The 69388-nt window shown below is 51.2% G+C and overlaps 3 protein-coding genes across 7 annotated transcripts; 2 read left to right on the top strand and 1 right to left on the bottom strand.

Annotated features, from left to right (window-relative positions):
* Positions 1–842: 842 nt before the first annotated feature.
* MPST (mercaptopyruvate sulfurtransferase) lies at positions 843–8412 on the bottom strand. 5 transcript variants are annotated; one of them, XM_044384431.3, is made up of 4 exons: positions 8237–8326; positions 5333–5433; positions 4193–4820; positions 843–1411 (listed from the first exon to the last, which is right to left on the bottom strand). In XM_044384431.3, exons 3-4 carry the CDS (start codon positions 4785–4787, stop codon positions 1113–1115), a joined length of 894 nt encoding a protein of 297 aa, XP_044240366.1. In that variant the 5' UTR covers positions 4788–4820; positions 5333–5433; positions 8237–8326; the 3' UTR covers positions 843–1112. The 5 variants fall into 5 exon arrangements, with proteins under 5 accessions (XP_044240366.1, XP_048073968.1, XP_026355455.1 ...); XM_048218011.2 differs by lacking the exons at positions 5333–5433; positions 8237–8326 and adding an exon at positions 8334–8412; XM_026499670.4 differs by lacking the exon at positions 5333–5433 and having other exon boundaries at positions 8237–8337.
* Positions 8413–8603: 191 nt separating this feature from the next.
* TST (thiosulfate sulfurtransferase) lies at positions 8604–21236 on the top strand. The gene is made up of 3 exons (XM_026499673.4): positions 8604–8707; positions 9406–10021; positions 20775–21236. The coding sequence occupies exons 1-3, from the start codon at positions 8612–8614 to the stop codon at positions 21071–21073; spliced, it is 1011 nt and encodes a 336-aa protein (XP_026355458.1). The 5' UTR covers positions 8604–8611; the 3' UTR covers positions 21074–21236.
* A 2739-nt stretch (positions 21237–23975) lies between these two features.
* On the top strand, positions 23976–50606 carry CIMIP4 (ciliary microtubule inner protein 4). The gene is made up of 6 exons (XM_026499675.4): positions 23976–24090; positions 28727–28786; positions 32570–33012; positions 34832–34976; positions 50163–50273; positions 50471–50606. Exons 1-6 carry the CDS (start codon positions 23976–23978, stop codon positions 50566–50568), a joined length of 972 nt encoding a protein of 323 aa, XP_026355460.3. The 3' UTR covers positions 50569–50606.
* Positions 50607–69388: the final 18782 nt, after the last annotated feature.

The raw sequence follows: 69388 nt of genomic DNA on the forward strand, positions 1-69388 counted from the left end.
GCCCCCTCCAGGCTGTGAACGTGGGAGGTGACTCAGCATCAGAGGACATGTGATGGGGGTCGCAGGTACAAAGAAGAGTAAATTCAGAGTCAGGAAACCTGGGTCTGGTCCAGCTCTGCGATAAATCCCCTGGGTAAGTCACCGTCCACTCTGGTTTTGTTCTTCTAGGGTTCTCCCCAATACCAACCGATGTTGCCTCTTCGCTACTGAGGGGTGCCTTGGGGGCTTGGAGATGGGGAGGTGTGACCCAACTTCAGGCAGGGGCCATCTGGGGCTTTCTCATGTTCATCTCTGCCCAAAGGACAAATGCAGAGGGAAGAGGACAGAGCCTCTACCCTCGGGAAGCCTGGGGGCAGAGGTGTTCCTTGAGCAGAAAAGATCAAAGCCTCTGGGTCCCCCCACCCCCTGGTAGCTCCAGAGGCGAGCCTCCAAGTGTGGGATCCCAGAGTGGCTGAACTCCCATCTGGCTGAACTTAACCCCTCTCTTGAACATCCTGGCTGGGCTGGGACAGGCATCCTCCGTGTGGTACAGCCTCCCACCGGTTTAGACCCATCTCTGCCTTGACCTGAGATGCCCTGTTGCCCTGGGTGGGCCTCTGGGTGGCACTCCACACGTATCACAGCAAGATTGCTCTTAAATAGCCAGGAAGCCAGAAGCGAGGCCCCCAGCATTATGGGGTGGAGGACAGTTTGCTGGGGGCACTCTGGTCACAAGATTGGAAGGGCTCTGGGGCTCTTGCCCTGCTCAGAAGTCAGGGACGGGATCCCCACGACCCTCAGGCTCCACGGAGCTCCCTTTGCCGGGAGCAGCAGCTCCTCAGGAAGACCAGGCAGCCCCCCAATTAGAAAGATTTAGCACATGGCTGTTTTATTTCCTCAACAGTGAAAGAGAAGGGAGGTAGGGCCCCAGCTCGGCGTGTGGGGCAGCTGCCTTCCCCTGTGCCCATCACCACCTTCTCTCCTGTCTCCACTGGAAGCTCACAAGCAACGGAACTCCTGGCCTCCGGGATGTCCCCCTGTGCACCACCCGACTCACAGGAAGACACACGCACTCGGTCAAAGCAGAGTCAGAACAACCAGGCCGGGCACAGCTCCCTGTGTCCTGCCCAGCCTCAGTGGGTCTTCCCCCGGCCCTCGGAGATGACTTCCTCTGGCTGGGCACGCATGTACCACTCCACCCAGGAGCCGTCGTAGATGGCCACGTCGGGCTTCCCACACAGGTAGGCCCCCAGTGCCACATGGCAGGCTGTGACGCCGGAGCCACACGTGGCCACCAGTGGCTGGGACAAGTCCACCTTCTTGTCCTGGAACAGACGGTGGATCTCCTCGGGGCTCTTCTCCAGGCCCTCCTTGGTCAGGAAGTCCGTGAAGGGGATGTTCACCGTGCCGGGGATGTGGCCGGGTTCGATGCCTGCAGCAGGAGGGCAGGAAGGAGGGGACAAGTACAAGGGCGTATGAGATAATGGCCCCTGAAGTATGACAGCCTCCCAGGCAGCCACGGCGCTGAACTACCCCACGTAGTCCTCACAGCCAGGCACCCCAGGCGCTACATACAGGCATTCCTATTTTACAGACGGGCATGCTGAGGGTCCGTACTGCGCAAGGCCCCAAATCTAGCAAATTGCTGGCTGGGATTGGGACCTAAGACTCGGACTCCACCAGAGTCTCACTCTGCCCCTGGCTTCCTGATCACCTATGCGCCCTGGGGGCAACAAAGACAAACCAGCCCTCTGCCTGGCGAGGACTCCTTGCACTTGCAGTAAAGGAACCGATCGGGCAGGGTGGACAGGCATCACTGAGCCATTGCAAGGATGACGGGTGTTACAAAGGCCCTATGGGATGTCATGGGACACATTATAAAAGATATTAACAGTAATAATAATCCTTGACAATACCGAGCTCTTATTTTGTGCCAGGCACTATTCTGAGCCCTTCTGCTGTATCTTCTCCTTTAATCCTCCCCCAAACTCTATGGGACAGAAATGATCATTCTCCCCTTTACACAGATGAGGAGACTGAGGCACACAGACTCAGTTGCCCAAGTCAGAGAGGCCCCAGAGCTGGTGCTGCTAACCACCAGGCCGGGGGGGGGGGGAGGGGGGGCGGCAGGGAAGCTTCTCTGAGAAGGCGCTGAGGGTGAGTAGGGGATCTGTCATGTAGAGAGATCTGGGTGGTGGGGGCTAAGAGCACCCCAGATTAGGGAAGGGGGGGGAATCGGAGGAGGCAGGAAATCACGTGGGGTTTAGAGGGGTTAAAGGTCACTTGGCAAAAGTGGGGGAGCGTGAGGCCCAAGGGGAGCCGCCTGGATTAAGATGTAGAGCTCTGACCTGACTGCAAGGGGAACCCCGACTTTGATTTTCAAAAGATCACTTTGATCATAGCACGAAGCACCTGGGCAAAGCTAGAGAGCTGTTCCTGAAGACGGTCACCCCTTAACCCTAATCACTTTGCTTTCACCATCCCCTATGAGGCCGGTGGCACTAATATTCCCATTTTCATGCCAAGGACCGAGATTTGGGACAGAATCAACCCTCACAGCCTATGATGAAGAAAATCTCAGCCATTCAGATGCTAGGGTGGGGTTCTAGATTAGTGGCTTCTGCCTCGGTTTCCCCCTACAACAGGGTCCCACTCCTCCAGAGAGCCGCTGACCCATATCGGTAGCTATTGCCAGGACTTAGCGTAGAGACCGTGCTCCGAGTCCATGGGGAGGTGAGTGCCCCCTGCACCCACACGCAGGTGCAGCAACGGCTCACTGGGACACATCACATAGAGACCAACCCGCAGCAAGGAGCAAGAGCACGCTCTCAACCCAGGTTGGCCACTGTCCGAGCAGGGCTGTCCCTGTGCCTTGAACCCCCACCAAGCAAAGCATGCTTCCCCTTCTCCTGCCCAACCGATGTGGCCTCTCACTGAGGGGCACACTTGTCCGGGTCTCAGGCCGTGCAGTGGGAACGATGACAATGAGGTGATAGCCACCACTTAACTAGAATGAGCCTTTGCGTGCGCTGGCTCAGTCCACCTCCCCAACAAGCCTGCTAGGTGTGTCCCAGCATCGCCCACTGTACGGGTGAGCCCACTTTACGGAGGAGCAAGTAGGACTGAGGTAGCCTCAAGCACCTCTGTGAAGAGCTACAGCCACAGAAGCACACGTTAGCTCCATCACCTCCCATTTCTTAGTGCACCGTCCCTGTGCAAACGCGGAGCTGAGCGGTTCGTGCTTTTGTTCTCATTTGACATTTGACCCTCACTGCGTCCCGTAGGCTCTGTTTCTGCTCTGATTTCACACAGTGCAGAAGCTGCAGTTCAGAGATTAAATTAGGTGAGCTGTCAAGTGGCTCTCTGCACTCTGTTGCTCCCCGTCCCCCCGCCAAGGGCTGAGCTGAAGGACTTCAGGGGTTCAAGGTGGCGTCCTTATCAAGTTGAACCGCAGAAAACTGCCATCTAGGTAAGCTCAGAAATGTTTGGCTATCAGCGGTTTCCTTTGGTTTGACCTCACGTCAACACCGCCCCGCGTGGTTCCAGGTGGCAGGGTCCTTCTCAATTCCCCAAATCTCTCGTTGCCATTGGGTGAGTCTTCAGGATGCACTGGGCGCATGCGTGGTCCTTGCCCTCGGGCCATCCAAAACAGTGCTAGGACAGGATAGCTCACGCTGCTCTGTAAGCCCAGAAGAGAAGCCCCAACCCTGACTTAGGGGCATGGGGGATGCCACTTAGGGACAGACTCCCAGAGGAAGTGGCAAGTTCCTTGCATCCCCCTCCCCCCCCAAGAAGGCACGAAGAGAAAAGGCTGGGTAATGACTCGTTGCGCACTGCCGTTAAATGGACTGCCTCAAATCCCCGCTGGGCTGCTTCCTGACCTTGCCACCCCTCCAATTCTGCAGAGACTCCCCTACATCCATAGAATCGGGGTGGGGCTGTTTGGCTTCTCCCCTTATACAGGGCGCCCTGGGTTCCCAATGAGTTTGGGGTAGTCACTGCCCCGAGCACGGGTGGGGGTGGGGCAAGTATTACTGTCCACTCTTCAGGAATAAAGCCAGTGAGCTTAGGGAGGGAGGGAGGCAACTAGAACCCAAATCTCAGGCCCCCACCCCACGCGGTGTCCTTTAAAGGCAGGGACGAGGCAGAGCTCAGCCGCGCACCTGCGCCCACGCCCCAGCTGACCGCCCGCCCCTTTGCGCATGTTTGTTACCGTCTCGGGGCTCGGGCTCGGTGCCTCGGAACCGGCCGGCGGCGCGGGCGTCCACCACCTGGAAGCGCCGGGATTCGAGGTTCTCCTTGATGTCCTCGTACGTCTTGATGAAGGCGGGGTCGAGCGCCGCGCGGAACTCGGCAGGCTCCGGGCGGCTTTTGCCCGAGCTCAGCGGGAGGCCTAGGCGCAGCCAGTGGCGGAGGCCGCCATCGAGCAGTGACACCGCCCGGTGGCCAAAGGCGCGGAACATCCACCAGACGCGCGGGGCCGAGTAGAGGCCCTGGTCGCTGGCGTCGTAGACCACCACGTGGGTGGCGGCGCCCACGCCCAGGCGGCCCGCGTACTCCGCGAAGTGCGCGGCGCTGGGCAGCATGTGGTCGTAGGGCGACGTGCGGTCGCTGCACTGGTCGATGTCAAAGAAGGCGGCGCCGGGGATGTGGCGCTCCTCGAACTCGCGGCGCGCGTCGCGGCCCAGCTTGGGCAGGTACCAGGAGGCGTCGAGCAGTTGCAGGGGCTGTCCCGCGCGCGGGACGCGCAGTGCCTCGGCCACCCACTGCGCCGACACGAGCGCGCGGAAGAGCTGCTGTGGGGCCATGCTGGCGGCGGTGGCGACACTGGGGCTGCAGGCCTGGGCGACAGGGAGGATGTCAGGAGGGAATCGAGGAAGCGGCAGGCCGGGTGGCGGGAACCTCCTGCACCGCTGGGCCTGGCTCTAGCCCGCAGGGGCGGTGGAGCCCCGGAGAGGGCAGAGTCCAGAGAGCACAGAAAAGCAGCTGTGGCAACCCAGGTGCAGACTTCGGTCACCAGGGCCTCCCTTCCCCTCCCCCCGCCAGGACATATACACAGCACAGAGCAACGGATTGACCCTGACCCTTGGAGAGGGCCCCGCAGGCCCTTCACCGCTGCTGGCTGGGGGGTGGGGTGGGGAGGCGGTAGGGACCGGGCTCAAGCCGGCCAGCAGATAGGGGCCAAGTTTCAGCGCCTCCCCAAGATGTAGCTCTGCTCCACTTGCCACCCACCCAGGTCCCTGGTGGAATTCATTCGCTCAGTCATTCATCAAACGTTTATATAAGCAGCCTCATGGGAATAGAAGCTGGGATTTACTGACTCCTTGCTGTGAGTCATTTAATCTCACAATACCTTAGAATACTGCAGGACACAGTAGTAGGCTCTCAATTATTTGTAGAACAGGCGGCCTCAAGAAGGTTGGTAATATTCTCACTGTTTCACAGAGGGCGACCCTGGGGGTCATACAAGTGCACTGAGTTGGCCAAGGTCAGCGGCTGGGCAGTCTGACCCCGGAATCCAGACGCTCTCGGGCGAACACTGTGCAGGCTCCAGGGGCCCAGCAAAGGCAGATTTTGCCCCTTGAGCCTGAACTTTGTCTCTGAACCTTCATGCAGCAGCTGCAACTGTGACCGTGCCTCCCCCCCTCCCCCCCCCGCTCCCCTGTGGGCCAGCAGCTGGGAGTACACCAGCCCATGACATGCCAGGTCACAGCCTTCCAGGGTCAGGAGGCTCTGAACATGCTGAGCCCCTGTACAAACAGCCCCTGGTCCATTAGAGGACTTCGTGCAGGTCAGAGAAAGGTGCCTCTTCCGCCACGGCACATGACTGGGTGAGTGGAGTGTGAGCTGCAGGTCACCCCCTTTCCCAACCCTTAAGCAGGGCACAGCCTTACCATCCATACGCGGCATCCATACCAATCCTGCCATGGAGGGGAAGGGGTGGGTAGAGAACAGGCGCTTTGTGGGCCAGGCCACAGGCTAAGCGCCACGGCCTTTTCTAGTGGGCCTGCGAGGACGCCCGTTTTCTGCACGAGGTAACTAGAGATGTGAGTGCCTTGCCTTTGCTCACACAACTGATCAGGGGCAGCCTCGAGATCTGCAGCCGGAGTTCAGCTCTGAGGCTGGCCTTCTTCCCCAGCTGGGGCTCAGTGATGACCAGGGCCTAATGAGTCCACAGTGTGACACCTTGTGCCCTGGCCTCTCCCAGACTCATCGCAGTCTGGCTTTTAGGAAGTCACTCTACCCACATGGCCAGGCCCTGTGCTGAACACGGAGAAACTCTTGGTTTTGCCAGGCTCTGGGGGTAAAGACAGGCCACAGGCCTACTCAAAGGACAGCATAATTGAGAAAGTCTGGAGTTAAGTGTGAACACGGAGGGACCACTACCTCAGCCCAGAGTCAGAGCAGAAGAGGTGGGAAGTCTTCCTGGAGGACCTTTTCAGGGATCCAGGAAACTACAGCTTGACTTTGCCAAGGGGGCTTTGGCTAAGGGGTGATTCCAGTATCTGTGGGTTACACCACACTGGATAATGTTGGGGTTGCTGCAGGTGCCTTCATGAGGAACCCACTTGTGAACCACAGTGGCTCCTGCCCCACCCCCCACTATTCTTGGGGCTCCTGGTGTTTTTTTCCCCCGAGGATCCATTTAGAGTAGAAAGAACCCCGGATTGTGAGTCCGAGCTCTGGCCTCAAGTCAATGTGAATCACTCTGCTCCCTAACTAGCTGTCTGAGGGCAGGCATGGTGGGCTCCCTGGCCATCTTCACTTCTTATATTGGGGCGTCCAACCTTCAGCTCTTACAGTGGAGATTACATAATGAATGTCGAGGGGCCATCATAAGGCACTGCATTGGCTGGTTTTAATAATCATTAAAAACGGCTTAATAAAAATCCCATTATTTCTGAGAAGTTACTCACAGGTGACCGACTCTGAGCAACAGCAACACATCCAGAATCTTAGAATTTCAGGATTGGGTGGGACTTCAGAGGTCCGAGGTCATCCTGCCCCACCCTGCCCTCTCGGGATTGGCAGTTGTCACATAGGACTGAAGGAGGCAGAGGAGGGTCGGGAGCAGGCTGTGTGTCACTGAGGGGTGCAGACTGGGCCCTTGGGTACTGGCCAGGTCTGGCCCACTGCAGGTGCGGGTGCTCTGGGAGTGAAGGACTCCAGGTCACATGGGACAGCCCCAGGCCCATCTCAGGAGCGTACACAACTACACTAGGGGAAATGCGGGCCCCAGGCTGCCGCCTGGGGTGGGCCCTGGAAGGACTGGGCTCCAGTCACACTGGGCAAGCCACAAGGACTTGCCCCAGCCTACTCCTTCCCAGTACCCCCTCTGCACTTCAGGGCAAAGCACAAAGTTCAGAAGATTCTCCAGGGAAATGCTTGTCAAAATATGCCTTTTCCAGCTTCCTATGAGAATATAATTATTTCAGAGTAAAAAGAATTTTTAAAAGGGGGACGAGAAAAGCATTCCGTACGTATGCAAAAAGCTGAGCAGGAGCAGGGGTGGCCCACAGCTTGGAGGAACGAGTTGTTCCACTTTCAGGAATGATGTGAAGAGGTTGTGAAACACAGCCATTGTTAAGAAATGAAATTATACAGACTTACAATTAAAAGGTTAATTAACATCAAAGGCAATTTTTTTTTTAAAGTATGAAGCTCTGGGGGTGAGCGAGGTAAACAGAGGCAGCAGGCAGGCCACGTGGCCTTCAGATCTGAGATTAACAACCCAGGGGTCTCAAACCCACTGAGAGCCCCCGGAGTAACTCGCTAGGCCTGTCTCTCTAGTCTTTAACTAAGTTTCTGGCCTACTCCGCAGGGTTGCTGTGAGAAGTCAGTAAAACCCTAGGAGCAAAGTGCTCACCCAGCAGGCCTTGGCCCATGCTAGTTTCATTTCACTCCAGCAAGTTCTTTGCCACTTTCTTCTCTTGGAGCCTCTGGGTCACTCGGCCTTGCCTCCCCGGCCTCTCTGTGGGGCTTTATTAGTCCTCCCCCCTCCCTTTTACCCTGTCGGGTGGCACCAGGTGACCCCACCCCACCCCCAGCTCCCCGCCCGCCGCTCACGCCGAGGCCACGGTGCAGGCCGCCCCAAGCGGCTGCGGAAGGCCATGCTTAGGGCGAACCCACGGGCGCGCCTTCCCTTCTAGACTGCAGCCCCCTACTCCGCACAGACCCCGCGGAGGAGTCCCGCGCCGCTCACCCCATCGATTGACCTCCCCCTAAAGAAAGGCGAGCGCGATGCCGCAGCAGTTACCCGGGTCTCGGGCTCCGGGCTTCCGGGATCGGTCATGGCCCCGGCGCAGGGTGCCCCCTCCCCGCGCCCGTAGCCGTCCCCTCCTCCCGCCACCAACCTGCGGCCGGCCAAAGGGAGGAGACTCCGGCACAGCCCACCGCCGCGGCCACTTGGAGCCGCCGCTGCCCGCGCCTTCCACTCGCCCGGCCAGGGGGACACCCGCGCCGCCGCGCCCCGCCCCGCGCCGCCCCCGCGCCGCCCCGCGCCCCCCTGGAGGGTCCCCGGGGTCCGAAGGGCGCGAGGCGCCGGGGGGCGGCAGAGGGCGGGCGCGGCGGGGAGGCTCGGGGCGGGGGCGCGGCGGGGCGGCGCGCCGTACCCCCCTCCGGCGGCAGCGCGATGGTGCGGGCCCGCCCGGGAGGTGTGGACTCGGGGTTTGAACCGGCCAACTTCTCCAGCGGTCGGGGGCGAGCGCCAGGGCGGCGGCGAGGGCGAGTGAGTGCGGCTGGGTGGGTTGGCTGCCAGGCACCCGGGCCGCTCGGGATTGGGCCGCCGGTCTGGCCCCTGCGATCCAGGGGAGGGTCCCCCTGGCGAGAGCGGGGCAGGGTGCCCGGGGAACCTCGGACCCAGCAGGGGCAGAGGGCACCGAGCCGGGGCCTGGGCGCGGGCGTTCTGGAGGCGGGCGAGCCCTCCCTGGCTGCCGAGATTGGCCGCCGGCGGGCTCGCCAGAGGCGCGGGCGAGGGCCTGTGCGGGCCCCAGCGACTCCTCCCCCAGGCGCCCACTCCCCTACCCTCCCAGCCAAGGGAGTCCTAAGCTCAACAGGTCCCCCCCGCTCCCCCGTGCTGGGCATCTTTTCTCCGCTCTTTTCTGGCAGTATCCCGAGGACTAGTACTGTAGCTCCCGGGGCCGGGCGCCCTCCCCGCCGGCTCCCCCTTCTGGGGCCCTCGGAGGCTCTCGCCCCGCCCCCTTCTGCGCGGTCGGGAGGGGGGGGCCCAGGGAGGGGCGGAACGGCCTTTCCTTGGGGAATGGGCAAACCTTTCCTACAGCCTGCCCCCGGCGCCGCGGGGTTGCTGGGCTGCGGCGAACACGCCCCCCTGGGGGAGTGCGGTGGGAAAAAGCTCCTCCCCGATCCCCGCCCCACGACACACGCAGACCTCATGCCGCTCTCTTTCCCGGTTTCCACCCGCGCCAGGTGATGCGCAGAGCTGAAACCATGGTTCATCAGGTGCTGTACCGGGCGCTGGTCTCCACCAAGTGGCTGGCGGAGTCGGTTCGGGCTGGCAAGCTGGGGCCTGGGCTCCGGGTGCTGGACGCGTCCTGGTACTCGCCAGGCACCCGCGAGGCCCGCAAGGAGTACCTAGAACGTCATGTGCCCGGCGCCTCCTTCTTTGATATAGAGGAGTGTCGGAACGCGGCGTCGCCCTACGAGATGATGCTGCCCAGCGAGGCCCACTTCGCCGACTACGTGGGCCGCCTGGGCATCAGCAACCAGACGCACGTGGTGGTGTATGACGGTGACAACCTGGGCTGCTTCTATGCGCCCCGGGTCTGGTGGATGTTCCGTGTGTTTGGCCACCGCACCGTGTCAGTGCTCAATGGCGGCTTCAGGAACTGGCTGAAGGAGGGCCACCCGGTGACATCGGAGCCCTCACGCCCAGAGCCGGCGGTCTTCAAAGCCACCCTGGACCGCTCCCTGCTCAAGACCTACGAGCAGGTGCTGGAGAACCTGGAGTCTAAGAGGTTCCAGCTGGTGGATTCACGGTCCCAAGGACGGTACCTGGGCACTGAGCCAGAGCCAGATGCAGTAGGTAGGTGTCCTGGGGGGCGGGTGGCCCCTGGGGAGTGATGCCCCATGGAATGATGGAGAATAAGGATGTGTGGTGCCCTCACGTCCCCCCGTAGGTAGGTCCCGGTCTGGATCTGGGAAATGAGAGAACAGAGCCAAAGCTAATAGCCTTTTCAGCTCCGATGCCCGAGGACCTATATAGGCGTTCCCATAGCCGCCTGCTAACCAGCGACCTAGCATCCGATGAGGTGGCATCAGCAGAGGGGACTGGTGACATCTTTACCCACATCCATGCCCAGGCACAACTCCCCGACATGCCCAAAGGTGTGTCCACGAGCCCAACACACATCTCTGTACGGAGGCTCTCAAGGACACCTAGCTTCCCAGGGCCCCGCTAGTTCCCCCGAAACCTACACAGACATCAACAAAGCCCTGCCCGCAGCACCCCGTCCCTCCTTCCAGCTCCCTGGCCCCCCTGACCTTTCCGAACAGCTGCAGCCTGCTTGCAGAGCTGTAAAAGCAGCTGCCATTTCAGACTACACACTCAACACTGCATTGTCTCATCTAGGAAGGCTTAACATCCCCATCTTAGGAGGAAACGAAGATGCGAGGCCATTAAGTTATTTGCTCAGTTAAGTGGCAGAGTTGAGATTTAACCCGGCGCTGACTAGTTTCAAATCAGTGCTCTAAACCAGGAGTCCGCAGGGAGGTGGCTCGTCCTCTCCTGCAGACAGAGGGGAGGCTAGGAGGGTTCCACATTGCTGGAGGTGGGGGGAGTCTCAGGAGAGGAAGTGCTGAGTTCTAGAACCTCCTAACAGAGAACCTTAGAAGTCTCTCCATCACCCTGGCTGGGTTGCCTGCCTGGGCACCTTGGGTGGCCGGGACCTCCCTTATTTGGGGGCCTCTCCAGGCTGGCCTGAGCCCTCAGAGTGGCCGACAGCCCCTGGCTCTGGGCTCTGTCCTGGGGGTGGGGGGTCTACAGAGCCTGAGTTCTGTGGCACATTTTTCCTAACTTGTTGAAAAATGGCTCTTCCTTTCTGTGCCTCTGAGGGAGAGCACTCTGTGAACCTGTTTTGGACACTCTTAGAGCTGGAGGTCCTGAAAGTCACCTTGTCAGACAGAGGGGAGACTGAGGCACACAGAGGAAGGGGCAGGTCAAGGCCCTGTGGCTAGTGAGTGGCAGAGCCATGGCTCTCTCCAGGACCCATGTTTTTCCTGCCCACCTTGTTCTCTGGAGGTCTGGAGTCGAAGATTCAGAAGTCTCTGAATCACGGACCTCCTGCAGCCCCTTCCTGGCCGTGGTCCAAGATGCCTTCTCTACTTGGGACTTTCGCTGCCACTTGGGGGAGGAATGGTAGAATTGTTTCCCTAGCTGCCTCTTGGGGCTTGCTTGCCATGAGCAAGCTGCAAATAAGCGAAGAGATGTCAGATCCCATCTCCTCACTCCCGTTTTAGGATGAGGGCACTGAGGCTCAGAGAGGGGTCCCTCCCCATCTCCCTGCTCCCTGCTCCCCTCCTCCAGATCCCCAGGAGCATGGATCCTCCCTCCTATGAGGTCAGCCCCTCCTTTGTGGCAGGACCTCAATGCAATTTCTTGGCCTCTCTGGGTTCCCTTATAAAACAAGAAGAGGAACGCCAGCCTTGCCCACCTGGCTGTGTGCTTATTTAACTGCAGCAGTAGCTGGAAGGGTATTTTGAGAAAGGTAAAGAGCCCTATAAAGGGCTGGGCCATCTAGAAAGCATGGGCGTGGCGCTTCCTTCCCTCATTCCCTAAAAGGCTTGGCTGGCCTCCCGTACAACACGTTTTGGCGGCACAAAGGCGCATGGGGCTCGCTGACTTCATGGTCCCCAGCTTGGGGTGGGCTCAGCGGTCCGGATGTACCACCCAGGGGTGGTGTGGATGGCAGACGCTGGAAGGAACGTCCTAGTGGAGGAGCCGGGAGTGGGCCTTGGACTCCCAACAGGTGGTCCCCGGGCCCCGGCTTTGTGCCCCGCCCCCCCCCCCCCCCCCCCGCCCCGGTGCCTTTGGTCCTGTTTGCAAGGGGCACAAAGGGAGAGTCAGGCAGAGCTGAGCTTGCGCCCCACCCTGTGCAGTCTCTGGTGAGCCCTTCCCTCCTTCATGAAAGGAACGTGCTACCTTACAGAGCGCTGCGGAAGCCAGCCAAGGAGGTGGCAGGGGACCCCGCCAGTGTCTCTATAAATCCTCTTCTCTTTTCCTCCGGCCTTGAGGGCAGTGAGGGTGAAGAGGGAGAAGACCGACTCCCTAATGGGCACTTTTATCCGCAGAATGTTTTATGCGTGTTCTCTCCTTGACACCCACAGCAGCCCTGTGTGGGGTGGAAGGTGGGGGTTACGGCTGATCCCACTTTGCAGGTGGGAGAAGGGAGAAGAGGGTTGTCTAAGGAGGCGGAGTGGCCAAGGTTTGACCCCAGTCAGCAGGCCTCAAAGCGGGGCTGTTTCCCAAGGCCACTGCTGTGTAAGCAAACACAGGGCCTCGGAGGGGAAAGGTCACAGCTCCACAGTGCCGTGTTGCTTCCTGGGATCCTGCGGCCCCTTGCCTGTGTCTCTCCCTCCCCGGGGCTGGGGGCTGGTGTGGGCTGGGGGCAGGAAGAGTGCTGAGCTGCCTCCCAGGGGCCAGGATTGGAGCGGCCCACTGGGGCAGCCTGCAAAGGATTGCTTTGTCTGTAGGAGGAAAGCAAGAAAAAGCCGAACAGGTTTAATCCTGGCCTGGAAAACCCACACGTAGCAGTGGCCTGAGAGATGTTAACTCATCCCCCTGAATGGTGAGAGTTCACGGCCTCCTCAGGAGCTGGGAGCTTCCAGGGGTAATCTGAAACCCGCCGCCAGATGCAGAGGGCAGGGAAAGACCCAAGAAAGAGCAGGCCACCCCGGGTCAGTTGGTGGCAGGTTTAATAAGGCAACTTACTAGGCTAGTGTGGGGTGGCCGGCCGCAAGATGAGATTTCCCCACCCGCCTGCCAGACCTTGAAATCTAATCCAGAGGCCTTCACTGGGTTCAGTCCCAGTTGGTCGCAACACCACATCGCTCTCTCAAGGCCACGTCCTTGGGGCAGTGTCTGGGAGCGGGGAAGGCAAGCAGAATGCACATTCCAAGGACAGGGGAGGGCGAGAGGAGCCTCCAGTTGCCCCAGTCCAGCTCATGGGTCAACTGGTGGTTATGTCCTCTCCATGACTTCCCCCAACTCTCTATCCCTCATATCGGCTCTCTCTTCTGCATTGTGCCCTGAGCGGTCAGCAAGGGGTTTCACGAGCATGGTGGTGGCTCCTTTGGTGGCTCTCTGGCTCCACAGGCGGCAGACTCCATAGCAACAGTACTGGCACATATAAAAGAAAATACAGAATAAGACAACGATTCCCCATATCAGTGATAACATTTGCCATCAAGAGCCCCGTGATCCGAACCATTTATTTATTAAGTCCCCTAGCCTGGGAGTCAGGTCATTCAGGACCTTCCTTCACTGGTATTCTCATGTGACTCAGTAAAGGTGACATAAGAGACTCATCAGATAGGAACACACAGCATTCTGTTTGGATCGTGGCCCAGGTGTCTCCTTGCAATGCAGCGATGATGTCTAAGGCCACCCTGTTTTGGAGGACAGCTTTTCTCATTGAAGATCTTCTGGTGCTCAGTAAGGACAGGTTTTGTTGGCTATCATTCAAGGCTTGCTGGGTGAATTTAGTTAAGGGCTTCCGTGTGTGCTGGGACATCCTTCCGGGCCGACGGAGGGGACAAAGCAGCCAAATGATGGTACCAGCAAGAATCAGAACGGGCCCACCTGGCCTCCAGGAGAGGGAGGTTGGCTGCTTCAGGACCTCTACCTGGTTGTGCACCCCGTGTGTGTTGGCTAGGGGAGGCAGTGCTGTTGGGAGAGAGGAGATGGACTGGAAGCACGATGTGGCAGCCCAGGACCCCCACCTCTTCCCCTCGTCCAAGGGCGCGTGTTCTGTTCCAGGTATAATGCACTTTAGCAGGTCTGCCTTAGAGCAGGACCATGAGATCCCAGCGCAGAGGGAGCAGTTCCCTCTCACCCAGGCAGGCGAAGTCACTCACCCCTCCTGGTGGGACATCTTGCTGCAGATTCCAGTAGATGCCACCTTGCCCACGTGCGATGGGCTTAGTGTTCTCAGCCATAACACGTTGATCGGCACGGAGCAGGACAATGGTTCTCTCCCCCCACTTCCACACCTTTACGGTGTTGGGTGTCTCGGCCAGGGTCCCCAGTCTGGGATAGGGGGCAACAGGCCCTACTGGTTGATCATCCAAGCGTATAGAAGCCCAGGCCAGGGCTTTAGTGATCCAGCCAAGGTGGTTTTACCTGGGACTAATTTAATCTGCTGCTTTAATATTCATTTTCCCTTTTTATCAACCCTACTGCTGGCGGGTGATAAGAGAGAAGGGACCTCCATTCTAGGTCCTGTTCTTTTGCCCAGTTTCGCAGTAGGACCCCCAATCATTGTCTAGTCGGCGAGGGTATCTAAACACCGTATTCCGTTTCTCTCATCCCCTCAGGGTGGCAGCCTGGTCTGTAGTGACCAGGGAGGGCTGGGGTTAGGCCAGATGGGGTGTGCACACAAACCAGGCATAGGAAAAACCTTCACTAACGGGGAGGGGGCAACATAACCAGTTCGCCAATCTGTCACCAGTTGGGAACTCTGGTGAATGGCCCCAGGCTCCTTGGTCAGTTGCCTTGCGTGTCGTTTACAACGCACGGGACAAGCTGCTACTGCATCAACCACGCCGCTCCATTTCAGGGGCAAGCCAGCATCCTTGGCAATATGCTGACCCACCCGGGCGCAGTGGTGGCCTCTCTTTCTGTGCATCCAGTCTGCTATATGCACAGAAGAGCTAGGGGCTGTACCGGGCTAGGGCATTGGCCTCCTGACTGCCAGGGGGTGGGAGTCAGTGCCCCATGAGCTGGGATATGGAAAAGTGGGGACTGCCTCAGGCTCTTGCAGGCAAGCCCAATATTCCGTAATCAGTCCTGACCCCAAAAGGGCCCACTCATGGTCATCCACCCCTCAGCTTCCCATTGCCCAAACAATAGGGTTAATCCGGTTAAAGACCAGGGCTAAGGAGTGACTATGCGTTCAGCCCACTGGCTGCTGGGGTTCCTTCCTCCCTGAGCGTCTCCATCTGGAGGGGCGCTGTGGACACCGCTAGGAACCGGTGCTCTCTGGGGGTACATAGAGGTTTTGCCCCCTGCCAGAGCTGGAACCAAAATCTTTGGGGTACTCTCTCCTGATGTCTCTGCCACAGTGCCTGACCCAAATCTTCTAGAGTCCCAGATTCATTGACTCAAATGGGAGCCCTGCTTGGGAGATGCCCGGAGATTCAACATTTCATTAGTAATTTTACCTTCTCAAAGGCAACTTGCTGCTCTGATCCCCAGTCACCCTTTCTTTACCAGGCGGCATAAGGGACAACAGCACTGTGCCTCAGGAAATAAGCCCTCAAAAACCCTACAATCCCTACAAAGGCTGGTATCTCTTCCGCCTTCTTACGTGTTGGGCGGACTTGTATCTTACCAGCCACAACGTCTAGGAAGACGTGTGTCTTACCCAACCAAGCGATTCCCCAAAACTTTATTATGGTGCCTGGGCCTTGAATTTTCTGCAAGTTCACCACCATTCTTCCAGCAAAGCCTGCAGCATGTCCTGAAGCAGATTAAAGTTTTCACACATTAATATTATAGGGTCAATGTGATAGGCACATTTTACTGATGTGAGGAAGGAGAGTAGGGGCAGTCCTCGGGCTACCATTCCATGCAATTAGTTCTTACTCAGGTCAGTGGTATGATCTTAGTTCTCAGAAACCTCTATTTGTCCATCTTGCCCAGGAATCTCCCTAAAGAGGAGACCCCTTTGCAGGAAATGCTTTTGCAAAAGCATCAGAGTAAAACAATAGCTCCGATGAGAATTCATTCTAATGCAATTGACAAGGGAATGCGGTTATTTTTGTGATAAAACCAAGATTATGATTGGTAACATGATACCAGGACATAACAGATTTTTAGGAATTTTATATACTTTCTGGAACACTCTTAATAACTTCCATATAAATAGTTCCTAAGGGAAGATGAGCCTCAGTTTCTACTTGACGATCTTCCGTTTAATTTAACATATGAAATGTCTGATTCGTTTAATTTCTCTTCTACGAGGAGAAAAAACAAATCTTTCCAGCCTGTCCGGAAAAATCTCTAAGTTAGTTCAAGGTCAATAAAGCTTCATTTAGAATTTGATTTGGGGGTAGTTTGTCAAAAATATCAAAAGGTTTTAAAATACAGGCTCGTGTAGGATCACGGATCACTGTGAAACCACATTCAGTTATCCATTTAGCCAAGATGACAATTTAAGGCTCCAAAGGCAAATAGAGAAACTGCATAGTTGAAAAAAAACAAAACAAAACAAAAACAACTTAGCTCTTTTAATAGAGAAGAGTCCATTTTCTTAAGTAATCAAAGACTTGGTAAAGACCTCATGAAATATAGGAATTTACTTTGATAAAACACAGAGTCTTTGTTTTCTTTCTTTTTTTTTTTTTTTTTAAAGATTTTATTTATTTATGTGACAGAGAGACAGCCAGCGAGAGAGGGAACACAGCAGGGGGAGTGGGAGGGGAAGAAGCAGGCTCCCAGCGGAGGAGCCCGATGTGGGACTCGATCCCGATCCCGGTACACCGGGATCACGCCCTGAGCCGAAGGCAGACGCTTTAACGACTGCGCTACCCAGGCGCCCCTGAGTCTTTGTTTTCTAGGTAGGTTACCTAAAAGGCAAAGAGAAGCCTTTCACGATCCCATCAAGAACAGACCAATTGTCCAAGAAAACTTTATCCTTTACAGCAGATGAGAGAAAATTAAATTTCAGTTTTACGTAAGTTCACTTTATGAACTTATTTTTAAGCTAATTAAATAGAGCTCCTTTACAGATTAATTCTGGTAATACCTTCAGGAGGTAGAAAAACATGTATATCTAACATATATCCATAGACATATGTAAACATACAGACAGAGACCCCATAACTTAGCCCTCAAGGAATAATCTTAGGGAGACTGGGCTAGGCTTTGGGCAAGGGAACTTCTAGAAGGGTCTGTACCCGCCCTCCCCAACCCCCAGATGTTTTCCTACAGTCTCTGTGAGTACTGTTTTGGTTATCTCCTGGGGTGTTTACATTTTTCAAAGACATAAGATTTGCAACGTTGGATTTAGTTTTCCCCTAGGTTTGGGGGTGATTGCTATTGAAAATTTCCCTTTGTATTAGGGGTGGGAAGGCATGCGGCATCTCCGTTTCCCCCTCGACCACAACGTCTTCCTCTGCATTCTGGTCACTTGCCCGGCCATCCACCTCTCAGCGCCCTAATCAGCCTTTGTCACAAGCTCCTGTGTCTTAATCCACAGCAACTTGTGCCTTCCTTGCCTTGCAAAAAAAATGGGGGACGGTGCGCTAAGGTCTCCAGCTGACTTCTGCTGTCCTGCCTTGGCTGCCAGCCTCGAAGCCAACGGTGTAGTGGAAACCTGCACATCCTTCCCTAACCTCAGCTCTTCTTCCAACTTTCCAACTTGACTTTGAGCCTCTAGCTGGGCACCAGTCTCCAGCTGAGCTGCCCACAGTAGAGGCCAGTGCACCGTTCCTCAAACAAGCGCGGTAAAGCAGCTGGAGTTTTCGGGGCATCCCTAGACTCACGCAGAGGTCCACAAGCACCTCACATACAGGCCACCCCTCCCTGCACAGAGGTCACTGGCCGACGTAGGATTTCCGACACGGATGCCTCTTTCCCAAGGCCCTGGCTGACCTGCTGGCCAATTTTTCATTCCCAGCCTCCTCTGGAGCCTCCCCTGGGGTAATCTGAAACCAGCCCCAGAGGCAGAGCGCAGGGAGAAGCCGAAGAAAGGGGCAGGCCACTCCAGATTGGTAGGTGGCAGGTTTGATAAGCAAGGAACTTACTTACAAGGCTCGTCTTGGCCGGCCGCACGATGAGAAGGTTTCCACACCCACCTGCCAGATCTCTCAAGTTCATACAGAGGCCTTAACTGGGTTCAGTCCCATACACACTGTCCAGCTGGTCGCAACACCACATCACTCAAGGCCACGTCCTTGGGACAGCGTCTGGGAGCGGGGAAGGTGAGCAGAATGCACATTCCAAGGACAGGGAGGGCAGGAGGAGCCTCCAGTTGCCCCAGTCCAGCTCATGGGTCCACTGGAGGTCGCATCCTCTCGCTGACCTCCCCCCCCCCCCCATCACTGGCATCTTCTTGGCCCAAGCTGGAGCGTGAAGTCCCAGGCCTCTGAGCAATTGAGGAACATGAGGGGTTATCTTATCCATTCCCCTGCCTCAGTTCCCTTTTCCAGAAAGGCTCAGGCTAGTCCAAGAACACAGGTTTTAGGATCGGGCAGACCTGACTTCACCTACCTGTGTGTCCTGAGGCGAGTTTCCTCACCTCTCTGAGCCTGGGCTCCCCATCAGAGCCAGGAGGACAATCTGGCTTTGTGAGCATTCGGGGAGGGCAAGCTCTTGACCTATCCCACCGTCGGGCGCCTGGGGCCACAGGTCTGAGCACGGTGGCCCACCTGCTGGGCGATGGAAAGCCTCCAGTCTGCAGTGGAGGTTGGACTTGGGTTGGGGGGGAAGCAGCAGGAACCCCTGCTTCTGGGCACATGTGCCTTTCCTTCCCTTGGCTGTTCTCCAAGGTTCTCTGGGCTCGGTTCATCCGGGCCCTTGTCACACACACACGGGCGGTCAGTGCCTGCTCATTGAAATTCCTGGGACAGGCCCCGAGCCCTCGCTGGCAGAGGTGGGAGGAGGACCCCCACCTCCTGAGGCTGGCCCAGTTTCGGGAAAGCCCGCATCACAGAAAGCCCCCAACTTCTTTACTCAGAAGAGCTGCCTTTTATGTAGCCAGAAGAAAGCAGGGAAGCTGTTTCCATCGGGGATGGGAGGAAAGAAACAAAACAGCATTCAGAACCTAACAAACACTTGCACTTTTAAATGCACTTAAATTCAGCCTACTGCCTGGATGCCGAAAGATTTTTAAGTTGGGTGTCTTGGCAAAGGACGCCTTCGAAGCCGACGGATCTATTGTTCCTCATCGGTAGGGTCAGTGCACATCCTGTCTCAGATTAAAATTTCCAGACCAAAAAGACAAAATGACAGCAGGAAGATATCACTGGAATTTCTGTTAGGACACCTATTCAAAGGAACTCTGGGCTCATGTCCGTGAAATTTGCAAGCCTCTTTGGCTTCAGGGTGCGGGGAATGGGAGGTTACTGACATGATTGTGTATCTATTATGTGCCCAGGGTCACTGGGGGCTTCCACCTGCTATATAGCTAATCTTCTCCACAAGCCTGTGAGGTAGGTGGGGTTATGTCCCCATTTCACAGATGAGGAGACTGGGGCTCAGGGATGCAGGGCCTCCTGGCTGCACCCTACCCCAGTGTGTGCCTTGGTCCGGTCCTCTCCCTCCCACTGCTGCCCACCCTGGTCCTGCCATGTCCCATGGTCCAGGTGTCAGGGGAGGTGGGGAATTTTGTAGGAAGGGGAGGCCAAAGAGATGCCTAAGTCTGTCTTGGGCCCCACTCCCAGCATCCAGTCTGCCAGGGCTTGGGGTGCTTCAGGAAGAGAGGAGCGACCTTTGGCATGCAGAGGGCGGGACCAAGGCCTTGGCCCTGTGGGCACCCCCAGCTCTGGCCTTGGCCGAGACCCCTTTGCCCCCCCTTGCTGGCTATTCTGAAACCAGATCTGGCAGAGGGACCTCATTGAGAGGGGAGACCGTTCCAGAATGGACCTCGGAGCCGGCGCAGGCCCTCATTATACTTCTATCCAAGCCTCTCAATGTTGCTAGGAAGGGCCTGCAGGGAGGGGTGGGTGGTGAAGGCGTGGGAGCATCAGCATCTGAGGGTGGATGGGCCAGGGGCAGCAGCTGGTGCTTTGGTCCTTACAACACCCCAGAACCCATAAATACTCTCATTCCCATTTTACCCCTGGGGAGACAGGCTCGGAGAGGCGACGTGACTTGCTTAAGGTCACCCTTCTGGTAAGTGGCAGAGTGGGATTCGAACTTGTCTAGCACGAGGTCACATGCTCTTTCCACAACTGTGCTTCACAGGAACATCAGGGGACTCGGGGTAATCCTGGGTCTGCCTTTGCCTCTGTGTGTGGCCTTAGGTGAGCCATTTCGTGCTGCCAAGCCTCGGTGTATACATCTGTAAAATGGACATTATATTTTATGAATTTATATTTATATTATATTTTATGAATCACGTGGTTATCCGTTTAGCATCTGTCTTCCTTGCTAGACTGTAATCTCCCTGAGAGCCTGGACCGTGTCCACCGCTGTGGTCTAAGCAATTGGCCCGGCACGAAGCATTTGCTTCTCAATAACCCTATGAAATGGGTATGTACCATTGAGCCCATTTTACAGATGAGAAAACTGATTCAGAGAAGTGAAGCATTTGCCCAAGGTAGCTGTTAGTAAAAAGGCCAGTAAATGACAGAGCCTAGACTCAGCCCTGTCCTCTCAAGCAGGTAGGATTTGGGGCATCCCTACTTCAAGGCAGGTTTTGGGGGAGGGGAGGCCCTTTGTCTTGTGTCTCCGGCGTTAGTGTAAGTTGGGCCAGGAGTAAACTGAGCTCTGAGAAGGGCAAAGGTGTTACTTTTGTTTGTGAAGCTCCCTATCCTTATGGCCACGGCCCCACCTGTTCCCACCCCCCAATGCCGCTCCTGAACCTGTCCTTCCCTTTGTCCTCTGCTGCGCCCAGGACTGGACCCGGGCCACATCCGAGGCTCAGTCAACATGCCGTTCATGGACTTCTTGACCGAGGACGGCTTCGAGAAGAGCCCAGAGGAGCTGCGTGCTATGTTCGAGGCCAAGAAGGTGAACCTAACGCAGCCCCTCATTGCCACGTGCCGGAAGGGAGTCACCGCCTGCCACATCGCCCTGGCCGCCTACCTCTGCGGCAAGCCGGATGTGGCCGTGTACGATGGCTCCTGGTCCGAGTGGTTCCGCCGGGCACCCCCGGAGACCCGTGTGTCCCAGTGGAAGCGCGAGAAGGCCTGAGTGGCGGGCCTCCTGGCTGGCTGGCAGCTCCCATCTGTTTAGCGACCGCAGCCCGGCAAACAGCGCATACCTCTTCAGCAAAGGAGACTGACCAGGTGTTAGAATTGCTATGTAGAGCCCTCCTTTCCACCCAAACACTGGAATAAATTGCCTTTTCTGAGTAGCTGTGTTTGCCTGCCTCTCCCTGGGTTTCACCCTTGCCCCATCTGCCCAGCTCCTTCATGTTCCTTAGAACCCGCCAAGGCCAGGAACTTCCGGAGCAGCCCTCCCCTCGCTGGGGAGGCCACACTGAGGATGTCACTCCATTATTTCGTTTTGGCAAAGGAAGCCACCTGTCGTCCCATGTCAGGTACAGCATACTGGGACCTACTGGAAGGGGGACGGGGAAGCCGGGGAGAAGCAAAACCAAGGCTAGCCAGGGGCCAACCCCTCCTGCTGTAGACTCAGCCCTCCGGGTGCGGGGAACGGGGTAGGGGCATCCGGCGTTCCAACGCAATGTCACCCAGCACAGGTCCTGGGACCTCTCAGAAGAGGCGATGCTCAGAAGCGGGCCCAAGGAAGGTGGCCTCCACCTGGGGTGTCCTTCCTGGCCCAGAATGCGACCCTCCGGGGAGCACACAAAGAGGGGCTGGAGAAGCAGCCTCAGCCCCGGGGAGAAGGTTCCAGAGCGCTGGCAGTGTGAAGCTACGATAGAAGCCTGGACCCACGTAGCTGGATGATGAGTTTCCTAGAAACAGGCTTTCTGAGCCCCCCTTTGGGGCCGTGTATTGGGGGACCCATTGCTGGTGTACTGAATTAAGAATCAGCAGGTTATGACTTGCTGAATGAGGGGGCACCAGCCACCCCCACAGGGGCAGTTGGTAGCCCCCTCAGCGTCTGAGCTCCAACTTGGAGAAGTGAAAACCCCGGGTTTCTTTTGAGGGAAGACGCGGTTTTAATACACCCACACAAAGGAAGCTAAGTCATAAGATTTATTACTTAACAGATCCCAGACATGGGATGAGCCAGGGGAGGGCAGCCCTCTGTCCCAGGTCACACGTGAGCAGGAGAGACAAACGGGGCGCCTATTACTCATCAGGCGGTTAGGGCGGAAGGCACGAACTTTCCATGGGCTCAGCTCGAACTGGTTCTTTTACTAGGTGTCCTGGGAAAGACAAAGCTGGAGTTTGAGATGGGAATCCTAAGCTTGGGCCCTTGTCTATGTCCAGACCTGGGGGCAAGGAAGGTTGTCCTGTTGTCCAATGTCCGGGCAGCACCTCGGGAAGGCTGTTTTCCCCTCACAGGCTGCAAGCTGAGCCCTGTCCTCACCTAATGGGGGTTCCCAGCTTCCACTGAGCAGCCTTCCTGGCCAAAGACAGGGCCCCCAAGGACCAGGGACCAAGTCCGCCCATGACGTGCCCCAGCCCCTAGCCTGGCGTTCGGGGTGGGGGGGCAGGTGCTCAGTAAATGCTGATGAGACTGGGTGTTGGGCTGGGTCAGGCTGAAGACCTGTGGGGTCTGCGTGGAAGAGGCTAGGGCTGACTCCTCCTGCCTCCATGCTGTCCTTGTCACACCTGCGTGAGCCTCGAGTGGCCAGAGAATTTGCTAAGCCACGCCCAGACCCTTGGCCCACAGCAACTGCCGAGGGAACGTGAAGCTGCTAAGTTTGCGGGAAGACTCACTCAGCAACAGATCATAAGGGCGTGAGAGCAATCCCAGGAGACCAGTGAGGAGGCAAGAGGTGGCGGTGGTCCGGATGGGGGGCCGGGGCGGGGGGCGGAGGTGGCTGAAGGGATGCGAGTCTGGTGTCCTTTGAAGGCCTTGCTGATGAGCCACTTACAGGGTTAGCTGTGAGGTACAGGCGACATCTGTCTGTGGCAAGCCGTGCTCCAGGCCCTTCTCGAAAGTGACTTTGCTCAATCCTCAGTCTCTTTTTTTTTTTTTTTAAGATTTTATTTATTTATTTGACAGAGAGAGAGAGATAGCCAGTGAGAGAGGGAACACGAGCAGGGGGAGTGGGAGAGGAAGAAGGAGGCTTCCCAGTGGAGCAGGGAGCCCGATGCAGGGCTCGATCCCAGAACTCTGGGATCACGCCCTGAGCCGAAGGCAGATGCTTAACGACTGCACCACCCAGGTGCCCCTCAATCCTCAGTCCTACCCTTGGCGGTGAGCTGTGTCTGTTTCACATACAGAGGAAAGCTCAGCCAAAGACCTCGGCCAAAGTCACTCTTCTCTTCAGTGGCAGGCCCAGACTCAGGGGCCCCGAGTGTCAGAGCCCCCGGAAGGCTGGCGTGAGGAGGCCGCTCCTAGACCCCCACCCCTGCTGAGCAACAGCCAGACAGGACGGAGTTGCTGCTGGCATCCACTGCAGAAGCCGCTGAATCTTCGGGAGCCCTCGTGCTTCGAGCGGGGAGAGCAGACTCTCACTGTCTCATCCTGCTCTCATGTCACCACATGGTCCCTGAGGCCTTCATGTCCATCTCAGAGAGCACCAGGTGCACCTCCCTACACCCCCCCACTCCTCTTGGCCTAAATTTATGCTCATAAACACATCCACGCCTTTAAAATTCAAGTCCCTTCTAAGCTGTTAAACTCCTATGCAACCTTCAAAGTCCAGCTCCAATGGCCCTTCCGAGAGCCCTGACTGCTTTCCCCGGACGAAACTCATCATTCTCTCTACTTAATCCTTTGTCATCCCAAGAACTTCCTTTCCACCTGATGGCATCTGGGCCCTCGGTGCCTGACCCACAACCTGACGCAGGTGGGGGGCTCTGGAAACATTTTGAGTGGATGGGAGAGTGAACGATGCCCGAAGGCTCCTCCTTACCCCCCACTCCCCAGTACTGGCTTTCCCCGGCCTCGGTTCCCTCGGGTGGACCGAGGAGCCCTCTGAGGTAACAGAGCCCTGTGGACAGTGCTCACCATGGCGACTGCAATGAACAATGGAGGAGAGCTGCTCCCTGGCAACTCCCCCAGTGTCTTCACCAGCGGTTTTGCCGTGTGGATCCGCACTCCTGGCTTCAGCACACACCAGAGTGGTTCACGTGTTTTCTGACATTATGAGAGAGAGTGGAGAGGTGAGGCAGAGGCCTGTGAAGTGGGTGGGGGTCTTCCGGGACCCTGGATTTCATCTTCCCTCTCTCCATTCAGGGCTGCTCGTGAGGGAAGAGTGCCCAGAAGCTCCTGGACCCTCCTCCCCCATCGTCCTTGACTGACATCTCTTGGGACCTTTCTCTCCAGATCAGAAACTGGCAGTGAGTCCACACTCCTGGTCACGCCAGTCCAGCCTGCTCTGGACTGGGGTGCCATTGGGGCTGATGGGACACAGCCGTGGGCACACCGGGGGAGGGGGTAACTGGGATGGGGAATGGGGACAGGAGCAGACAGCTCACTCGAAGGAGACAGAAGATGTCGGGCTTGGTTTCAGTGCCACCTGGCTGAGGTCCTCTTTCTCTCTTGAGCCTCAGTTTCTCCATCTATGAAACAGGGGGAGTTAATACTTTCTCTGAACTCCTGAGTCCTTATGAAGACAGACTAATCTGCTAGATGTGAGAATGGGTAACATATGAGCTGTATTAGTTATCTCTTGCCATGGAACAAATCACCCCAAAACTTAGTGGCTTTAAGAACATTTTAAATAATTAATTAATTAATTAATTAATTTTTGAGAGAGAGGGGCAGAGGGAGAGGGAGAGAGAATTTCAAGCATGTTCCACGATCAGCATGAAGCCTAATGTGGGCACATCTCACAACCATGATCTCACAACCCTGAGATTATGACCTGAGCTGAAAATCAAGGGTGGGACGCTTAACCTACAAAGCCACCCAGGTGCCCCTAAGAAGATTTTTTATCTCACGGTTTCTTTGGGTCAGAAATACAAATCCAGCTCCAATGGATCCCATGTCTCAGGGTCTTCCACAGACTGTAATCAAAGTTCAACTAGGGGGGCTCCTGGGTGGCTCAGTCGTTAAGCATCTGCCTTCGGCTCAGGGCGTGATCCCGGCATTTTGGGATCAAGCCCCACATCAGGCTCCTCCGCTGGGAGCCTGCTTCTTCCTCTCCCACTCCCCCTGCTTGTGTTCCCTCTCTCACTGGCTGTCTCTATCTCTGTCAAATAAATAAATAAAATCTTAAAAAAAAAATAGCTCAACTAGAGAAGGACCCCTTTCCAGGGCCAAGCATATGGCAGGACTCAGTTCCTCGTGGATTGTTGAACTGAGAGCCTCAGTTACTCATGAACTGTTGGCCAGGGACCTCCCTCAGATCCTTGATGCGGGCTTCTCCAGAGGGCAGCTCATGACATGGGCCCATCTTCTATCAGAGTGAGCGAGCCAAGGAGAGCCTGAGAGAGTGTGAACAAGACAGAGTCACGATCTTCTATATTCTATCTTCAGTAACCCTGGAAGTAGCATCCCATCACATATTCTATTGGTTAGAAGCAAGTCAACGGGTCCAGCCCACACTCAAGGGGAGGGACTATATACAAGGTGTGACTAGCAAGGAACAGGATCCTTGCAGGCGATGTCAACTGCCCACATCAGCTCTAAATCTAGAGCCCGGTTCTGCAAATTAGGTGTGGATGAGACTCCTTGGGTGTGGTTTCTTGAGCTCAGTCCCTCCCCAACAGTTGATCTCATGAAACTCAGCTACCTGTTCTAAAACTAAGCTACCTGTTCTGAACACACCCAACGCAAAATGGTGTGGCAAACCTGGGATAAAAGTGATAGACATCCCTATTCAAAAATGAGGACACTGGAGACACAAAAGAGTCACTGGTCCATAGCAGTTCTGAAATCCAGCCGAGGAAATGTTGAACTTTTCCTGATTGGGTTTCAAGGCCTGGAAGTAATTCTCCATGGTTCTCAGCTCCACCCAACAGGTACTCGCTTCCACTCTCTAATTATCCTTTTAAAAAAATAAGTAAAGAATGTGAATAAGACAGAAGTCACTTCTGTGTGTGTATGTGTGTGTGTGTGTGTGTGTGTGTGTGTGTGTGTCTGCTGAGCAGTTTTGTCAGAATTTTCTAGTAGAATTTGAGAATCCACTAGTCTCTCCCACTTTGTTTTTTGGTTTTGGTTTTTGGTTTTTGGGTTTTTTTGGTCTCTCCCATTTTGTACTCTCTCTGCCCCCTTTTCTCCAAGCTGGTAGTGCTTTTGCTGATATGATTATCTCAATAACTGAAGCCTACAGGGGCTCACACCTCTAGACAACAGCTATGCTCCTCTCTTCTGGGGCTCCTGCGGAGACACAGCACCCTTAAGCTTCCTAGAGGCCCTGTTACCCCGCTGGGGGTCTGTGATGTGCATCCTTATCTCTTTAAAGGATCCTTTGTGTGACTGAATAATATGCTCTGAGCTTTTCATCTGTATAAGCTTTTAATGAAAGGTGGTACAGTCACACCCTTGGCTACCTTTTCCTGACTGAAGCCATTTCTTAATTTTAGCATCTTTTGGCACTTGGAGAGGATAAGAATTTCCAAAACTATTAAGTCCTGCCTCTTTTATGTTCAATGGTCCTTCCTTCAGTGAATGCTTCTTTCTTCTCTCGCATTTCACTACAAGGAGCAGGAAGAAACCAGGAGACACCTTCCGTGCTTGGGAATCTCCTTTGCTAGACCCCCTGGCTCATTTGTCCCATGTTATGCTTTCCACATAATTGTCAATGACAGTGTCACTAAGTTTCTGTCACTACATCACAAGGATATGTCTTCCTCCAAGTTCTAAGAACATGTTCCTCCCATCCTTCTGTGCCTGCAGGGGCAGCAGCCTCCAAGTCCAGATTTCTACTCACTATCTGTTTAAGGCAGTTTAAGTCTTTTCTATCATGTTACTCAAAATCCAAAGCCACTCCCACATTTTTAGGTATTTGTTACAGCAGCAAACCCATTCTTGGTACCAAAATATATGTTAGTGATCTACCGCTGCATGACAAATGGCCACAAAGCTTAGCAACTTAAAACTATGTGCTTAAAAAAAGTACACATTTATTATCTCACAGTTTCTATGGGTCAGGATCCTGGGTGTAGTCCGGCTGGGTCTTCTGACTCAGGGTCCCTGACAAGCTGTAATTAATGTGTCAGCTGGGCTGTGTTCTCATACAAAGGCTCAACTGGGGAAGGATCCACTCCCATGCTCAGTCAGGTGGCAGGATTCATGCAGTTCTTTGAGGACTCTTGGACCAAGGGTCTCCCTTCCTCATGAGCTCTTGGCTTCTCCACGGGGCAGCTCGAAACATGGCAGCTGCTTCCACCAGAGCAAACAAGCCAAGAAGAGCCAGAGAAAGAGTGTGAATAAGACAGAAGTCACTAATCTCATCTCAAAGTGACATCCTCCCATTTTTGTCATATTCTTTTGATCAAAAGTGAGCTGCTAAGTCCAGCCCACACTCAGGGGGATGGGGTGGGGGACTAATGCTGTGTATGAATACCAAGGGGTAGGGGTCATGGGGAGTCCTATCAGAAGCTGCACAATCACAGAATTATCCCCACACAATTATGAAGTGCCAACATTAATAGGGTGTTTTGCTTTGTGATTTTTCAAAAGAATAAAATTGATTTTTTAAAAAAGATTTTATTTATTTGAGAGAGAGAGAGAGAGCACGAGTGGGGTGGGGGAAGAGTCAGAAGGAGAGGGATAAGCAGACGCCCCACCGAGCAGGACACCTGACCCAGGGCTCCACCCCAGGACTCTGAGGTCATGACATGGCTGAAGTCAGAGGCTTTATCGACGGAGCTACTCAGACACCCCTAAAACCCATCTGGTTCTTAATCTGCTCTGAACTTACCAGCAGACCAACTTGCTGGTTGACTTGACACAAGTCACTTCCTCTCTCTGGGCCTTGGTTTCTTTATCTATAAAATGAAGAGATTGGATTAGTTAATCCCAAAGATCCCTTTCAGCTCTGACTTGCTACTTCTCTGTTTTCCTTATTACAAAGATCTTCCTACTTAGGCCTAGGTACTAAGCATTCACTGTATACAATGAATTGTTTTACCAGATTCACAAAATCTTAAAGACACTGCAATAAAATCAGATGTTATGAATAAGAAGAAAATCACTAGGAAAAAGAACACAAACCTGAAAGCCACGGACGCTATTGTAGATGCCAGAGCTGCTCCTCAGAATTGGCCCAAAGGCAAAGGCTGAGGTCACAGCAGCATGGCCCCTGCTCTCAGCTCTCCTATGTTGGCTAAGCTGCTTCCTTCCCCTTGAGCTTGAATGACCAGCTAGTAAAATGGACACAGTCCTACTTGTAGGAAGGCAAATAGTCACCAGGATAGGGGGCTTGGGGCAAGGCCTCCCACAGCCAGGGGCCTGCTGGGGAATCCCAGGGAAGCATTGGGTGCCGCAGATGGGGGAGAAGGTGGAAGGAAGAGGGTGCAAAGGGCAAGAGGAGCTCAGGGCCCCCAGGCTGTATGAGAAAATTCTTTGAGGCACTGGCATTGGAAGTGACCTGGCTTTCCAGAGAGGGCAGAGTCTGCAGGGGTCCAGGTGGCAGGCCAGAGGGGATGGGTGATGGGTGGAGGGGGCTTGCTGAGTACCAGAGAGGACTGGAAACAGCATGGGGGGCCCTTTCGTCAGGGGCTGGACAGACGGCCTGTTTAGCTCTCCTCTTATCCTTCTCTGCAGAGACTGCGTCATCTGAGATGACCAGATGTGTTTCTTTGTCTACAGGACTAAGCTTGGAATTACCTATCCCAGAGCAAGAGTCGATGGAGCTGGGCCACCGAGCAGGTAAGGCAGACTGACCAGGGACATTCTCCTCCTCCCTCGGTCTCACCTGGGCCTCCATACCCACTGTGGGGCCCTGACTTCCTCCGCAGTCTGTTCGAAGACAGAAATCAAAGAGAGGAGAATATTGCTGGGCCCCTCCGCTCTGTCCAGCCAGGGGCTTTGGCCCCAGTGCAGTGCCCCCTTGCGGGGCTCAGAGGGGAAGTGTGCACCCAGAGGGCAGGGCTGAGGGAGAACCCAGTGGGGGTCGGGGCTGGTGGGGGGGTGGTGGTGGAAGGTGCATGTGGATCCTGAGTGAGCTCACCCCAGGGAGAGGTGTGGCCCAAGGAAGGGTGAATGGAGTGTTCTAAGCACAGAGAACAGTGTGGGCTAAATTCTGGAAGTGAGAGGCCTCGTGATTTGGTGGAGCCTAGGGAAGTCCATATGACTGGAAGGCTGGAGAGAGGCAGGTGGGGGAGTAGTCCAGGTTGGGTCCTGGGCCTGATCCCAGAGGTGGGGGCTCTGCTTTCAATGCAGGGGTGGCTGGGTCGGGTCAGGTCAGCTCTGATAGGGGCCCCACAGTGAGTGGCCATCCAGTGAGACTCAGGGGACACGGCTGCTAGAAGCTCTCTCCAACAACCCAAGGACCCAGGCCTTGTTAAACACTCGGATTCCAGCCTCTCCCAGAGAGGTTCTGATGCAGGGACCGGGAGGGGCTCAAGAATCTGCCAATGTAATGAGTGCAGGGGTTTCTGATAAAGGGCCAAGCCGGGACAATTGACCAGGAACCATTTGGCCTCACACTAGCAAGAGAAGCTGGATTCACTCTGCCCATTTTATAGCCGAAGGGATGGGGCAGAGTGGGAGTGAGGCTCCTGGGCTGCCAGCGGACGCTCATTTATTCATTCAACAAACACTGAGCTCCTAGAGGACAGGGGTTGGCCCTTCAGTTCCCTGTTGCATCCCCAGTGCCTAGCACAGCACATGACACAGTAGGTGCTCCCTCAGTGTGTGAATTGGGGCCTGGGAGAAATGGGGAGGTCTACTGCTGGAATTCTGAGCCCTGCACCCTGTGGGACCCCAAGAGGAGCCCCTCATTGTGCTGGGCCGCAGGACCCCAGGGAGCAGGAGGAGGGGCCATGGCCGAGCAGGTGGACGCTGAGTGCACTGCGTGGGCCTCATACCTGCCTCCACTCTATGGAGAAGGGTGCCCTCCCCACCCAACAAGCCTCAGTTGTCCCTGGAAGCTCCGGTTTGTTTGGCTGCCTGGGGCAGGACAGGACTGGAGGGGGGGGGGTCTTCTGGTGTGCCTTTTGTGTAGATGACAAAGGAGCAAGAATGAAATAGCATCTGATTTCACTGGTGTGGGGGGAGGAGGGAAGGAAAGGAGAGGCAGGCGGGCTTGGACATCAGCTTTCTCTGTCTCTGCCGCCCCCCCCCCCCCCCCCCGGGGAAGGGTCGGCTGCTGCACTGCCACCACTTGGTGACAGCAGAGCAGGGTTCGGTGAGAGTGCAATAAAACCCCCAATGGCCGCCAAAACCCACTGCTTTCCAGCAGCTTTCTCTGAAAAGGAAGCCTGGAACAATCGGAATGACCACCAGTGGGGCAGCCGCTAAGTCCTGCCCTGTTTGAAAGGGAAGTCGGGTCTGTGTCTCCCACCATGGGTCAATCCCCAAGGCCCAGTGGTAGGTTTTTTACCAGCCAGTGACAAAGCAATACATAGAATCCAATTTCATTTAGAAACAAAAGCAAAGCGAAACTATGAACACTTCAAGAGGGCTGGAGGAACCATCTAGAATATTTTGGAAGGAAGCTCACCAAATGTGTTTACAGCCATTACCTGGGGTTAAGATTGGGGGTGGGGGTGAGGGAATGGCTCCTCTTCTTTATTTTGCACAGAAAGTACAAGAAAGAATCGGGTAAGGAAGAATTTACACACCACCGGGTATTATTACGTGTAACACGTTATATAAATTGGTGTGTTAGGTCACCGTCAGGTTAGTTGTCAGACACCCTGTTATTTATGTGACTTACCCGCCACAAAGAAAGCGAAAACCTTGCTGGTTAGATCAAGGGTCATCAACTGTCAGATGCAGCCTGATGTCAGAGGGGTGACCATGAAAAGAAATGACGTCTTACACTGATGAGGCACAGGGTTCCCCTGGGTCTGCCGCCCCCGCCGCCCCCTCCTCCCTGGCTGGCTGACAGACTCCGCCCACAGCTCCCATGCACGGGGCTGTCTGGTGGGCGCTGAGGAAGGTCCAGGACCCACTCACCCATGGCCCGGCCTCAGTGAGACTGCCACCTCCCATCTTGGAGGGGAAATGAGAAGGTTTGTAGCCCACAGTAACAGAGAAAGCGAAAACCCAGGGTCGTGAGAGGGGTGTGGAGCCTGCGGCCAGGCCAGCGAGGGGTGGGTGTCGGGAAGGACTTCCTGGGGTAAGATGGCATTTGAAGGAGCTGAAGGGTAGGATTTTGTCTCAGGGAGAAGGAGGGGCAGGCCTTCCAGCCTGGGCAGGCCCTGGGAGGTGGGACGTCACAGGGCATGGGTGGGGACGAAGGAGTAGCCTGTTTGGTGGGAGTCAGGGTTGGGTGAAGAGAGGAAGGAGGCCTGCGGGCTGGGAGTAGGAGACCCCTGGGGCTGGGAGTCAGGGCCAGAAGGGGTGGGGGTGGGGTGGGGAGACACTTGGGGGTGTGAGAGCCGGGAAGTGGCTGGGGTGATACCACCTGAATGGTGACAATAGCAGAGGGATGTGGGGGTGGGGCAGCAGCTCTGAATGCAGAGCAAAGAGCTGGCCTGCCAGCTCTGTGACTTGGCCAAGTCAAGGACGCCCTCTGCCAGCTCCCACGGCTGCTGGTTTTCTTCACTGGATCGCTGGAGAGTTCAAAGAGGGGAAGGGAACTAATCAAATGGAGCCAGGTTCCCTAAGGCACAGGGACGTCAAGGTCACACAGTGAGACCGCAAGGCTAGAAGGTCTGGGCCTGCTGCCCCTATCGTCAAAAACATGTGGGATGATCCCGTCTGGTGGGAGCTTGGCAGACCAAACTACCTTCTTCCTCTGTCTCTCCTGATTCCTCACCCGTGCTTCTGGCTCCCATGACTTCTCTCTGTCCCTGTCCCTTTGATGCAGGCCGGCTGGGTCCAAGGACGCAGAGAGGGGTCCCGCAGCACCAGCCAAGAGGGTCTGTGGCTTTGCACAGGATAGAAATCAAATGCGTGCCTAGAGGAAGTGAGAGCAGAGTTTACTGAAGACAGAGAGAGAGTAGGTACAGATATCTGGGAGCCTCAGGAAGGAAAGAAGAGGGAGTCTCGTCTTTGCCCGGGGCCCGGGGTTGGTATTGAGGACGGTGGTCAAGTGCCCTGTCTTCTCAGGCATCCAGGAACAAAGACAGATGTTTAAGTGTTCCCCACAAGTCACTGACGCCCGGAGCCAGGGGTCTTGGTGAGTCGGGGGTCTTGGAAAACGTTCATGTCACTCCTTAGATACTGGAAGACTGCTGGAAGACTCAAAAAAAAAAAAATCATTAAATCCTTGACCTTTACGAGGATGACACGCACTGTCTGTTCTGTCCGTCACGTGTAAGGTGGGGATACAGGTCCCAGCAAGAGCAGAGGCAGCCTAAGGCGCAGAGAAAGCCGTTTCTCGTGGGTCCCTGCAGTTTCCTCACCTTCTTTTGCTGCTGCTCTGGGGCTCTGGGGGTCCGTGTCTGTCTCTTCCTCCTCCCCACCCCCATCGCGGTCTCCCTTCCTGCCCCCCACTCTGCACTTGTCTGTCTCCCTCCCACCCTCTCTCCCTCTGTTCAGGTACAACCACTTTGCCCAAGGTCCATCTGAACGGCAAGGAAGACCAGCAGGACACGGACCCCTGGAGAACTGCCCCCAGCCCTTTGGACACCTCCAAGTTCAAGTGCCAGGGCCCAGTCTCCCCACAGCAGACCCCCTCCCGGGGAGGCAGCCCCCTAAGGCAGGTCTACCCGGAGGAGGTCCGGGCTCCACCCCCATCGGTCATCAGCAGCGACTGTGTGTCCCCGGGGAGGGACCCACAGTGTGGGTCCCTGAGGAAGGGAGGCTGCAGACCCTCCTCGAGGGACAGAAGGTCTTCTTTCCACGAGGGGGCCCCACTGAACCAGGGGCTGAAGGAGGGCCCCAACACGGGCGCCCAGGGCCAGGGGAGCAGCAGCATTCCCGACAACATTCGTCACAAGTTTGGGAGCCACGTGGTGGACGAGCTGGTCTCTGAGGAGCAGGTATCCAAGCGGGCACAGGAGGAAGCGTTATGCATGGAGACTTAGGGGGACCCCCAAGGAGCCTGCCCTTGAGCAGAGAGTTCCTATAGTAATACTGTTAGAGAGCAGTGTTGACTGTGCACTTGCTATGTGCCAGGCAGAGCCCAATTTGAAGTCTTCGCATAAGACAATTCATGTGATCTTCCCAGTGCGGAAGGTACTGTTATCACCAACTTACGGATAAGGAGCCCGAGGCTTAGAGGGGTTCGGTAAATTAACCAAACTCACCCAGACCTGTGGGATAAGGATCTGAGCTGGGCCAGCATATTCTGGGGGCCTGGCCCTTCCTGACATTCCAGTTATAAGTCTGGTATTGGATTAGATGCTTTTAACTCGAACAAGTCCCCTAAGGAGACAGTGTTGACTGGGGATCAGAAGACTTGGGTTTGAATCCTGGCTCTGCCCCTGAATGCTGGGTGACTTTGGATCAGTTACTTCCCCTCTCTGGGCTCTAGTCTCTACCTCTGTAAAGTGAGGCCGTTGGACTAGATGAGGCTGACAAATAGATGGCACGCACACCCCGACTTTCCTAGACTGCATTCATGGCAGACATCACTAGTCGATGCCGGCACCTTTCCCCCACCTGATACATTATACCAGAGAGTCAGTACTGATAACTGAAAGTTGAGATAAAACTGCTATTTCTGGTCAGATGCTGGGAGTTCTTCCTGCTCTGGTGTTTTGAGACATACCGTCAAAGCCATCATCTCAACCCCCACAGAGACTACGTTGTGCGGTAGGCCAGGCCCGAGTTATAGCTTCTTTTTGAACATATGGTAAAACAGAGGTTTGGAGAGGTGACGTGATGTGCTTGGGGTCACATTGAGAAGTGGAATTCCCAGGATCACAAAGGCTGTGGGCTGGGTCCCCTTCTACTTTGTCAGTCTTAAGGGGTGGTGACCACACCCACCTGCTAGTCCGGGAGGTCACAATTCTAAATGTCCTGTCGCACTTGGAAGATCTTATCCCAGTTTGAGTCTGGCTCTATGGTCACTATCTCTCACTGCCCCTCTCGGCCCTGGAAGCTGTCATTTCCCTCTTTGGCCATCACTGTCCTGGGCTTGAATCAAGAGATCTGGTTTTTCTCTCTAGATTTGACACATTGTGGGTGTCACTGAACCAGTGATTATCAGAGCTGGAAGGTACTTCAAAGACCATACATTTCTGCCCGCACCCCCATTTTATAAGTAGGGAAACTGAGGCCCAGAGAGGACCAGAGACTTGTCCAATGTCAGCAGCTGGGTTATCGCAGAACTGGGACTCGAACCCCAGTTTTCTGGCTCCGAGGCCTGGGCTCAGCCACTCTGAGCCTCACAGGTCCCTCGTGGGTACAGGAAGGAGTTGGCCCCAGTGAAATCTGAGGAGCCACCCAGGGCAGACTTGGGTGACACTTCTGTTCTAGAGGCAAGCGGGGTTCTGCAGTTCACCAGATGTGGTGACAGGGTGAGTCCTGCCCTGAGGCCCGGCCTCCTCATTTATAAATGGCAGAAGTAATATTGCCTTATGAAGACCTCTTCCCATCGTGTACAGTAGGCGCTCAAAGCGGGGAGGAGGCTCTATGATCGTTACCATCCCAGTGCCCGTGTGGGAGGGGGGTGGTGTGAGGGGTAGAGGGCCTTCAGCTCTTCCAGCCCCCAGCCCAGGGCCTGGTTGAAAGCTGCAGGGTAGGGGTGCGGCAGGGGGTGGCGAGAGCAGGTGAGAGGGGGGAGGGGTTGGAGGAGAGCTAGGGGGCTGACCTGTTTCTCTCTCCCTTGTCTCTTCTCCCTCGCCCCCTGTGCAGGCTCGAAGGGCCATCGGTGAGGTCTTTGAGGGCCAGAAGAGGGCAAACTCATGGCCCAGCAGGACCCAGAGTCCTGTGGAAATCACCTCCATCTTCTCAGACTACTATGATTTGGGCTACAACATGCGATCAAACCTGTTTCAAGGTCAGGCCAAAGGGCAAGGGTGGGGGCTGCCAGCACCTGTGGTCCCCAAGCCATCCCTTCCTGGACCCCTAGGGGGTCTGAGACCCAGGACACATTCCTGGGGACAGCGGACACTCATTGCGTGGCCACCAAGGGCGCTCTCTGGGCCAGGCCCTGTGCCTTGTGCTGGGAATGTCCAGGCCGCCAGGCAAATCCATTCTCACCGTGCGGATGATCCATGCCAGCTGACAAATAGCTCCTCACTCGCTCGGGGACCTCTGGTGTCGTAGTCTGCCAGAGGGAGGCCCCGGCACCCCTGGCCTGGGCACCTGTGGTCACAGTGACAATATCAGTCTTCCTAGGTTCAAAGCTCAGCTCTGCCACTTGCTGGGTGTGGCCTCGGGCAGGATCCTTCACCTCTCTGAGCCTCGGTCACCTTCTTGGCACCATGGGGATAATAATGATGACATGGCCCTCACTGGGTCATTGACAGGGCTCTGAAGTGCCACTTGAAGGTGCTTGGCCTGGGGCTCAAAACGAGTCATTGGCAGGCCATTGCTTTCCCTTCCCAGGGCCGTGGTGGCCCCGCCTGGGGAGAAGGGTGGGTTGGAGGTTCGGACATCAATGTACGGTGTTTCCTGAGGCTCAGCCGTAGTCCTGTTTGTTTGGGGTGAGAGCTGTTCGCTCCATTTCACGGGCTCATTGGAAACAGTTGGCCCAAGACCTCTCAGTAACAGGAGGTGGGTCAGAGCTCAAATCCACCTTTTTCTCCTGCTGCCAAAGCCCCAGAGTCTTTCCTCAGCTCCAGGTCACCTCCCTAGCTATGACACTGTTCCCAAAGTGGTTTAATGGCCTGCTCAGCTGGAGGTCCGCCGCCGGCTTGCATGGGCTTCTCTCGGCCCCCACATTCGAGTTTCGCCTCATTGCCAAACATGACATCCTTCTGGTCCTCTTCTTTCTTCCCTCCGTCCCGCCAGGCCCTGTTCTGTGCCCCCACAGCCTGGCAGACCTCCTCACCGGGCTCAGATCCCCGTCACCCAAGGAACCAGACAGCCACCGGAAGCCTTTCTGGCTCTTTCTTTGAGCCTGGAGGAGGGGTGGTGCTGGAGGAGGGAGAGAGAAGACAGCTCAGATTGTCTTCTGTTCTGGGCCTCGGGGTTCATGCCTTCCACTTGTCTCCATAACAAATATCACCCGAGGTTGCGCCCCACCTTATATGGTAACGTCTACCCAAACGTGAAAGAATTGTATAAAAAGCCTCTGTGCACGGGTCACCAGCCTGAGAAACACAACCGTGGCAGCTGTGCCAGGGGTGGGTCCGGAGGCAGCGCAAACCAGCTTGCACCCACCCGCTCACAAGAGTCCATTGTTAAATTTTCCCTGATTGGCAACGCATTGCTATGTCACGGTGAGCCGCGGTGGTGTTCACAGTCAGGACATTGGCAAGCACCGTAAATTCAAGCTTCATTCAGCCTTAGCACCGGTGGGCTTCACCCCGGCGTCCTTCTTGTTCGCACCCACCCCGTCAGTCTTGCCCTTGCTGTTCCAGGTTGTGGCCTCACCAGAGTAAGGGAGAGGAAATCAGATAGGAGATGGGCTCGGAGGGGAAGGCCGCCAGAAAGTCTTTTCCCTTTGGGGGGGGGGGGGACCAGGGGACGGTCTCAAGCAGGAGCATGGCATTGTTAAAAGACCATTCTAGTTGTCGTTGAGAATAGTTGCAGGGCAGCTGGGGCAGAAATGGGAAGACCAGTGAGGAGTCGACTGCAAAAATCCAGGTGGGACAGATGATGGTGCCTTGTCTAGAGAGCAGGGCTGGGGCCCTACACAACTCTGGAGGGCTCCATTTTACAATATGGTGGCCCAGGGAGGTTAAGGGTGAAGGTGGCCTGATGCAGTAGGATTCTGGGTATTTGTGTAAGCTGGAGCACACTGAATATGCTAATGAATGGATTTGGGGTGTATGAGAGAGGACTTAAGGTTGATTCCAAGGTTTTTGACCTGGAAGCCTGGGAGGATGGAATTGCTATTTCCTCAGAGAGAAGGTTCCAGGAAGAGTGGGTTGAAGAAATCCTATCCCATGCTGAGTCATAAAGAAAATCTTTTATATAGTCTTCTAAAATATTAAGTTTTGCTTTTCACATTTAAGCCTTTAATCCACCCGGAGTTGATTTCTGTTGTCAGTGAGAAGCAGGGATTCCTGTTTAATTCCTCCTTTATGTGGATTACCAATTGTCTCAGAATCTTTTACTGGGTAGTTTCACCCCTCCCCCCAGGGACCTGCAGGGCTACCACTGTTGTCCACCAAGCTTCCACGTGCCCAGGGGTCAGTTTCCAGGCTCTCCATTCTGCCCATTGGCCGACTATTATGCTTTTAATGACCAAGTATGAGAGGTAGTCTGGTATCTGGTTGGGCAGATATCGGCCCACCTCTCCACCATCATCCCCAGCTAATGTTTGGCTATTTGAGGTTCCTGACTCTACCATAGAGATTTTATTTTTATTTTTTACTTATTTGAGAGAGAGAGAGAGAGAGAGAGAAAATGAGCGGTGGGGAGGGGCAGAGAGAGAGAGAGAGAGAGAGAGAAGCAGACTCCCTGCTGAGCAGGAAGCTGGATGCGGGGCTCGATCCCAGGACCCGGAGATCATGACCTGAGCAGAAGGCAGAGGCTTCACCGACTGAGCCACCCAGACACCCCTCTTCCATAGAGAGATTTTAGAACCAGCTTGTCAATTTCTATAAAACAAAAACCGTGTTGAGATTTTAATTAGGGGCAATCGTCAGTTTTATGAGAAGGAATTTTCCAATCCACAAATATGATAGGCAGGTCCATTAATGTAGATCTTCTTTCAGTATCTGTAAATTACATTTTATAATCTTTTTCTATAAGGACTATGCAGTTTTCTTTGTTAGGTTTCTTTATTTTTTAATTTTTGTTTAAATTTTAGTTGGTGAACATACAGTGCAATATCGGTTTCAGGGGTAGAATTCGGTGACTCATCACTTACATACAACACCCAGTGCTCATCACAAGTACCCTCTTTAATACCCATCACCCATCCAACCCATCCCCCACCCACTTCCTTCCATCAATCTTCAATTTGTTCTCTATCGTTAAGAGTCTCTTGTGGTTTGTTTCCCTCTCTCCTCCACCCCCCATATGTTCATCTGTTTTGTTTCTTAAATTCCCACATGAGTGAAATCATATGGTATTTGTCTTTCTCTGACTGACTTATTTTGCTTAGCATAATACACTCTAGCTCCATCCACATCATTGCAAATGGCAGGATTTCATTCTTTTTTTATTCTTTTTGATGGCTGAGTAATATATGTATATATTTATACCACATCTTCTTTATCCATTCATCAGTCAATGGATTTGGGCTCTCTCCATAATTTGGCTATTATTGATAATGCAGCTATAAACATCGGGGTGCATGTGCCCCTTCAAATCTGTATTTTTGTATCCTTTGGGTAAATACCTAGTAGTGCAGTTGTTAGGTTGTAAGGTAGCTCTATTATTAGTTTTTTGAGGAACCTCCATATTGTTCTCCAGAGTGGCTGCCCCAGTTTGCATTCCCACCAACAGCACAAGAGGGTTCCCCTTTCTGCACATCCTTACCAACACCTGTTGTTCCTTGTGTTGTTAATTTTAGCCATCCTGACAGGTGTGAGGTGATAACCCATCATGGTTTTGTTGTATGTCCCTGATGATGAGTGATGTTGAGCATCTTTTCATGTGTCTCTAAGCCATCTGATCTCTTCTTTAGAAAAGTGTCTATTCATGTCTTCTGTCCATTTCTTAACTGGGTTATTTGGTTTTGGGGTGTTGAGTTTGATAAGTTCTTTATAGATGTTGGATACTAACCCTTTATCAGACATGTCATTTGCAAATATTTTTTCCCATTCCACAGGCTGCCTTTTAGTCTTGTTAATTACTTCCTTTGCTGTGCAAAAGCTTTTTATCTTGATAGAAGTCCCAATAGTTCATTTTTGCTTTTGTTTCCATTGCCTCTGGTGATGTCTAGTAAGAGGTTGCTACAGCCAAGGTCAAAGAGGTTGTTGCCTGAATTTTCCTCTAGGATTTTGATGGTTTCCAGTCGCACATTTAGGTTTTTTATCCACTTTGAATTTATTTTTGTGTATAGTGTAAGTAAGTGGTCTAGTTTCATTCTTCTGCATGTTGCTGTCCAGGTTTCCCAACACCATTTGTTGAAGAGACTGTCTTTTTTCCATTGGATAGTCTTTCCTGCTTTGTTGAAGATTCGTTGACCATAGAGTTTTGGGACCGTTTCTGGGTTTCCTATTCTGTTCTATCGGTCTATGTGTCTGTTTTTGTGCCAGTACCATACTGTTTTGATGACTACAGTTTTGTAATAGAGGTTGAAGTCCAAGATCTTGATGCCTCCAGTTTTATTTTTCTTTTTTCAGAATTGTTTTGGCCATTCAGGGTCTTTTGTGGTTCCATACAAATTTTAGGATTGTTTGGTCTAGCTCTGTGAAAAATGCTAGTGGTATTTGATAGGGATTGCATTAAATGTGTAGATTGCTTTGGGCAGTATAGACATTTTAACAATTTTTCTTCCAATCCATGAGCATGGAATGTTTTTCCATTTCTTTGTGTCCTCTTCAATTTCTTTTGTAAGTGTTTTATAGTTTTCAGAGTACAGGTCTTTCACCTCTTTAGTTAGGTTTATTCCTAGGTATCTTATTGTTTTTGGTGCAATTGCAAATGGGATCAATTCCTTGATTTCTTTTGTGCTGCTTCATTATTGATTTATAGAAATGCAACAGATTTCTGCACATTGATTTTATATGCCGTGACTTTGCTGAATTCATGTATTAGTCATAGCAATTTTTTGGTGGAGTTCTTCAGGTTTTCTAAATAGAGTATCATGTTGTCTGTAAATAGTGAAAGTTTTACTTCTTCCTTGCCGATTTGAATGTCTTCTATTTCTTGTTGTTGTCTGATTGCTGAAGCTAAGACTTCCAGTACAATGTTAAATAGTAATGGTGACAATGGATATCCTGTCTTTTTCCAGACTGTAGGGGAAAGGCTCTCAGTTTTTTCCCCATTAAGAATGATATTAGCTGTGAGTCTTTCATATATGGCCTTTATGATGTTGAGGTATGTTCCATCTATGCCTACATTGTTGAGTTGTTGAAGGTTTTTATCAAGAATGGATGCTGTATTTTGTCAAATGCTTTTTCTGCACCTATAGATAAAATCATATGGTTCTTATCCTTTCTTTTATTAACATGGTGTATCATGTTGATTGATTTGTGAATATTAAACCAACCCTGCAGCCCAGGAATAAATCCCACTTGATCATAGTGAATAATTCTTTTAATGTCCTGTTGAATTTGATTTGCTAGTGTTTTATTGAAAATTTTGCATCCATGTTCATCAGGGATATTGGCCTGTAATTCTACTTTTTAGTGGGGTCTTTTGTCTGGTTTTGGAATCAAGGTCAGGCTGGCTTTGTAGAATAAGTTTGGAAGTTTTCCTTCCATTTCTATTTTTTGGAACAGTTTGAGAAGAATAGGTATTAACTCTTCTTTAAATGTCTGATAGAATTCCGCTGGGAAGCTATCTGGCCCAGGATTTTTGTTCATTGGGAGATTTTTGATTATTGATTCAGTTTCTTTGCTGGTATAGGTCTGTTCAAACTTTCTATTTCTTCCCGTTTCAATTTTAGTAGTTTGTAAGTTTCTAGGAATTTGTCCATTTCTTCCAGATTGCCCAGTTTGGTGGTATATGATTTTTCGTAGTATTCTCTTATAATTGTTCATGTTTCTGGGGCATTGGTTGTGATCTTTCCTCTTTCATTCATGAGTTTATCTGTTTGGGTCCTTTGTCTTTTCTTTTTGATGAGTCTGGTTAAGGGGTTATCAATTTTATTAATTCTTTCAAAGAACCAGCTCCTGGTTTCATTGATCAGTTCTACTGTTTTGTTGTTGTTGTTGTTGTTGTTTCTATATCCTTTATTTCTGCTCTCATCTTTATTATTTCACTTCTTCTGGTGGTTTTAGGCTTTATTTGCTGTTCCTTTTCTAGCTCCTTTAGGTGTAAGGTTGTGTATTTGAGACTTTTCTTGCTTCTTGAGGAACGCCTGTATTGCAATATACTTCCCTCTTAGGACTGCCTTTGCTGCATCCCAAAGGTTTTGGACTGTCGTGTTTTCATTTTCATTTGCTTCCATGTATTTTTTTTTATTCTTTAATTTCCTAGTTAACACATCCATTCTTTAGTAGGATATTCTTTAACCTCCATGTATTTTGAAGTCTTTCCAAATTTTTTCTTGTGGCTGACTTCCAGTTTCATAGCATCGTGGTCTGAAAATATGCATGGTATGATCTCAATCTTTTTGTACTTGTTGAGGGTGGATTTGTGACCCAGTATTTGATTTATTCTGGAGAATGTTCCATGTGCACTCAAAAAGAATGCGTGTTCTTCTGTTTTAGGATGAAATGTTCTGAATATATCTGTTAAGTCCATCTGGTCCAGTGTGTCATTCCTTGTTGATTTCCTTATTAATTTTCTGCTTAGATGATCTGTCCATTGCTGTAAGTGGGGTTTAAAGTCCCCTACTGTTATTGTATTGTTATCAATGAGTTTCTTTATGTTTATTATTAATTTATTTATTTGGGTGCTCCCAAATTTGGGGCATAAATATTTACAATTGTTAAATCTTCTTGATGGATAGACCCATTAATTATGATATAATGCCCTTCTTCATCTTTTGTTACAGTCTTTGTTTTAAAATATAGTTTGTGGGGCACCTGAGTGGCTCGGGTGATTAAGTGTCTGACTCTTGGTTTCAGCGCAGGTTGTAATCTCACCATTGTGAGATCAGCCCCTGCGTCAGGCTCCACACTTAGTGTGGAGTCTGCTTAAGATTCTCTTCCTCCCTCCCCACGTGCTCTCTCACTCTCTTTCTCAAATAAATAAAAAAATAAAATCTAGTTTGTCTGATTTAAGTGTGACTACTCGAGCTTTCTTTTGACATCCATTAGCATGATAGATGGTTCTCCATCCCTTCACTTTCAATCTGCAAGTGTCTTTAGGTCCAAAATGAGTCTCTTGTAGGCAGCATATGGATGCATCTTATTTTTTTAATCCATTCTAATACCCTATGTCTTTTGATTGGAGCATTTAGTCCATTTACATTCAGAGCAACTATTGAAAGATATGAACTTAGTGCCATTGTGTTACCTGTAGAGTTGGTGTTTTCTAGTTTCTCTGGCCCTTTCTAGTCTTTGTTGCTTTTGGTCTTTTTTTCTCCACTCAAAGAGACCCCCTTAAAATTTCTTGCAAGGTGGCTTAATGGTCACGAACTCTTTTAGTTTTTGTTTGTCTGGGAAACTCTTTATCTCTCCTTCTATTCTGAATGACAGCCTTGCTGGATAAAGAATTCTTGGCTGCATATTTTTCCCATTGAGCACTTTGAATATAGCCTACCACTCTGTTCTGACCTGATAAGTTTCTGTGGACAGATCGCTGTGAACCTGATCTGTCTTCCTTGTAGGTTAAGGATTTTTTTCCCTAGCTGCTTTCGGGATTTCTCCATTGCCTGTGTATTTTGCGAATTTGACTATGATATGCCTTGGCGATGGTCAGCTTTTGTTGAATTTAATGGGAGTTCTCTGTGCTTCTGGGATTTTAATGTCTGTGTCCTTCCCCAGATTCGGGAACTTTTCAGCTCTAATTTGTTAGAATAAACCTTCTGTCCCCTTTTCTCTCTCTCCATTTTCTGGAACTCCTATGACACGAATGTTACTATGTTTTAATAAGTCACTGAGTTCCCTAAGTCTGCCTTCGTGGTCCATTACCTTTCTTTCCCTCTTCTTTTCAGCTTCATTATTCTCCATAATTTCATCTTCCATATCACTGATTTATTCCTCTGCTTCATCCATCCTCGTTTTTATGGCATCCATTTGGGTTTGCATTTCGATTATAGCATTTTTAACTTCAGCCTGACTAGATTTTAGTTCCTTTATCTCTACAGTAGGGATTCTCTAGTGTCGTCTATGCTTTTTTCAAGCCCAGCTAGTATCCTTATAATCGTTTTAAATTCTGGTTGAGGCATCTTATTTATATCAGCATTAAATCCCTAGCCATGAGTGCTACTTCCTGTTCTTTTTTGGGGGGGTGAATTTCTCCATCTTGTCATTTTGTCCAGAAAAGAAAAGAAGAAAAAGAAAAAAAAAAAAAACCCAGCAAAACAAAAAAACAAAAAACCCCCTAGATCCTAGGTGTGTCTTGTTAAAAGTCTCTAGATCCAAAAATAACATAACATAGCACAACATAAAATAAAACAAAATAAAATAAAATAAATATATAACAATAAAATTTTTAAAAAATAATAAAAATTTAAAAGGAATTGAAAAAAATTAGAAAATAAATGAAAAAATAATTAAAGACAAAGAATAAAAGTAAAAAGGAAGCTAGATCGTCTTTCCCCTAGAGCTGAAGCTTTGCAGCCCCCTCTGGTCAGTGGACTTGGTGCCAGAGAGTTGTTTGTGCTGGTCTTCTGGGGCAGGGGCCTGTTGTGCTTCTCAGGCTTGTTTCCGTGGAAATGTGACTCTAGGGCCCAGGGCTCAGTGTCAACAGCTCCAGTCTCCGCTAGGTGGCACTGTTTTGCTCCTTGAAGGCTTCCAGCACTCAGGGTGGGATGTGATGAATATGGCCCCCCAGCTCTCTAGCCCCACAGCTGAAAGTGGGCACCCCCATTCTTCAGGGAGCCCTCACGGAAGAGCAATCAATCACTCTTGGCTCCCCAGTTTCCATCAGAACTCCGTGTTCATCCTGCTTGCAACTGAGCTGTTTTATGTCAGGCGTGCAGTGGGTTTCAAAACTCCAAATTTTAGGCACTCCTGCAGAGTGGACCCGCGCTGATCCCCGGGGGGAAGGGTCTCCGCAGGCTTTTGCCATTTGCTGGCCCATCCGTCTTAGAGGATCACGCAGCATTTGAAGTTTATGGCAACAGAGATCAGAAAGCCGGCACCTAGACCGCTGCTCTCAGCTGGCTTCCTGGCTGCTATGCTTGGGAACAGTACAGCACTTAGGCACCACCCGTTCTTCCCCTGACCCCAGCGATCCTCAGACCACCCTGTCACTCCTGGGACTCCGCCCCACATCACCACCTGAGCGCCTCTAAGCCAGGCACATCCCCCATGGTAGTGGACTTCGAAAAGTTCTGATTTTGCCCTCCGCTGCTTACAATACTTGGCTGTGGCCTCCTTAAGCCAGCTCCCCCCACCCCCACCACAGTATCTTCACCTGTGTCTCCCCCCAAGTCAACTCTCCACACCTCCCACCTTCCAAAAGGTGGTGGCTTTTCTACTGGTAGACTTACAGTTCTTGTTCTCTCAGACTTCTGATTGATTTCTCGGGCGTTCCGCAGGACTTGTTAACTATGGAGCTGTGTGTGCGGGACGAGACAAGCTTAGGGTCCCCCTACTCTTCTGCCGTCTTAACTCCTCTGTTAGATTTCTTTAAAGGACTTACTTTTTGGCTGCTTCTTACAAATGGTATCTTTTTTAAAATGACATTTTCTAACTCTGCTGCTTTATACACAGATGCGGCTTTTTCTTTTGCCTAAAAGACTAATGTCTTTTGTCCTGAACTCCTGCCCAGCTCGCTTACTAATCCCACAATTTGTTTGTAGGTTCTTTGAGTCTTCTTTTTTTTTTTTTAAAGATTTTATTTATTTATGTGACAGAGAGACAGCCAGCGAGAGAGGGAACACAAGCAGGGGGAGTGGGAGAGGAAGAAGCAGGCTCACAGCGGAGGAGCCTGACGTGGGGCTCGATCCCAGAACGCCGGGATCACGCCCTGAGCCGAAGGCAGACGCTTAACCGCTGTGCCACCCAGGCACCCCTGAGGCTTCTTCTTAATACTAATAATGGCTGCACTTACACACAGCATATGACATGTGCCACCAGGCTCAGCTCTTAAATATCTTAGACATATTTCAATTTTCACACAGCAGTGGGTGCTACCATTCGCCCCTCCTTTTTTTTTTAGGGGAGAAACATTGATGCTTGGACATGTTAAATGACCTGCTTAAGGCCACACAGCTAGGAATGGTCAGACCTGGGGCTGAGTTCTCATTATTTTTTTTTAAAGATTTATTTATTTATTTGAGAGCGAGAGAGAGTGGGGGGGAGGGGCAGAAGGAGAGGGAGAGAGAAAATCTCAAGCGGACTCCCCGCTGAGCTTGGAGCCAGATGTGGGGCTCGATCTCATGACCTGAGATCATGACCTGAGCCGAAATCTAGAGTTGGACTCTCAACTGACTGAGCCCCCCAGGCTCCCCATCTATGTGTGCTGTTTAAAGCATAATAGTAATAGCTCCCTCCTCTGCCACCTGCCAGGTTCAGGTCGGGTTTCACAGGTACCTGGGCAGCCCGTCGGGTACTTCTCCTGCTGCAGGACCTGCCTTTTGCTAACAGTTCCTCTGCTTGTCTTTATAGTGTTAGCCCCTGTGTGTGAACCCCCAGGCAATGTTAAATAGACTGGTCCGGGGGGACCTCACAGAGAAGGTGACTTTTGAGTCACCTGTAGGAGGGGAGCAGGTCAGCCTATGGATTGCTGGGGAAGAGCAGTCAGGCAGAGGGACCATGACCATGCTGGGTACACTGGCTCTTCCTGCACTTTTTACTGGGAGCCATTGTACGGTTTTGTACAGAGTGACTTTTGTTTCAAAGGATCCATAAGCTGTTACGTTGAGGCTGGACAGAAGAACACAGTGGGCATGAGAAGAAGCAGGGAGACCAGTGAGAAGGATCGGATGAGGATAGGATTTTAATTTAAATGGCTCCAGGATGGTTCTCTCTCCACCAGCCCACACCGGGGCTGTGGAGCCCCCTCACCCTTTGCAGAAGGACTGGCCTTCGCATTCTCTCTGCCCTGCCATCTCGGGCCAGGGCCTTTTGCTCCAAGCCTTGGTACCCCCCAGACTCTTGGGGTCTACATCAAGCTCCCAGGTCACCCCACTGTGGAGCCTCTAATTAGATTTAACATGAGAGGCGGGCCCCACCTTGGCTTTGGTGGTGGGGAGCGGCGACTCAGCACGTAAAAAGCCAAAGAAGTCCTCTCAAACACAGCCTAGCCAGTTTCCCAGATCAGACCACTTCATCTCTCGATGCTGGTGCCTTCCTTCGACAGATTTTTAGTGCCTACTTGAAATTTCCATGGAGAAATCCAGAAGTCTGCTTCACGGCTTGCTCTGATTTCTGATATCTGTTATCCTTAGGCCTTCACTCCAAGTTCCTTCCTTTCTTGCTTTCTTTTCTTTTCTTTCAAGATTTTATTTAAATTCTAGTTAACATATAATGTAGCATTAGTTTCAGGGGTAGAATTTAGTGGTTTATCAGTTGCATATAACACCCAGTGCTCACTACATCACCTAATCTCCTTAATGCCCATCACCCAGTTACCCCATCCCTCCACCCCCCTCCCCTCCAGCAGCCCTCAGTTTGTTTCTCATAGTTGAGAGTCTCTTATGGTTTGCCTCCCTCTCAATTTTTATTTTATTATATTTTTCCTTACCTTCCCCTATATTCATCTGTTTTGTTCCTTACATTCCACATATAAGTGAAATCATATGGTATTTGTTTTTGTCTGACTTTTTTCACTTAGCATAATACCCTCTAGTTCCATCCACGTCATTGCAAATGGCAAGATTTCATTCTTTTTGATGACTGAGTAATATTCCCTTGTCTAAACATCTTTTTTTTTAAAAGATTTTATTTTTAAGTAATCTCTACACCCATCATGGGGCTTGAACTCACAACCCTGAGATCAAGAGTCGAATGCTCTACTGACGGAGCCAGTCAGGCGCCCCTTCAATCTAAATTTTTTTTTTAAAGATTTTATTTGAGAGAGAGAGAGAGCAAGCACAAGCATGGGGAGGGGTAGAGGGAGAAGCAGACTCCCTGCTAAGCAGGAGCCCAACATGAGGCTCGATCCCAGGACCCTGGGATCATGACCTGAGCCAAAGGCAGACACTTAACCCACTGAGCCACCCAGGCATCCCTCAAATTTCTAACTTAACATTCTGTCATGTAAGCATTTAAAGCCATAAACACCAAACAATGAAAACTGCTCTAAAATTGTGGATCTCTAGCTGGATGGTGTTTTCATTAGTGAAAGTGGCCTGACATGGTTTTCTGTCCTTTGAAATTGTTACTAGAGACTTGCTTTATAGCCCAGGGGACAGTCAATTTTTGTAGATGATCAATACCTAGAAAATAATCCCTTGGGTTCGGAGTTTCGTGTTTGTCTAATAGAGCAGGCTTGTTAAGTGTTCCTATACGAGTCTTCTAAGGTCTTGTTAATATTCTCTGCTTGATCTGTTACTTACTAAACATGTATCTTTCGGTCTTTCCCGATGACAGCAGATTTGTCAATTTCTCCTTGTAGCTCTGGCAATTTTGCTTCATCTATTTTGAGATGATTCTAATGCAGCAAGTTTAGAACTATTACATCGCCTGGATGAATTGCAGTGGTTTTTATTTATCTCATGTTTTTATCTCGCAATGCCTTTGCCTTACAGTCCATTTGTCCGATATCAATAAAACGCAACCAGATCGCTTTTGGTTAGTACGTGGTTGGCACATCTTTTTCTATACTTCCATGTTTATCCTTTCTCTGTGTCCTTTTGTTTTAGTATGCTTCACATAATATATATTTGGAAAATGTCTTTTGTAGTCTGATCATTTTTTTTCATCAATGGGGCTTAGTCTATTTATATTTACACTAATCCTTGATACATTTGAAATTATTCCTATGACTTTATTTTGTGTTTTCTGTTGGTGCTGCTTTTTTCCTCCTTCTTTTCTTGTTTTCATTTGAGTAAAGTTTCTTTTTTTTTCCCAATGTGTGTCTTTAATTTCCCTATTTTTTAGTGGTTACCTTTGACATTTTTACACGCGTAGCTAATACATTCTAAAGTTAAACAAGATATTTAGGCTTTCCTGAATAATGTAAGGACACTAACAGGCCTCGGTTTTATTCTCTCTGTCCCCATCTCAGCTTACATGTTATTATTTTACAGAATTTCAACTGTACAGAAACAAAGTAGTTTAAGCTGTGGATTCTGGAGACACAGGGTCTGGGTTTGGGCCCTTGACTTTCACTTATTAGCTATGTGACTTTAGACAAGTGACTTAACCTTTCTGTGTTTCCGTGACTTCAGCAGTAAGAGGGGAATCATCATCATACCTACTTCTCGGGGTTGTTGAGAATATTCCATGAGTAAGCTCTATCAAGCTCTGAGAATGTGCTTGGCATATAGTACCTCTTCAAAGATGGTTAGACATCATCATCATTTTACTCCAAAAATTATAACCCATGTACAATTTATGTACATGCATATGTATTGATATAAATATACATCAATGTATGGCCACTTCTAAGATTTCTTTGTTTCTGGTACTTTAAGTTTTACTTGAAAGTACCTAGCTAAAGAATTATTATTACTTATGCTTATTGGGAAACTGATTCTTGAATCTGAGAATTCCTATATTGCACCAATTCTGGAAAATTTCCTGCGATGATTATCTTTTCAAATGCCACCTCTCCAGTTTCTCCAGTCTCGCCTTCAGAACTCCACTTACACATATATCAGACCTTCATCTTAGCGTTTTCATATTTTCCACATCTCTTTCCCTCCTCCGTGCTGCATTCTAGTTAATTTCTTCTTCTTCTGTTTTTTTTTTCCTTAAGCAGTCTCCACGCCCAGTGTGTAGCCCAGTGCAGGCCTTGAACTCATGACACTGAGATCAAGACCTGAGCTGAGATCAAGAGTTGGATTCTTAACCAGCTGAGCCACCCAGATGCCCCTCCTTAGCTAATTTCTTTAGCTATATCTTCCAGTTGACCATTTTTTCTTAGCTGCATCTACTCTGCTATTTTCCTTGTCCCATAAATTTGCTTTTAAACTTTCTGATGCCAATTTTCAAACTTAAAAGAAGAGAGAACAATTTTTTTAAAAAGATTTTATTTATTTATTCGACAGAGATAGAGACAGCCAGCGAGAGAGGGAACACAAGCAGGGGGAGTGGGAGAGGAAGAAGCAGGCTCATAGCGGAAGAGCCTGATGTGGGGCTCGATCCCATAACGCCGGGATCACGCCCTGAGCCGAAGGCAGACACTCAACCGCTGTGCCACCCAGGCACCCCAGAAGAGAGAACAATTTAATGACTACTATGCTGCATTTGTAATCCTGCTTGAGCAATTAATCCAAGTCCAATCTCAAGTTTCATCTTTTCTCCCACCCACCCGTCTGTCCAGCCCGCATTATTTCAAAGCATTTCCCAGACCTCTTATCATCCATTGAAGTTATTTTTCAATTATTATAGGTTCCATTTCCGAAATCCCATTTGCTTCTTTTATGAATCTGCTCTTTCTGGGTAATTTCTTATTCTTTATTGATACTTTTATTCTCTCTTTCGTGACTTCAAACATTAAATACACTTATTTTACATTCTGTAACTGATCATTTGAATCCTTGCTGTCTTTCGGGATGTAGTCCCCTGATGTTTCTGCTGACTCTTGATCCTGATAACTTATTTCTTTGTGTGTGTATTTTAACTGTACACATAGAAATACACTTTCTTTTTTAATTTAAATTTTAGTTAACATACAATGCAATATAGAAATAAATTTTCTTTTTTTTTTAAGATCTTATTTATTTATTTGAGAGGGAGAGACAGAGATAGCAAGAGAGAGCACGAGAGGGGAGGAGAGAGAGAGAAGCAGGCTCCCTGTTGAGCAAGGAGCCCAACGCAGGGCTCGATCCCAGGACCCCGAGATCATGACCCGAGCTGAAGGCAGAGGCTTAACTGACTGAGCCACCCAGGCGCCCCTAGAAATAAATTTTCTGAAAATACAGATATTAGTTGTTCCATGCCAGATACTTCAACAAATTTCCAGTAATGTCATCTTCCCAATCTTGCAAGAAAATTTTATTCCTTTGAATAGATGAAGAGACCAAAGCTCTGAGAGGTTAAATACTTGTCTGAGGCCACACTGTTCATAAATGCCAGAGTTGGTGTTTGAACCCAGGCCTGCCTCCCCACACCCCTGCCCTCCCACAGTCCATCATCCATAGGGGAAACTGACACCCAGGTATGAATCCTCGAGTGCCTGACCTCCATTGACTTGGGGTTTCTGGGGATTTTTTCATGGGACTCCACAGGGGCCCCTGAGGAGACGAAGAGCCTCATGAAGGCCTCCTACACCCCAGAGGTGATTGAGAAATCAGTGAGGGACATAGAGCACTGGCATGGCAGGAAGACGGACGATCTGGGTACGTGGGGGGCTGGGCTGTGGGAGGCGGGTGCTCTCCTACGGAGGCGGGGTGTGTTGGCCCCAAGATGCAGTGAGAAACCAGAGCAGCAGGTAGAGCTCTGGGATGGGGCTGGGAGATTCATGGATCACCCAGGCCCGGGCACTCCAGAAGTCCTCTGGGTGATCTGGGCTGGCTCCTTCCCTCCCTCTCTGCAGGACGGTGGCACCAGAAAAACGCGATGAATATGAACTTACAGAAAGCATTGGATGAGAAATTGGGAGAAAAGAGCAAAAGCAAGAGCTCAAAGTACTAGATACGACTGGGAAGATTTGCCCTCCACTCAGAGACAGCGCTAACAATAAAGAAATCACACATCTGAATGTTCTCCTCTTCTTGTTGCTTCCCTTCACGTTGGGGTCGGGGCGGATGTGTGGTGCTGGAAAGACCAACTGGGGGAGGAGAGAAGCCCCGAGAACCCAAACTCTCCCCAGACCTTCCCCCTAGATATACACCCCAGTCGCTCATAATTCCAGGACAAGATGTGGGAGCTGAACGCTGCCTGGCTTCCGCCTCATGTCCTGTGGGAGGGGGGTCTCACAGTGGACACTGAAGGAACTTACCTTGCACGCCCTCCCTAGCTGAATCCCAATTATTTCTGGACATCATTCCTCCCCCAGGAGCCCATGGACGTCAGAGGAATAAGGCATGCCCCCCCCCTCCAAGGCAGGGGTGGGTTTGATTGGTTTCGGGGTAATTCCTGCCTCTCCCCTAGCGCACACAAACTGATTGGTTCAGAAGTGGGCGTATGACTCAATTTGGGCCAATGAGACGCAAGGAGAGGTGCGGGTGTGCAGAGAATTCTGGGAAATTCTTTCCTCTGCTGGGAGAGCTGGGAAGAATCCTTCTCTCCTGTTGTGTTGAGTGAGGAGTGATGCAGTGCAGACCGCTCCTGGCGGAAAAGCTGGGACCAGAGGAATCACAGATGCTGGGGCACAATCCGGGTTCTCCTTGACCTCACTGAGCTGCTCCATCCACCTGGCCGGAAGCCACCACCTCTGGACTTCTTATAATGCAAACCCCAGGCAACATTTCATTGTTTCAGACAAAGTCATCGTTAACCAGTCAGGGTCCCCGGTAACAACAGGGGAGGGACCTGGGAATTGGATTCCCAGGGAAGAGCCCCCCCAGAGACGGAGTTCCAGTTTAGAGCGCTGTTGTCTACCAGCTAATCCTGAAGCGCTTTACCTGGTGGGAGCCAGCAGCTCCCCCCACCCCGCTGGTCACTGGCGTGCATCCTCAGAACACGTCCCACTCATGGGTTGTTATTTCCTGTGTTCCAAATCACTCTTAAACCTAGAGGCTTAAAACGACAGTGATCATTTATTTGCCTGTGATTGTGCAATTTGGCTCAGTGTGGCTCATTTCTGCTCCATGTGGCATCTGCTGTGAGGACGACTCTTCTCTCACATGCCTGGTACCCCAGCGGGGATGAGTGCCATAGCTGGGGGCTGCCTGGGCATTGCTGCCTGGGGGCTGCCTTTCCTTGTGGCTAGCTTGGGCTTCTTCTTGACGTGGTGACTATGTTCCAAGAAGGAGCTTTCCAAAGGGACAAAACTCTGGTGTGTAAGAGCTTATCACACCTTGCACTGGCTTGTTAAATGTCCCTGTGGTCAAAGGGACATGTGCTCCATCCCAGATTCGTAGTAAGAGACTGCACAAGAGTATTACGATAGGTGGGACGGGTTCAGGGGGATTGACCACAGTAACCTTCTACCACAGTGATCATCACACTTTGGAAAAATTGAAAGCAGATGGCTGTCAGGAGAAGAGGAACCGCAAAAGGGAAAGACTGCTTTAAGATAGGATTGGAGCAGGTTGAGCACAGGGAAGTGAGTTTGGCTTGATTTAATATTGATTGGGTACCTAATTATGTGCGAGATGCTGAGTTCGGCTCGACTTCTTTACTGGGTATGTAATTTCTACAAGGCACTCTTCTTGTGCTGGAAAACCAGACATCATTTTTATTGAGTAGCTACTATCTGCTCATCACAACTTGCAGCTGAAAAAAACACGCCATCCTGAGTGTTGTAGCGATAGCAGACCTCATACTGTTCTGACCTAGAAATTATAATATGCCAGGTACATATGATTATATGTCAAATGCTTAACACACAAAACCCTCTTTCACCCTGACACCAGTCCTCAGAGCTAATATCTTTATGAAGATGGGAAAACCAAGGCTTAGAGAAACCAAGTAAATTACCCAAACTCATACCAAAAGGAAGCTGGGATTGGAAGTCCAGAAATTTCTGACCAAAGCCATTTTCTACTCCACCAGACGATCGCACTATCATGTCAGCAAACACATACTGAGCACCACAAACACTCAGCCTTGTTAGGCACCATGAAGGACAGTGATGTGAATCCAATACAGTCCTTGTCCTCAAGGACGTTCCAGTTTGTGGAAGACTGATGTGGAAAAGGCTGGTGTTGGGGTTCAGACCAACATGCACTGTGCATCTGCCCTCTGAGCAGCACTGTCCAAGGAACTGGGAGTTCAGAGGTGAATAAAACATGGCGCCTGTCCTTCAGGAGCCCAGGGTCTGGTGGAGAGACAGATACGTCAGCATATGGATGCTCAGAAGTTTCGCACATGCAGCGAGGAGTTCATCCAAGGCAGAGGAAGCCCAAAGGAGAACTTGGGACGGGCTGGGGCTGGTGGTGGTCACCGAGGTCTTCACAGAGGAGGCAGCTCTGGAGTCTTGGCACAGGAATGGGTACATTGAGGTGGACTGGAAGAGCCATGGCACTTGAGACAGAGGACACAATGTGAATAAAAAGCCAGCACAGTGTACTTGGCCACCCAGGCAACCCAGGGCTCTTGTTAAGCTTGGAGGGTAGGGCTCCTAAGGTGGGGCTCAGAGTCAGGTGGGAAAGACAGATGGAAACATCTGTGCCTGATGGGCTGTGCCCTGGGAGAGCCCTACATGTGAGTCCCAGCCCCTTCCTCCAGAAGCTCACAGCCTAGCCAGGACAGAAGTGTTCATAATGACCCAAGAAGCCAAAAGAAGAGTGGAGATGTTTCACATCCCCAGTGATGAGGGAGACACAAACTCGAACAAATTTCTTGGGTTGGCAAACACTGCAAAGTACGTGAGGTGAGGTGGGACGTGGGACCTCTCATACACTCCACGAATTGCCAATGCAGAAAAGCAAGGAAGAATGACGAAAATTGAAGTCTTATAACCTAGAAACTCCACTTCTGTGTAGCCTGGAGAAACTCTTACATGAAAAACACATGCATGCCGTGCTGTGTGCGCCTACTCGTCTGCCCGCAGGAGAATGGACAGACGGGTAATCCACAGCAGGGGAAGGGAACGACCCAGGGCGCCAGATGCCAGCACAGAACGATCTCACGATACGTCACAGTGCGTTCTGGAAACAACAACCTGCAGATAGAGCCCTACAGTATGAGACCATGCCATTTGTGCAAACTTTTTTTAAAAAAAGACTTTATTTATTTCTTTGACACAGAGAGAGACAGCCAGCGAGAGAGGGAACACAAGCAGGGGGAGTGGGAGAGGAAGAAGCAGGCTCCCAGCGAAGGAGCCTGATGTGGGGCTCGATCCCAGGACTCTGGGATCACGCCCTGAGCCGAAGGCAGACGCTTAACGACTGAGCCACCCAGGCGCCCCTTGTACAACCTTCAAAGGCACACACAGGGCCTCTCCATCGCTCATGGAGGCAGTGATGAGTAGCAGAGGCTGGTTGGAAGGAGGCAGACATTCAGTTTCACATTGTATTTATTTAGCTCTTTTCAGAGGCTCTGCTTTCTGCAATTGCCGGAGAGTTGACAAAAGGGGAGCTGATGTCACGTCAAGCCAACCATTTCAACTTTAACCTAAGCAAGAGAATGTCACAGGGGTCATGACTTTGCCTCAGCTGAAGATTTGACCCCAAAACATGAAGGTGAACTCTTTTAGGTTAAACATGGAATATTCTAGAGAGAGAGAAGCCATACTACAGGCAAAATAAAACATCCATAGATTTTTTTTTTTAAACTTAAGTCCTTTATCCCATTGATGCTGTTTCCACACTGTTCCTTGTTCTTTGTGCTCCTGAAGTCCCTAGATGATGGAATTCACAATGATTCTTAAAAGTTTCAAAGAGGTACAGGGAGGAGATCTTAAGTAGCATTAATTCACGTGATGGAAGAGTTATTAATCCTTGAATCTATGCAGTCCCGATTGCTCAGAGGGACTCAGAACCATCTTCATAATTTCTCTTATAATCAAGTACAACCTGAGGGGGAACCTAAAAAAGCAACCTCTGACGCTCTACCCGAGCCAGTCCACCGGCCTCACTTGACCATTATCTTGGTCCAGCTCGCCCCCTGGTGGCAGCGTGTCTAAATTGCAGGCCGAGAACTTTGGCTTCATAGATCCAGGACATAACCCATTAAGGAGCGGGGCGAAGCGGGGGTACCTAGAGAGCATTTGGTTACATCTTTCTAACCATGCCATTTCTGCCCCCCCCCCATAGCTCTATTTAAGGAGGCCCAGTTGAGGGAGTTGATGTCTAATGTGGAAGCGAACAGTCCGTGTGGCCAGATTTGCAAATCGAACCCTCAGCGACGGTGCAGGCTGGCAGGCAGAGGCTTTCCCCTTTCTCCCTCCAGGAATCATGGCCTTTGAGCTGCAGTAAAAGCAGGGGAAATCCAAATGCAGGTTTGTAGTCGAGAGGCAACAAGGGACTTTGCAGCCATAGGGGGTGCTCGCCCTGGGAAGAGCACTGGACTTCTCAGAGCCCGGCGCTCATGTCCGACAGAGGTCTTTGTCGGGATTACCTGAGAAAGTGCATGGCCAGGGCCTGGCACCGTGTACAGCCCTCTTACAGGTGTAATAAATGCTTGTTCTTTTATTTCCTTCAGGGCCAGGCTGCAGGAAATACTGCTATATGCTAACAAGTTTTCTGTAAAAATTGTCTCATTGTCAAGTGAATTTGGGTGACGCTGGTTTAAATAACACTGAACAGATTTCTTTTGTGCAAGACTTCTTAGAACCTGGAATACATTGAAATTCCTTGCGTCACTCCAAATTCTTGCACGTAGGGTTCCCTGTTGCCCATTGTGCCTGGCGCAGACAGAGCGAGCCACAAGAATAATGATTTTATTAAAATTGCAGCTTCAGAAGCCTGGGAAGTCAGGCCAGGAAGAGGAACCCTGTATTTTGGGGGGTGGGGGGTAAATGCGCTGATGTGTAAACCAAGGTGCTCATTATCACGGTTCCCACAGAACTATGGCTGTCGAAGGGCCTGGGCACCCCTTCCCTCCGGTCAGCCCTGCAGGCAGCCCATCTGGGGAGCCGAGAAGTAATCGGAGAAGGTGTGAGCCTATCCTTGGGACAGGGGGATGAGTTTTATGTCTGATACCGTACCAGGCAGGCGGAGGGAGGGCTCGCCCAGCCTCCCGCTCACTGCCCTGTGCTGCTAGCTTCCCCGGTTTACCAGCAAAAGGGTGACCGGCCCAGGCAACGGCCAGGAGGCACACCTGGGCCTCTCCTATTCCAAATCTCCTCCCAGTGGGCTGGTATTCACTGAGCACCTACTATGTGCCGGGTGCTTGCCCATGGGAGAAACGGGGATGAGCTGTTCTGCTCAGAGGGCTCCCAGGCTGAGGGGTGATAATGGGGAACACAGATGAGCATATTACAAGGGAAAGAGAGGGTCAGGACAGAATGGGGGGAGAGGGTGCAGCGCAGGGCTCAGGGGCCTCCGGGGCAGGCCTCCAGGACCTGAGATGTGCTGCCCGGTGTGGGCCACAGGAGGTTCGGGTGAATGTTGCTGGAGCTCTGGAGGAGGTCAGGGTCCTGGTGGGATAGAACATTCCAGATCTGAGGGAAGGAGATTTGTGCCTGCTAGCCTTGTGGAGGTCAGAACTGAAGAGCTCCACCACAGCCTATCAGCTCCTGTTAAAAAAAAACAAACCGCCAAACCATGAGGCCCAAAATGGAGTCACTTAGGCCAAGTCACCAAGTGGGGGGGGGGGCGCTTAATACCTAACCTAACGCAGTTCTGGCTTCTCCCCGAGAACTCTGCGCAGCACCAATGAGGTCATCTGTCATGGGGCCTCTCCATCCCCTGAAGGGAGATGAGGTCATCGGTGTACCAGCTCTTCCCCTCAGGGAAAGTGACCTTGCCAGAACCCACCCTTTCTTTTCTGTTGCTAATTGCTCTGCCCTGTTTCTTCCTATAAAATCCTTCCATTTCGTACAGGAGTCTCAGCTCCCCTCTACGTGGGATGCTCCCCTGTCAGTGATTAGATCTTTAATTTACTCAGTTAAATTTTGGTTTTTAATGGGCCCCTGCTCATCCCCACAGCTCCTCCCCTCTGGGTCTGTAGGCGCTCAAGCCCCTGTGATTTAGAAGTTTCTTCCTTCAGTTCGTCCCCACCCCGGGCTCTTACGGGATTTCCCTTACGTTTTGGTTTGCTCTTCAGTTGGGTAGGTTAACCCCTTAACCCAGGGTGCCTCCCCCCTCCCCAGCCCCCTTGCAAATGTCCACCACAGAGAAGTTGAGTCCCTGGGGAGACCATCTCCCCAGCCTGGAGGCTCGCACCCCAGGGTGACCCCGTTAGGAAGAGTAGGAGCACCCCTGACAGCTCTATGTGCGTTAAGTCAGTCACAACTGCCCTGGGATGAAGCAGCAGAAGGCAAGCTGACACCCCGCACCTCTCCAGCCCCCGCCTCCCCCCACCCCCTGGCTCCCGGGTGGGACGTTTGTGACATTTCTCAGGCACTCCTGGCTGTGTAACCAAGGGGAGGAAAAACCAAATGGTTCACGGATAGAGATCACAGTCCTACAGGACAGGAGTCTCCATCAAAAGTCTTTGTGCTTTACAAGAAAAAAGCATTCTTTTTTTTTTTTTTAAAAGGTTTTAAAAATTTATTTGAAAGAGAGAGAGAGAGTGCTCTAGTGGGGGAAGGGGCAGAGGGAGAAGGAGAGGGAGAAGCAGACTCCCTGCTGAGCAGAGAGCCCGATAAGGAACCCAGAGATCATGACCTGAGCCGAAGCCAGACGCTTCACCAACTGAGCCACCCAGGCGCCCCAAGAAAAAAAGCATTCTTATCAATAGCCTAATTTTCAGAGACCCGTAGATGGAATTTCCTGGAGCCCTATCATCCCCCTCGTCTCCACACTGTGTGGGGAAAGAGGCAGAAGGGAATGTCAATAAAATTAAATGTCTTTATAGCCTGCAGTCCACTGACAACTTGAGATAGGCCAAGCAGAACATTGCTCCGGGAAACTCCAGGAAACTTCAAGTTAATGCCTTACTGGGCAGGGGGGCGGTGGGGGGGGGGGACACTTAACTTGACAATAGCCTGGCCTCCAGGATCCTGAGAGCCTTCTTTAGCAGATGAAAGCCCTTTTGGACACCTCCCTTCTTCTTACTCCCAAGTACAGAATCAGTCACCCCTCACATGTACAATGCAGCTCTTTCTGCCCACGGGTCCTGTCCCCCTGCTTTAATAAAATCACTCTTCTGCACCAGACGTCTCAAATTCTTTCTTAGCCGTCAGCTCCGGACCCCAACAACACTCCAAAACCACATCCCCTGCAACAAAGGTGCTCTGTCACATTGTACAGATCAGGAACGAGGCACACGGAAGTCCGGTGACTCGCCCCAGGTCACACGGTATTAGCGCTGGGGCTGGGATTTGTTTTTTTGGTTTTTTTTTGACAGAGAGAGAAAGCCAGCAAGAGAGGGAACATGAGAGGGAGAGGAAGAAGCAGGCTCCCAGTGGAGCAGGGAGCCCGATGCGGGGCTCGATGCGGGGCTCTATCCCAGGACCCTGGGATCACGCCCTGGGCTGAAGGCAGACGCTTAACTGACTGGGTCACCCAGGTGCCCCAGGGCTGGGATTTGAATCCAGGTGGTCTAACTCTCAAGTCCACGCCCTTAAGCACTAGGTTACAGCGTTCTGAGGAAGGGTAAACAGTGGTTTTATCCGGAATGAGTATGGGCAGGGGTGAGGCTTCCAGAATGTTTGTATTCAGAGTTCAGAGGAGGAAGTTCGCACTGAGATTTTCATTATTGCTGCTTGTCTCTAAATTCTTTCTCATAATGAAATGTCAGTGATCTTTTAAAGCTGGGGAAGGAGAAGGAAAAGCTGCAGGGCATGTGACTTGAGTGAACGCCAGGCATGGTCTGCATGGAAAGCTAACCCGAGCGGGGTTTACCGGTGACCGTGTGCGCAGGCGTCTTGGACTGAGAACCTGAAGTCTCTAGGCCACGTGCTCCCTCCCTAAAGAAGAGCGGGGGCACAGAGGCTGCAAAGTGCCGAGGGACCCCGTACCCTGCCATTTAACACATGGAGAAACTGAGGCACACAGCGGCGAGTAAAGTGGGATCTCAGTGACCTCGTGACTCTCGCTACCTCAGCTCACGGCTGGCAGGGCTGGGACTCAGGTCTCAGAGTCTCCCTCTAGGTGCCACCACACAGCTGTGAGGCACCGGGCCAGTTACCTAAGCCTGCTCCCAGCCTGGGTTCCTGGCCTGCAATGCGATAGTCAGAGATCTCCGTCATAGGGCAGCTGTAAGGGCTGGAAGTGTCCCTGAGTGTGGGGCACAGAGTAGGGGACCCATGAATGCTATTGTCTTATTATTTCCCACATGGGCCCTTGCTCCCCAGAAATCATTAAAAAAAACAAAGAAGCAAAGAAAGGAGAAGCAGTGGGAAAGCAGAAAAGCTGAGAGGGGAGACGAAGGATGCCTATGGGGTTAGAAATCAGCCCCCCCCTTCCTGAGGGTGAACAAGACTTTGCAGGCAGGAGACAGAAAAACACATTACCCATCATGCAGCTGTCCTTGTCCACCGTCAGCTGGCTGAGCAGAGAGAAACTAAAATCAAACCACAAACCCACCTCTAGAAGAGCCCCTGGAAGCAGAGCCCTGATGACTGGCCACCAGCCCTGGAGGTGGACTCGGACTCGGAGACTGGGTTCCGTGAAGCAGACCCTGGGGCCAGGACCCCGTGAAGCCCTTGCTGGGAGATGCCCTAGGAGGGCGGGGAAGGGAGAGAGAGGAAGCCAATAAAACGTACATTGTCTGGTAAACGCCTGCTCTGACCACTGGAAGAACTGAAATCCCCCAAGGAACTCTGGGAGCTGTGTGGCCCCTGGGCTTCCGAGTTATCCCATCGGAGGGTGTGGGGTGAGAGCCGCTCCCAAGACGCCAAGGAGAGCGGGGCTCGCAGCCCTTGGAGAGCATCCCCTGCGAGGCCACGCAGGTCTGGCCGGAGGAAGGCAGATCAAGTGCCCTGAGCGGGAAAGGGAGCGGGGGTGTGGTGTCAAAGGTTGACAAAGCCAGACAGCAGTTAAAGAGGAGAAAATAGATTCTGAAAGGCAGAGTGAGGGTGTAGCAGGGAGACAAGCGGGGCAAGTTACAAAGGGTTGGTCCGTGTCAGTGCCATCAGGCCAACTACGTCTGCTGCCTGGCCGTTATGGAAGGTGGGATTCATCCTCCCCCAGAGACTCGAGACAGAGCCTATCCTTCCAGACGACTGCATTTCAGAGGAATGGCTTTCAGCTCCTCGAGAAACATACTCCTGGGTCGGAGGAGACAGACGCAGAGAGGTCTCAAGGGGGCGAAGAAAGATTTGCAAATCTAAGCTGCTCTTTCGAGTGAACGCTCTAAGCAAATGAGCACAGGGATCTAGTGCCAGGTTTGGCTGGGACAAACTGGAAATGCTGGCAGCCGTGAGCTTTCTCAGGCAGGCCCTTCAGTGGGAGCCTGGGCTCATCCTAGGGACACAGGCTTTTGCGGCTGGAAGCCCGTGCTAGCTTGGTCAAGCCTCTCAGTGCAGGGCTTTGGACGGAGGCGTTATGTGCCGAGACATCGTTCACTCCTGTGACACCTGTTACAGGTAACATCAGGGAAGTCCGCCCGTTTGCCATATTCACCGGCAGCTGCAGCGAGAGACCCGAGGCTCCCGTGACCCAGAACACAAACACCTGTTTTATCTCACACACACACAGAAACACACAAACACAGACACACCATCCGCGAAGACGCACAAAATCACCTAAGCAAATGTGTGCTCACATCGTACTCACGTTTGTACAGACAGGTGCATATGAACGCGATGCCCAGGGCAAATGTCCACGTGTGTCCACGCACACGCAGATGCACCGCGTACAAAAGCAGTGCTAACACGCACACATCCAAATGCAAGTGTGCAAGCAGGGGTGGCTTCTTGGGGATGCAGCGTATGCTCAGAAGGACCCCACACCTGTTTGGTGTCCCCACGGTTCTGGTTTTGAAATGCTTAATAATGCACACACAGCTGTTCTCTCTCTCATTCTGCTTTGCTCCGTCCTCCTCTCTTGTCTTTTCACAGGAAGTTCCCACAAAGTTCCATCTTCAGCCCTGAAACCAGATTTCTTAAAATGAAAACTGAAAACTGCAGCTGGAGGGTCGGCCCCCTCAGATCGTTTGAAGTCATCTCCTCCATAGACCTCTAGGTGGCAGCACCGAGCCGAGCCAAGCGGCTGTCATGGGAGGAAGGAAGGAGTGGGGGCGGGGGGACAAGGAAGTGGGTGTCACTGGGGCACTCCCGGAATCTACCCTCTTCCAGAAAGCATGGAGATTTCCCGAAGCAACAGAGTCTCCTAGGGATTTTCCAATCCATTTTTTTTGTGCCTGTGTTTTCTTCCAATTCATTTTTTCCCGTTCATTTTAAATATATTTCCTTTTTTGTTGTTTCTGAAAATTGTCTGATGATAAATGCAACACGTTTTATTACCGAAAAATAGCACGCACACACACAAAAGTAAAAATCATCCAGAAGCTGACATCTTTTGGTTCTTTCTCTTAAGGCTGTGGAAGGAAGTGACAATACCTCTCCCTGTCTGGTAACTTGGCACATGCCCTTCCAGACACTTTTCCCTACCTAAGCCCCTACCTATATTTCTTTTTTTTTTTTTTAAAGATGTATTTATTTATTTGAGAGGGGAAGGAGCAGAGAGAGAAGGAGAGAGAGAGAATCTCAAGCACACTCCCTGCTGAGCCTGGAGCCCTACGCAGGGCTCGATCTCACGACCATGAACATGACCAGAGCTGAAAACAAGACACCCAACTTACTGAGCCACCCAGGCGCCCCTACCCATAGTTCTTACCGCCACATATAAGTGCACATGTGTTTTATTTTCCCCCTAAATACACATATTCTGCCCACATTCTTCAACTTCCTTTCCACTTAATGTGATGCCTTTAGACATTCGGGTCCAATATTGGTAAGTCTGGCTTCAGCATAACGCAGGGGGTGGGGTAATTGAAGGGTCTGCTCTCAGCAGGTGCACCCACGGGGCTGCTTTATGCTTTCCCATTACGGCCTCCTCACCGAGCTATGTGGACTCTCCCCCTCTTGTCCCTTCGTGACATCTTGGGCAAGTTCCCCAGCTTTCTGAGTGCTGTCTGTTATCTTAAAAGTCCACTCCCACTCAGTCTCATTGTTCCTCCCCTAAGACTTGAACCCTTGCAGAGAGAGCCAGCAAAGGAGGGTCTTGGTCACTTGGTTCCCCTCACTCCTCTCCTGCATGTTTCCAGCTCCTCTGCCATCTTAAGGAGGGAGGGCTGGAGAAGGGCTCCGTCTTTCCCGGAGCCTCTGTGGACAGACAACCTCTGGAACTTGCTGCTGCTTCTCTGGCCGGCTCTGACCAGCTGTCGGGGCCCTCTCTTGGGTTCTGGCTACCTTCCTCAGAGTCCAGTGAAATGTCATCCATCAGATGGGGGAGTATAAGCAGCCCTTCTGCTCCCACCACCAGACCCACCATCACCTCCAGTTTTCTTTCCTCCTTGTTAGATGTTCAGAAGGCAGAGCCGCAAGCCCCCTGCAGGCCCCGACCTCTCCCCTTCCAGCACACACCCCGAGCCCCGACCAGTGGCTCTCCTGCAGGAATCCTCACCTGGCTTGCAGTAGTGGGGGGCAACCCACCTGCCCTATGGGGAGAGAGGGGAAGAGCCCCAGATTTCCCAAGTGGTCGAGCACTCACCTCTCCGACATTCCTGCCTCCTCTCCACCCAGGCTTCTGGGTTGCGGGGGTGGGGGGAACAGCCAGAGTGTGTCACAGGTGTTTTGGGGTTGCGGAACCCAGAGAGGACGTCTGACCCCCATCGTTCGTGATTCTTTTTGGATCCTTGATACCTCTCTGTGTAAATTTGGAGGAATGGGATTGGACCATATACAATAATCACCTTGAAATCGATTTATAAAACCTGAACGTATAAAACTAGAAGAAAACATAAAGGAAAAAGCTCCTGGACATTGAATTTGGCAACAATTTTTTGCATCTGATGCCAGAAGCACGGGAAACAGAAGCAAAAGGAAACAGGTGGGACTCCAACACACGGAAAAGCTTCTGCACAGCAAACGAAACCGTCAACAAAATGAACAAAAGAGCCTACAAATGGGAGAAGATATTTGCAGATTATGTATCCGATAAGGGATGACTAGCCGAAATGTATAAGGAACTGTTACAGCTTAGTAGCAGAACCAACCAATCACACAAAAACCCCAAACAAATAATATAATAAAAACAACAAAAACAAATATATGAATAGATTTCATTCCATATATATTCCAGTAACTAATTATATATATGTATCTGTATACATATCTGTTACATATAGATAATGGAACATTATATATATAATGGAATGGAATATATATAATGGGATATTATTCAGCCTTAAAAAAAAAAAAGGAAATCTCACCACTTGTGACAAGGATGAATCAGGAGGACATCAGGCTACGTGAAATAAAGACAAGTATTGCATGATCTCATGTCTATGTGGAATCTTCAAAAATCGAGCTCATAGAACCAGAGCACGGAGCGGTTGCCAGGAGCTGAGGGGTTGGGAGAAATGGGGAGAGGCTGGTCAAAGGGTACAAGGTTTCAGTTGTAAGAGAAGTAAGTTCCGGAAATCTGATGTATAGTATGGTGCTTGTAGTGACTAATACTCTCTGTAGACTTGAAATTTGCTAAAAGAGTAAATCACAAGTGTTCTCACCACACACACACACACACACACACACACACACACACACACACACGGGAACTGCATGAGGCCGTGGATGCATTCATGAACTTGACTGTGGCGATCATTTCAAAACGTGCACTTATATTAAATCATCATATTGTACACCTTGAAAAATCACCTTGTACGACCTAATTGTGTGCTTTTTCGTCTGTCAATCGTAGGTTAATAAAGCGGCAGGGAAGACGTACGTTGGTGTGGTAAGACGTGGTGAGGCCTACTGAGGACGGAGAAGCCGGTTGCCATCAGTCATCTGGGGACACGGGACGCTTCTTGTGCAGCTGCATGAGACGAAAATATTATCTAATGAGCCTGCAGAGCGCTCAGAGAGAATCGTCGTTAGAACAGATTCAGAACAGAACGTAATTTGTGGCGATGTGCAAGCACGTGGTAACTGATAGAACTAGCTGGATTTTGCAGGTGACCCCTCTCCCCCACCACCTCTTAGAGACACGCGGGGCAGGTGCATATTACCCTTGGAGGACAGAAGCAACAAAACCCTTGCCATTGGCATCCCCAGAGCTCCTTACTCTCTTTCACATATCTCTGCCACTTTCCACCAAACCAACTTCCTGTTATAGAGACCTCTGGAAATGTGGTCACGCCTGCTTCGGTGCTGAGAGGAACCCCAGCCTCCTTGAAAGGCTCTGTAGTGGTTCTTCTTTGCAGACCGGGGACGACAGTGGGAGAGGCCGCCTTCGAGATGGGCTCCCTGTGTTCCATAAGTATAGCATGGCCTGAGAGATCGTTAGCAGGTGTTAATGGGTCACGGTGGCCTTAGGACTGAGATAGAGTTTTAATCTGTACAAGAGAAAAAACCCTTAGCAGACAGAAATGTGACATGGACCAGCTCACAAGGGAGTCCTGCCCCCTTGGTCAGTTCCTAGAACCGAGCCAGCTCACAGACCCAGAGCCCCTTGATTGAAGGGGGGAGTGGTCCTCTCAAGGAACGACTTGGCTACACTGCCTAAAATGTACGTTGAGAAGCACTTCTCCCTGCCTTCTCCAAAGGTGCTGTGCACTGCGGAAAGGGAAGTACCCAAACTTTTTGAAGATTACGGCTCCAGAAACAAGGCTAGAGCTGGGACAGACCTTGCTGAATGGCCCTCTAGCAAACATTTTATTCCTGTTTCTGTAACATTGGGCTTTGCTGGTTTAGAGATCTTAGTGCCCAAGAGAAGACTGCTTCTAAGGGAAATCGAACAAGGGTTCTCCTGTTGACCTGGAAGCTGAGACTGACACCTGGCCACTTGGGGGTCCTCAAACTACTGAACCAACAGGCAGGAAGGCAGGTGCTGTCCCATCAGAGTGATTGGTGGTGAGATCAAAGGCAAGAAGATTGTGATCACACCATGCAGCGGGGAAGAACAGGAACCCAGGGCATTGTCTGTCGTGCCTCTTAATATTACATGTCCAGTGGCAACAGTTAGTTAAAATACTCCAGCAACCCAAGGGAGGCAGAACCATCTTTGGAAATGCCTTGGGTCCCCCTGTGAGGGAAAGAATCATGGGTGCCAAAGCGGTGGCTGAGGGCAAGGAAAACACAGTATGGTTGATGGAAAAACACATTACTAATTCCTGTCGTGTTCACATGACCAGTTGCAGAAAGAAGGACTGTGCAGGTGCTATTCGTTTTTTTCTCCTTTAAGAAAAACAAAATAGGGGCGCCTGGGTGGCACAGCGGTTGAGCTTCTGCCTTTGGCTCAGGGCGTGATCCTGGCGTTATGGGATCGAGCCCCACATCAGGCTCCTCCACTGTGAGCCTGCTTCTTCCTCTCCCGCTCCCCCTGCTTGTGTTCCCTCTCTCGCTGGCTGTCTCTATCTCTGTCGAATAAATAAATAAAATCTTTAAATATATATATATATATACTTCATTTTATTGCTATTGAAGTACTAAGACAGAGTATTCTGAAGCATCAACAGTCACAAGGCAAGTCAGTTTTGATTGACATACCTTTTCTTTAAGATTGATTGATGTGGGAGGGAGAAGGAGAGCACAAGTTGGAGGGATAGAGAGAGGGAGAGAGAATCTCCAGCAGACTCCCCGCTGAGCACAGAGCCTCACGTGGGGCTTGATCCCAAGACCCCGAGATCATGACCTGAGCGGAAACCAAGAGTCTGCCGCTCCACCGACCGTGGCACCCAGGCGCCCAGACATACGTTTCCTTTTGAGAGTTTCCCCAGAAACATCTTCGGCTTGACACACACACATCATTAAATGAGAAGTTGCTCTCAAATAGTGTTGCGACATTTTGCCTGGCTCTTGCACTTTTTTCTCTCCTTAAGAAAAAATCTTTTTTTGCACTCCTCTCTATCTAATACAAAGTATTTTTGATTCCACATTTACATTATTGGATATTTAAGGGAGTTGTGACCCAGAAAGGATTCACATCTCCGGGAGATGCCTGTCTCTTTGGGAGAGAGCGAGCACAGCTTCATCAGATTGAGCGACAGTTAGCTCGTGTTATGCAGAAACATGACGTTCTCACTTCCTGTTTTTGGAAGTTAAACACGAGTAAAGGGACGTGTGTGGACCCCGGCGGACTGTGTCTGGCTGTGTGAGTCACCTTGGCATCACTGCCAATGCCACCGAGGTCTCTTGCGCAGTGTAATGAAGACAGGAACTACAATTCCCAGAATCCCTCTCCCCATATGGTCCAAGATTCAAGTTTGCTGGTGAGAGACATTCTGTGAGATGTGGAAGGCGTGACTGATGACAAGACGTTATTCTTTGGAAGCAGATGGATCTAGACCCATGAGTGCATGTGAGTCACACCTTCCTTGCGAATTCTCAGGAACCCTCCCCTTGGTGTTCGAGGCCTGGCTCTTTGGTTGTAGCTTCCCTATAATTTTCTCCGCTCTTCCATAAATTATATAAGCCCCTGATACTTGTATTTAGTCCTTCAGGCTCAAAATGCATAGAATGGTTGCCATTTTCCTGACTGAACCCCAAAAAGCTTGCTCCTACTGACCACCTATCATACCATAACTTCTATGTGCTATCATGCTAAAAATAATTTTTGAATGGCCACAAGTCTTCTCCCCTCCAGGAGTGAGGAGCTCAAGGAAAGAAGATGAGGCAGGGAAAAAAAAACTCTGGATCTGCTACATCTTTATCAGCCATTTGTATTTCTTCTATAAGTTATCTGTTCATTTGTTTTCTTCTAAATGTTCCCCCTTTTATTAAAAAGGTTTTATTTTTAATTAATCAAGCCCAGCGCAGGGCTCAAACTTACAACCCCAAGATCAAGAGTCGCATGCTCCGCCAACTGAGCCAGCCAGGCACCCTTTGATTTTTTTCCCTTTTAATTGTATATTACCCCTTTATTTTCTTGAGGGAACCCTTTGCATAACATAGATAGTGATCTTTTGTGGGCCATATTTATCCTGGAATATTGGGAAGAGGGAACTGCCCCTGCTCCCCCAATGCACACACACTCAACACACACACACACACACTGACACTCACACTCTCACACACTCAAACTCACTCTCGCACATTCATATACACTGACACACTCGCACTCACTCTCACTCCCTCATACTCACTTACACACTCATTCACTCTTACTGTTTCACACATTCACACCCACACCCTCATTCACCCTCACACTCACATTCTTTCACACTCACATACACACTCACGTACACTCGCACTCACACACATACATCCTTGATGTCCACAGAGGAGAGGAATCCTAACCCCTCTCTCCATCTCCTCCCTCCTTTCCATCTTTCCTTTTCCCTAGGGAAGAAATGACACTTGGTTCAGGGGGCTGCAGCTCAGGTGTGTCCACATTGACTTCTCCTTCCCTGGGGACACCTGAAATCAGTCAAGGAGCCCGTCCGCTCCTCCCCAGCTACTGGGGCAGACCCTCCGCTTTCCAGCCTCTCTGTCCATGGCCTGCAGGAAAGTCAGGATGAGTGGGGACCACAGGCCCAGCTTCCCCATGGGTTTGTTCGTAGGTTACAGAGTCTGGGTTCAGAGAAAGAGATGAAAAGACCTTCCTATTTGCCTAACATGTTTTATGAGAAGTTTTGCAATCTGGGTTATTGAATAGTTTCCAGCCATTAACGAAGCTACGTTTTATTCTTCACTGGGCTCAATTCTTCATGCTTCCTTCGCTTTTTGGTTTTGTTTTAACTTTCTTTTTAGTGTCCACCACCACACACACCTTTCACAATCATCCTTGGTCAGAACTGTCAGTGTTTTCTGTTAGGGTTTTGGGGTTTTATTCCTTCAGCCATTATTCAACAAGCATTATTTAAACATTCCCAATATACCAGGTACCATTTCTAGTTCTGGGAATAAAACTGTAGGGGACATGCTAGTCATGTTTAGAAGGACATTCCCATCTGAAGACTATAAAATCAGTTTCCTGTGTTTTCTTCTACTATTTTCATGGTGTTATTTTATTTTTAGATTTTTAACCATTTGGAAATTATTTTTGTGAATTGTGTGAGGCAGGGAACCTAACTTCCAAACAAAAGCTAATTATCTCAACCATTTTTGTGTGTGTGTATCCCTTTCACCATGATTTGAGATGGCATCCATTGTCTTATAGTAACTTCCCACATACATCTGGTTTTCTTTCAGACTCTTGTGGTAGGAAGCCTTCTAAAATGGTTCCCAGTGATCCCTGCCTCCTGGTATTCCCACTCTTGTGGAGACCCCTCCCCTCGAGTGTGGGCTGGACCTGGGGACTTGCTTCCAACCAAAAGAATACAGCACAAGTTATGGGGTGTCACTTCTGAGATTAGGTGATAAAAGGCTGTGACTGCCTCCCACTGACTCTCTCCTGTTCTCTCTCACTTGATAACTTTGGTGAAGCCAGCTGCCATGTTGGAAAACACAAGGGAGAACCGATCACGTGTTAAGAAACAAAACAGTCAGGAAGGAACTAAGGCTCTTGGTCCAACAGTCCGCGAGGAGCTGAATCCCACCAGCAGTCATTGAGTGAGTTTGGAAGCAAATCCTGGCTCAGTTGAATCTTGAAGTGACCGTGGCCCCAGCTGGCACTTGACTATGGCCTTGCCTGAGCCACATCTGGTCTGACTCTGAGACCATGAGGTAGTAAGTGGTACTGTTTTAAGCCAGACACCCCCACACTGTTCCCAGTCCTCTGCTCGAAGGTGGGGTTCTTCAACCTCCGGGGAAGTCTTAGAGTCTGGTTTTGTACCCCTTCTCCTTGGGACCGTGGCGGCACCAGTGGGATTGGCCCAAGAGGCCCCCTGCCACAGCCCAGTAGAGAGGTTCCCAAGACCTGTGTGACACGTGATCACGATGTCCTATTATCTCATTTGGGATAATGATTAAGTACTCACCTCGAATTTTCTTTCCTAGTTTTAATAAGAAATAATTAACATACATCACTGTGTAAGTTTAAGGCGAATGACATGATGGCTTGATTTACATACACTGTGAAATGACAGTAGATTCAGCTCACACCTGTCTTCTCATATAGATGCAATAAAAAGAAAGAAGAAAAGAAAAAAGGGGAAAAAATTCTCCTTGTGGTGAGAACTCAGGATCTACTCTCTTCAACTTTCCCATACCTCTAGTTTTTAAGAGAAGCATATACATATAGAAAGAGCAAGTAAGCAGAATTCCAACCACAGAGGGTGTTTTTAAACATCATTTGGAGGAAACAACTTTGAGCAACCTGCAGGCATGATGTAATTCCTTCTTGTTAGAGATTAGCAAGGCTTTCTTGGAAGGACGTGGAGCCTGTGGCATAGACTGCTTAAGAAAAACAGGCAAGAGCTAAAGAAAGGAAAACAAAGGACAGAAGGAGGGAAGAAAAGAAGGATGGGTTACCCAGCTCAAACTTGTTCGTGCGCCCAAGGCGCAGGAAGGCAATATCTGAGATATAGTTGTGAAGCAAGGAAAGTTTATTATTAGAAGGGCAGCCCAGTGAGAAGGCAGGGGGTCATTCCCAAAGCTGACTTGCCCTGTTGAGCCGAGGGACAGCTTATATGTTTGGGGGAGGAGGTGAATATAGGAGAGGAGGGTTTCTTGAAACCTCTGGTGGTGGGG

This window comes from Ursus arctos, unplaced genomic scaffold (genome assembly GCF_023065955.2).
Source record: "Ursus arctos isolate Adak ecotype North America unplaced genomic scaffold, UrsArc2.0 scaffold_21, whole genome shotgun sequence".
NCBI lineage: Eukaryota > Metazoa > Chordata > Mammalia > Carnivora > Ursidae > Ursus > Ursus arctos.

Coding starts and splice junctions, on each gene's coding strand:
- TST (XM_026499673.4), top strand. CDS start 8,612: ATGGTGCGGGCCCGCCCGGGAGGTGTGGACTCGGGGTTTGAACCGGCC. Junction 8,708..9,405: donor CAGGGCGGCGGCGAGGGCGA/GTGAGTGCGGCT, acceptor CACCCGCGCCAG/GTGATGCGCAGAGCTGAAAC. Junction 10,022..20,774: donor GCCAGAGCCAGATGCAGTAG/GTAGGTGTCCTG, acceptor TGCTGCGCCCAG/GACTGGACCCGGGCCACATC.
- MPST (XM_026499669.4), bottom strand. CDS start 8,272: ATGACCGATCCCGGAAGCCCGGAGCCCGAGACCCGGGTAACTGCTGCG. Junction 4,821..8,182: donor GGGGGAGGTCAATCGATGGG/GTGAGCGGCGCG, acceptor CCTGTCGCCCAG/GCCTGCAGCCCCAGTGTCGC. Junction 1,412..4,192: donor CGAGCCCGAGCCCCGAGACG/GTAACAAACATG, acceptor CTCCTGCTGCAG/GCATCGAACCCGGCCACATC.
- CIMIP4 (XM_026499675.4), top strand. CDS start 23,976: ATGGCGACTGCAATGAACAATGGAGGAGAGCTGCTCCCTGGCAACTCC. Junction 24,091..28,726: donor CTTCAGCACACACCAGAGTG/GTTCACGTGTTT, acceptor CTTTGTCTACAG/GACTAAGCTTGGAATTACCT. Junction 33,013..34,831: donor AGCTGGTCTCTGAGGAGCAG/GTATCCAAGCGG, acceptor CCCCCTGTGCAG/GCTCGAAGGGCCATCGGTGA.